Consider the following 71,242-nt stretch of genomic DNA (forward strand, 5'->3'; position numbering starts at 1 on the left):
AATGATATTTACCAAGGTTTTTACTTGAGTTACGTCTCTTTGGTCATTTCTTATAAAAACATTCTAATCGCAACCTACAAATAACAACACACTGATTCGGGAAACAGCTATAATGGATAAATCAACTGTCAAAAATTTCAACAAATAAAACTTGAAAAAAAAATATTTCAGGTGTTTCATAAACTATTATTTATTCTTTCGGAAAAACAAATGAAATCAGCAACGTTCCAACAAGTTTAACTCTGCGCTGACTCTCTTGGCCACATTAAGAAATATGTATTAAAGCAAATATATTGCAGTTGCTTATCTTAAGTAAAACGTATAACAGCACAAAACAAGTTCTGAGGAAAATTCAAAACGGAAAGTCCCAAAACGAATGGCAAAAATCGAATACCCAAACACATCAAACGAATATATAACAACTGTGGTACAGACATTTCCTGATGTAGAAAATGGTGACTTTAGTCTGGTTTAATAGCTAATTAACCATTTCAATTGTTTTACAATCGTTTACAATTTATTAAATAGATAATCGGAAAAGTGCTCAAATCTTCGAATTTAAAAAAGATCTTGACTGCTATCGATGATAATTCACAATACATAAATGTTATTTATATTTGTAAATCAATAATGCCACAAATGAAATAACTTCTGTATATTTTTGGGGGAAATAATTGTTTAAGAAAAGGAAATTTTGGTTGGATAAGTGAATACAGATATCTAGGATTTGAAGTTTCTCTCTTCAACACATTGTGTCACGTATTTTTGGGTGTAGTACTTAGATATAGGAAGATGTGGTGTAAGTGCCAATGAGACAACTCTTCACCCAAATAACATTTTATAAAAATAAACCCTAATAAGTCAATGTACGTTCTTCAACCCGGAGCCTTGGCTCACACCGAACAATAAGCTATATAGAGCCCAAAAATTACTAGTGTAAAACCATTCAAACGGTGACCCAACAGTCTATTCTATAACAAACGTGAAACGAGAAACACGTATAAATTACATAAACAAACGACAACTACTGTATGTCAGATTCCTGACTTAGGACAAGTGCAAACATTTGCATCGGCATTAAACGTTTTAATGGTACCAAACTTTCTCCTTTTTCTGAAACAATAGTATAACATCACAACATAGAAAAACACACGATAAAATATCAATCGGTAGGCTTAATTCAATCAAGAAACGTAAATTAACACACTATGAACGAATAAATTTGATCTGTGATACCAGAATGCAAATATATAGTTAATTTCAATTTAATTTCTCCAAAGAAACGTAAACCTTACATGCAAGTATTAAACAAGTGACTTAAATTCTTACTCTTTGTAAATACAGCTGTTTCTCAAAACATGCCTCTTTTGGGGAGATCTTGAATATTCAAAGAAAATTTAATTTGTTTACATACTGGTTCCCAGTTATGGTCTCTGACTGTGTTCCATCTCACAGAGACATAACGGGAATGTTACTAGTTAATTTACATGTGAATATTGTTTACATTGAAATCTGCGGTAACCTTTCATTCTAGGTAGGGGTAGATAAGAAAATTAGTTAGTTTAAACTCTTCGAAGTTCAGGGCATATGAAAGTTGAAAATATGCCGCACAGCCCTATATCTTGACCTTTGAAAAAATTGTGGTGCATATGAAATTTCAATTCTAGGATAAGATTTTTTTCAAAACATCATAGTAAAAGTGGTACAGTTTTAGCCATAAAAGGAGTTTCTATGGGGAATTGCATTGTCAATATTTACAGAAATGCAACCTTATATATGCAAAATCATTAATAATGTTTCCACAAACAAATTGAAACACTGGAATTAAAAACAAAAATTGTAAAAACTACACAATACATCAAAACTAACAACCTAATGTTTAATATTTAATAATTCATTCATCCTGTAAGAAAGAGATGTGGTATGAATGCTAAAGATCAAAGTTATTCAAAAAATGCCAAAATGATACATTTACTTTAATAAACACTGTAAACTGAAGCTGCCTAGTTAATGCATTTTCTTACCTTTTGTGTGCATTACGAGTTACTACCGCTTATTATTTGAATTCTTATCTCTGTCGTTATTGATATTAAAATAATCGTTTTGATTGGATGATGAAAAATTGATGTATACAAGTTAAATTTAGAAATGAGGAAATAGGTTTTTTATAAAAATGATAATAATAAAAATCATGCATATTAAAGAGTGTATTTTATTTTCTAAAGCAAGTCATTGTCTAAATGTAATTGATTTAATAGTAGGATATTTGTTTCTGTTATGTGTATCAATTATCACAACATCTACCTTCATTTAAATTATATAATCAAAAGAACGAACAATCAAACGGTAAGCCCAACAGTCTATTCTATAACAAACGTGAAACACGTATAAATTACATAAACAAACGACAACTACTGTACATCAGATTCCTGACTTAGGACAAGTGCAAACATTTGCAGCGGGATTAAACGTTTTAATTGTACCAAAGCTTCTCCTTTTTCTGAAACAATAGTATAACATCACAACATAGAAAAACACACGATAAAATATCAATCGGTAGGCTTAATTCAATCAAAAAACGTAAATTAACACACTATGAACGAATAAATTTGATCTGTGATACCAGAATGCAAATATATAGTTAATTTTAATTTAATTTCTCCAAAGAAACGTGAACCTTACATGCAAGTATTAAACAAGTGACTTAAATTCTTACTCTTTGTAAATACAGCTGTTTCTCAAAACACGCCTCTTTCGGAGAGATCTTGAATATTCATAGAAAATTAATTTTGTTTACATAATAGTTCCCAGTTATGCTCTCTGTGTTACATCTCACAGAGACATAACTTGGGAATGTTACTAGTTAATTTACATGTTAATATTGTTTACATTGAAATATGTGGTAACCTTTCATTGAGGTAGGGGTATATAAGAAAATTATTTAGTTTAAACTCTTCAAAGTTCAGGGCATATAAACGTTGAAATATGCCGCACAGCCCTATATTTTGACCTTTGAAAAAATTGTGGTGCATATGAAATTTCAATTCTAGGATAAGATTTTTTTCAAAACATCATAGTAAAAGTGGTACAGTTTTAGCCGTAAAAGGAGTTCCTATGGGAAATTGCATTGTCAATATTTACAGAAATGCAACCTTATATATGCAAAATCATTAATAATGTTTCCACAAACAAATTAAAACATTGGAATTAAAAACAAAAATTGTAAAAACTACACAATACATCAAAACTAACAAACTAATGTTTTATATTTAATAATTCATTCATCCTGTAAGAAAGAGATGTGGTATGAATGCTAAAGATCAAAGTTATTCAAAAATGCCAAAATGATACATTTACTTTAATAAACACTGTAAACTGAAGCTGCCTAGTTAAAGTATTTTCTTACCTTTTGTGTGCATTACGAATTACTACCGCTTAATATTTGAATTCTTATCTCTGTCGTTATTGATATTAAAATAATCGTTTTGATTGGATAATGACAAATTGATGTATACAAGTTAAATTTAGAAATGAGGAAATAGGTTTTTTTATAAAAATGATAATGATAATAATCATGCATATTAAAGAGTGTATTTTATTTTCTAAAGCAAGTCATTGTTTGAATGTAATTGATTTAACAGTAGGACATTTGTTTCTGTCATGTGTATCAATTATCACAACATCTACCTTCATTTAAATTATATAATCAAAAGAACGAACAATAAAACGCCCGTATTTCTGTTAGGAGAAATAATATTATAATAACATTTAAACGTTTAGAATTTTTAATTTTATTTTCTTGTGTACAATTTGGAGTTAAGTGTGGCATTCATTATCACTTAACTAATATATATATTTGTTTAGGGGCCATCTAAAGAACGCCTCCGGGTACGGGAATTTCTCGCTGCATTGAAGACCTGTTGGTGACCTTCTGCTGTTGTCTGTTCTATGGTCGGTTTGTTGTCTCTTTCACGCATTCACCAATTCCATTCTCATTTTAATTTTATATGCCATTGTGCATAATCAAATTGATATTAGATGAATATACATATCAAATGAATTTTACTATTAGAAGATATACATGCAGAAACAAATACATGTCGTGTATATTTAACAGGAAACACTTTAAAACATGACCGACCCCTGGATAGACACATCCTTTAAATAAATTTGTTTCACACGATGTTAAAACTAAACAAATAAAATGTGCAGCTTTTAGTTTGACTGTTCCAAGTACAGATTTTTCATACCTGTTGTTATTAAAATATATATATATGTACTCTTTTTTTTATTATAATAAGCCTTTAATATATGTCTTATTCTCATGAGTATCGTCTATTTATACAACGTCCGATATAACAATTGAAATTCAATTGAAAAAAAAAAACATGTGTTATTATTTTTTTATGGATTTAAAAAAAAAAATAGGTACAGATAGTTAAATAAGGCTTTGTTTACATACAAATTTCCAGGGAAACTTCTGTTAGGTGAAACATATAACGTTGATATACACATTGATCATTAAATATGTTTATGGTAATGATATTGGTATATTTGTAACTGTAATTATGTGTTTGTCAGAGCTTGGTATTATCCTTCAAAAAAATAATATCTCTGTTTATGATTTTTATGTTTAATTATTATTATTAATATTATTACCCAAGTGAACGGTTTCTGAAAAGGAAAAATGAGCTTAAACTATAAAACCATTGATCTTCAATTCATGGTGTGTTTATTTATACATATATTTTTATGTTAGTACGATTATTTTTTTATTGGATGATATTATCATCTTTTTTTTTCTTCTCTGTTGATAGTTTCATATTCAACCTAAAATGTATGATTTAAAGGCCTTTTGTGCATAATAACTTACCTTATAAATTACAAACATTTGATAGTATGACTGAATTTTAAATATTATATACACATGAAATATGTTAGAACAAGTAAACAAATAATCAAAATAACATCATGATTTAAAGTGGTAATAAAGGTTTTCTAAAATTGATGTTGATTTCAAGTTTACTTTATACCTGGTTTTACAACATTCTTAAATTTGAATACTTCACTGATACTTAATTGTTAATAATATACTCTTATAATCAAACTCTGAGTCAACAATACAAATAACATAATTTTGACAAAAATCTTACTAAAATTGTCTCATTAATATATTTTGTCTTGTCGAAATCCATCAAAGAAAAATAATTAAATCTGCAGTATACACCTCATATGATTTGAAAAGAAATATTGAATAATGAAAACATTTCAATAAAAAAATACAGTACAATGTACATCTACAAATATTTGTGGTTAGACAGGAAATGATTAAGTTGATCACGCTAGGTTTCAGTTTCCTAATCACGCGACTTCAATTAGTAGTTATGACATTACGTAACTTATAAATAGATACATAGTGTTGAACATATGTGCTGGATAAATTCACATCTACAAAGGTAAGGTTTTGTTTTACTTATTGTATAAAATTTTGACCAGGCCTTTTATAGCTTACTGTTCAGTGTTAGCCAAGGCTCAGCGTTGATGGTCGTACTTTGATCTATAATGGTTCACTTTTATAAATGTGACTTGGATGGAGAGTTGTCATCCCATCTTCTTTTATCTATTTACATTTCGAAAGTCATTAACTGCCAATATGAAAACGGTTAGAAATTATTTTGATCATTTTTTGTATAAGATCAAAGATGTTTTACTGATGTCTCTTTCTTTAAAATCTATTGAAGCCAGATGAAAAGTCAGTGAGGGACATAATGATTAACGATTAACGATAAATACAGTTGGTTTAGTTTGAAATTAATAGTTTTTCAACAACAACATTTTACCAAACGTTCATCTGATTTATATTTTAAGCTATGATGAAAGAGTCAATCAGTTGGGATCCAAACAGTATGCATGCAGTAATGATGCACATACAATGTAGATTTTAAATCGGAATTCTTCATGAAATACATTTAATGATTTTTATTTAAACATAAACTTTATAATAAGACTATCATCATACTGTAGATGCATTTATTTACACATATACATGTTTTAGGAAGTACATTTTTTAATTTGTTTATGTGCATCAAAATGCCTGTTTTATAAAAAAAATGTCGATGATTAATAAGTCAGAGGGAATGACAGTCTTTATAAACATCCTATCACGTCACGGTTTAGCTAGAAATAAAATCTTGAAGGCTGTATATCTAAATATCGGTGAATAGAAAAACAAATAATGTTAAAGAATATATTAATAAACACATCAATAAATCTTATTTTATGAACGAATGTGATCTATTAACATCGGGATTAAATGGCTAATATTATAAAATAAATTTCTACAACAGATTTTTGCATGCATTTAATTAATCAAGGCTTGAGTACCTGTCGTTTCCATTCAGTTGCTGTACAATATTTACTGTTAAGAATAACCATGTTAAAATTGTCGATATTCTTTCTTTATAGCATCTAGATATTAAGCTTTAAGTATTGATGATAATTCTTTTAAATTAGATATGTATCATATTTCAATAGACAAATATTTATGTTGACATACACCCTCATACATACATATATGTGTCACACAATGATGAGTGAGATATTGTTTACAAAATTCACTTAGTTAGCGTTTTAAGTAGATCGTTTAATATTATAACAGCTGCATTTCCGCCTTATAAATAGTTTGTTGAATCATAATTAAAAATGACTGACAGTGTTATAAATATCATAACACACGAAAATTCCTTAGAAAGTTTCATTCAAAATGTTTATGAAATTAATTGAAAATATGTTTATTCGAATAGTATATTGAGAAATATTTCCAAAATCTTCTTTTTTAAAGTACTTGTCATTTATTGTATTTGCTGTTTTAATAACTTTCTTGATATTCTTGATTTTATTTTTACATCTAATGGACATATTACCATGGCGTTTTCAATTTGATATTGCTTTATAAATTAATTGTGCTCTCTTGTGATTTCCAGCTTCTTTTTTATCAGCATAGAGCTGCAGCAACTTTTCTCGTTATTAAAATATGTTGTAAATTTATTTGTTCCCATACGAGTCCATATGATTTAAATGATTCCATTTACTACATGTAATTAGTTTACAAAAATCTGAAGAGATTTTGATACCGATGTAGTGTTTTATCTTAAATATTGTTTTTTCTCCTTAACATAAAAATCACATTAGTAAACTAATACATCAGATACTGCAGTAATGAAACTGTTAATTGAATAACCTAAATTGAAGTAATCAAAATTCGATTAAAAATTAGTTCGTTTGTCATTATATAACAATGGTGCTACAGGTTTCCATATGTGAAACTAAATAACCCTGTATCTGATGTATATGTCACCGTCTGATCTCGTATATAATTATTTGTGAAATAAACAACTGTAACACAACATTATACGGTGTATAGAATAACTTAGTTATATAGAGTACACTAATTGTATATCTAGCAATAGAAATAAATGTGTGAACTGCAAATTCGTACTAAACATTATTTAAACATAAACCAAGCAAATTCCATATAAAATAATATTATTGAAATGGAAATAGCAATGAAAAGACGCACGCATTTCCTAATTAAATGTAATGTTGGTTATTTTTTTAATTATTTAAATAAAAAATACAAACAGATATTTCTAAATAGTTTTAAAAAATATATACGGATTTTTGTGCTATTTTTGTTTTCTCTTGTCACGTTAAAGACAGAAATCAGTATCAGTGTTTCACTACTTACATAATTTTAATATATAAATAAAATTCTGAATTTGAATATATGATTATGCAGCAAAATATATTTCAAAAATATTGGTACTTTTGTCTTGACATTGATTACTTTTTTTCAAAAATATCACATATTTGTTTAATTATATTATCTTGTTTTTGTTGTTCAATCATAATTTCTGTTGAACCCCTGCTTACTTCACCAGGTATATAATGTGATTTTATTGTCTGTCTGACTTTTTGGTCACTCTTTCATATGTGTGTTTGGTCACATATGGCAGTACCTGCATACTAAAGCTGATATTTAGCGACGAGTCATCATTCATAGATCACACGAGGAAACATCATCGATATTATTTTTTGGATATATGAACTCATAGAACTCATCTGTCTCAACACTATATTATATGAAATTTATTTGTTATCCACCAAAACAAGACCTATGATAACTGTGTGTATACATCAGAAAAATGCATTTTTTTTCCACGAAACGATCGAATCCTTTTAGTCATTTAAATGCGTAAAATACACTTTGGGTTATTTATCAATAATTGTTCAAGGATCATTTGTCAATCAGTACTGTTATCGTTAACAACGTATGTTTCATTTACTGTTTATCTGATTTTTTTTTCTTAAATCGATAAAGTATCGTAAATTATTTGATTTACGTACTCAAAATATTTGGATAGATTTTTCAACATCTAATCATAGATTTTATTGAGTGTGCAGTTAAAATCAACAATATATGACACGCATTTTTACACGAGAAATAAAATTTTATACAAGGACGTATTTATGAAAATGTTCTGTGTGCACAATGTCTTGTTGTATATGAGACTGATCCTATCAATATGGTTTTAAACATATATTCATGTATTTATAAACAACTATTTATAGTTGTTTTAAAACTCAAATTATTTTGGTCACACTATAGAAATACGAATGCACTAGCAAAGAGGAATAAAATATGAAAATATCTCCTGTCTATAAATATCACCACTAAAGTGTTTTGTTTTGGATATCCGGTAAATATTGCTTATCTAGATACAACATGGTTATCTATTTCAAAATTCATTATTATGAATAAATTCTAAGTAAAAGTAAAAGGCCGGTTTAATGATTACTACTAATATATATATATGCTTATTAGCCGATAAGAACTTGTATACAGTCATGTATGCTGAGCTATGTTATATCATAATATACAAAACAAACAGAAATGATAAAAACAGAAAATTGGTGTGTGTGTGTGTGGGGGGGGGGGTTACGCCAATGCTACAGGAACTCAGCAACAAAATTTAAATATTGAGAATTTATTTCATAAATAGGCAACCTGCATTGTTATACCCATGAAATGAATTAAAGAACAAAGGGAAAGTATGATTTGCGCATTGATATACAGTTTTGTTTTTGTAAAAAAAAGAATATTCATTGAATATAACTAATAATATGCTTTTCTGAGACAATTTGTATGTCTAGACAGGTACGTGATCTACTCTGTGTTGAAAATAATACAATAATGCTTCGCAAATTCTAATTAGTTGTATTTTTTTTTAAAGACGAGGAAGATAATCGAAACGTGCCGGATTTAACTCAATAGGGAAATGAGTAGGCTCGCAAAAGACCAAAGAAAAATACACTATATAAATATAACCTATGCCACCCGATTAGGTTTTCATATTTAGTTAATTATGACGAACAGTTTAGTTTTTTTATATTATTTAGACAACTCATAAAAGAAGACTATTCACAATATAAATAGTTTGGTAAAACAATGTTAACAATTCAAAGAATTGAACAGTAGATGCCTGCATTCATACAAGAACATATGGTATGAGTGCCAATGAGACAACTCGCCATTCAAGCCAAAATGTGTAAAAGTAAATCGTTATAGGTGAAAGTACAGCATTTAACACAGAGGCTTGGTTCACACCAAACAGCAAGCGTTAACGGGCCCCACAAATGACTAGTGTAAACCATTCAAACAGAGACACCATCGATTTAATCTGCATAAAAAACGAGCAAAACTTATGAACCATATACAAAAATCATAACTTACAAAATGAAGAGTATAAGAGTTATAACCAAAGAATGATAAGCAATTAGAAATTAAGCAATAATTTTAGGCAATGCTATTTTATGTTCACCATCCATAACATGTTCAAAGAATAGACAGATTTATTTTGTCTATGTTTTTTTTATATTTATTTATAGGTGTAGCTTAATATAATGGATACCTGTCAAAACAAATCGCTTTTTTATTCACATCAAAATTGTGACGTAGTATTATTATTTAATATTTTCCGGACACACATTTTTTTCTGTATTCATGTCTGACTTTTCTGTTTATATCTGTGTATATTTATAATGTAATTACAAAATCTATTTAAATAGGCAAGACATCATTCCTGACTGACATAATACTTCCATGATGTGTGTCCCTTCAGTTCTTATATGCTTTTTTTGGCAAATGTAAGATAGGTTATTTTATACTGCAACTAGTTGTGTTTTTTCCTTAATACAGTAACATAGCTTTATTTTGTATAATGTCAATTTTATCATGGAATAGTTTCTCCACAATCAGGGGTCCAGTATGGGATTAAAATAAGTTTAAAATTTGTATTACGATTTAAAAAGCTATCAATGTGTTAATTAAGGTTGCAGTTTAAAAAAAATATTAGATCAATGTCATAAAAATATTAACTTTTGTGTACTCGGTGCAAAACTGGTGAAGGGTTCGGTAGAATCTCGCTCTTCTCCAGTTTCTCAGCCTCATACAAAAATGTTTGTATTTTCCTGACCTAATATTGTATATAATATATATTATTTCTTCTTGCTTTTTACAGATTACTGTAAACAGTCTTTATTAGAAAAATATAAACTGCTCATCTCGGGAAAATATATAGTACCTGTTACTTTCAAACATGAGTATTTATTTTTTCTTAACCTGAGCAGTTTTATGAACAACTTTGATGAACAGCTCAGATGGCAGGTGCGCTACAGTTTGATATACATGAGTTAACTAATGATGTCGAGAAGAAATACTACCAATCTTACATGTGTTTGTGTATTTTGATAAAGGTGAGAATTAATTTTATAACGTTGAGAAACAACAATATATTTGTTGGTTTACTATAAATTAAACATTACAAAAAATTATAACCTCTGTCACTTTATTTTCGACATTTGAGTTTAAATATCCCCTTGTTATCTTTCGCCTCACTTTAAATGTTTGTTATAAAAATATAATTGATTTTCATGATTACGTTATTTTTTGTTGTTTAGCCTTTAGTTTTTTTGTTGTGTCTAGTGTACTATTATTTGTCCGTTTATTTTTTTTTATTTTTTAACCATGGCGTTGTCAGTTTATTCTCGATATATGTGTGTAACAGTCCATCTGGTATCTTTCGTTCTATCTTGTCTGTCTCTTAATGCTGCAGTCAGTATATTTGTAGAGTGAAAGTGAATCTTTTAAAATGAATAACGCTCCAATCACAATTCTACATTTCAGTTTAGCTGTTTTCGATTTTAATTAGATTTCCGTAGAAAAAAATATATTTATGAACTTCATTGACAATTAATACAGTGTTCAATTCAAAAACATTTCTCAAACAGTGCGCGAGGGAAATGACAATGTGACCATGCCTGTTTGGATACTGCACGTGGAGCAGTAAATATCAATTATGAAGGATGTTGTTGAACTGACCAATGAAAGCGTGGTTTATCAAAACATCAATTGCTTAGTCTTTAGTTTTTCATGTTGTGTATTCTTTATTATTGTTTGTCTGTTTGTCTTTTTATTTTTAGCCATGGCGTTGTCAGTTTATTTTCAATCTATGAGTTTGACTGTCCCTCTGGTATCTTTCGTTCCTCTTTTGGACGTATAGATTATATATTATACATATCTATTTTAGGGAAATAACGCTTATCTCTTATAAATATGTTTGAAAAATTTTCATTATGATTTATTTTATTATAATTTAATTTGTCAATAACCTACATTTATTTAATTATATTATAGTTTTGTTTTTGTGTGAATTCCTCTATTTGTTATAACTTGTTCATCTTATTTTCTTTAGTGGAGCGAGTTAGTAAAAATTTAGTCGAGTATTGAACAATTAGGGCTAGTAGGTCATATACGTGTTGTTTTGATTCTGCTATTTTATTAGGGACTTTCCTATTTGAATTATCCTCGGAACTCAGTATTTTTGTGAATTTACTTTTTACCCACATTTTGAGAAGTGCTAACATCTCGTATATCTGAACTTGATTTTTAAGATACTACAGAAAAGTCCTTTTCATATCAAGATACTTTCTTTAATCCTGATATCGATTGATGACTTTGAACCCGAATTTGGACAAACGTGACAGTTTAAATGTTTAAGCCGTCAAATTCTAATTTCGCAGAAGTTACATACACGCTTTTCTGATTCTAGGCATTTAAACTAATCATGTTATGCGGACTTCGTTACAAACTGTGTGTGCTCCTTACATAAAAATATTCCAGGAAAATAAAAAAAATTTCGACTGACTAACTGCTTTCGTTTTAATTTGGATCATACTAAAAGATGTAATTCAACATGCTGCATATATTGACTTAAAAATTTAACTATATAAAAATTGCAACCAGATTTCTTCACGTTCTTCTCAAATGTCTTTAAAAACAAACACGTGCTTGTGACTTTTACATTCATTCATCTGTGAAATCCAGTATCCTGGGATTCACGTCTCGGTCTAATTTTGATGACCTTCTTATTTTTAGATATAGGAAGATGTGGTATGAGTGCCAATGAGACAACTCTTCATCCAAATAACAATCTATAAAAGTAAACCATTATAGGTCAATGTACGGCCTTCAACACGGAGCCTTGGCTCACACCGAACAACAAGCTATAAAGGGCCCCAAAATTACTAGTGTAAAACCATTCAAACAGGAAAACCAACGGTCTAATCTATATAAAAAACGAGAAATGAGAAACACGTATAAATTACATAAACAAACGACAACTACTGTACATCAGATTCCTGACTTAGGACAGGTGCAAACATTTGCAGGTGTAATACCACCATTGATTTCCCCCTCTTAGTCTTTGTTAAATTTGCACTTTTCAAAAAAATGTGCAGAATTTATCCTTGTTTTAAATAAAGAAATACTTGGCATGAGTAAAGTTTTATCCTGTCAAGTTCTATAGAAAAAAATTCACATAATATTTCATTGCATATCAGAAAATAACCATCATTGGAAGTTAACCAATCAAATTTCTTCCCTTATTTTATCTGTGTACAAGATTAGTCACCATGTAACCTCAAGATTACAAAATTTTCTATAGAAATCCCAAATAAACAAATAATGGTGTTTTGAAATACCCAAGACATATGTTTATGACACATAAATGGTTTTACTGCAACAAAATGTAGAATTAATTACCTACAACTGTCAAATTCAAGGGAATATTTTTTCGACCTACTTTCGTATACAACCGGATGTGACGTACCATGATTTGGTGGTATTACACCTGCAGCGGGATTAAACGTTTTAATGGTACCAAACGTTCTCCCTTTTCTGAAACAATAGCATAACATCACAACATAGAAATCACACGATGAAATATCAATTGGAAGGCTTAAGTCAATCAAAAAACGTAAATTAACACACTATGAACGAACAAATTTGAACTGCGATATCTGAATGCAAGTGCACAGTTGATAAAATAAAAATATAAGGGACAAACATTCAAGGCAAAAAAGCAAACAAACAAGTCCAAACAAAGCCATGGCAAAACACCACTGCGAAATATTTAATCCTTCGAAAATAATCACTTTTGAAAAAAAACGGTTTTAATAATACAGGTAAATCTTGAAGTATATACAAATGTAGTACGAATAAGTGAAAATTAGAAGATATTCCAAATAATCAAAGCTGGTATATAGACAAGATCCATATTAATATAAAATAACAAAAAAGCATTATAAACAGTATCAACAGGTGGAATTAACACGAAAATACAATTTGAGAGTAATCGCAGTTACTGACAGCTAGTTAAAAGCCAAAAACAATTAATAAAAATAAAACATGTATCAGAAACTAAAATCAACTAAAACACATCCCAGGGATTTAGTATTTTAACGTCATGAACAGTCAGAGAAGACATGACTTGTGCAGTGCCAAAACTAAATGTATCGACAGGTAGTAAGATAGTAAGGAGCGACTTCTATAGAGATAAAAAAAATAACGTGGCCGTGTCTCTATACATCCCGCCTCAAACGAAGATACAAAAAGAGGGACGAAAGATACCAAAGGGACAGTCAAACTCATAAATCTAAAACAAACTGACAACGCCATGGCTAAAAATGAAAAAGACAAACAAAAAAACAATAGTACACATGACACAACATAGAAAACTAAAGAATAAACAACACGAACCCCACCAAAAACTAGGGGTGATCTCAGGTGCTCCGGAAGGGTAAGCAGATCCTGCTCCACATGCGGCACCCGTCGTGTTGCTTATGTGATTACAAATCCGGTAAATAGTCTAATTCGGTAGGTCAAATTCATGAAAGGGAAGGGGATTGTAGTTACGACGTGAGGAACATATCCGATATCATTTGTGAAATGGTTATTCCATAACGGTCAACCAACTCGTGATGGCGTCCGTAAAATTTACGAAGGGATGATTTCAACTTCACCATTTGGAACTCTTGATTTAATAGCTTCCTTGTGAGCAGTAACCCTCTATCAAGAAAATCATGATAGGAAATGCAAGCACGGGAATATCGTATCAATTGAGAGATATATACCCCGTATGCAGGTGCTGCTGGAATGTTGCTACTTAGAAATGGAAAGTTCACAATTGGAAAGCTGAAATCATCTCTTTTGTCGTAAAGTTTTGTCTTCAACCGACCCTCATTGTCAATTTAGTTATGTTCTAAATTTGCTAATGACAGAATCGATATTAGTGTCAATGTAAACTATATTCAGAGATCTAATTACAATATTGGTCAATAACCCTTACTTATAAGTTTGTTTAAAGGTTCGATGAGTTTACACGGATCACATAGTGATTTCCTCGTTTTAAGTACAATATTACCGTGAAATTTAGGATGTGAAATACCATTTTTAATAAGTTTTCTACAGGTTCAACCAAATTTACTAATCAAATCTTTGTATCTATGAAAGAATTGAGTAAAAGTTTTTAGTAATTTATGGTATCGAAATCACTGACACAATACTTTCCCAGTGATGCATTGATACGTTCGTTATGTTAAAGTTACTTTTCAAGAAAGCTGCTGAACTGTTGCTGCACGGTCCTTATGATTTTTTTTTTTTTGACATTGTGCAGACAATAGAAATTCTTTTTTTTTCTATTTCATAAAAATACATGTTTATATATAAATGAACTTATGAAAAAGGTCACAGAATTACAGTATTGTTTCTTTGTTTTACTGATTGAATATGCAAAGACATATACAAGTAAAAGATATTTGATTTTGTATTTAAGTTTACATATTTTAAAAGAAGTAGTGTCACACATTTACATTTTCATAAAGTAAAAATATGAATTTAATCTCGCGTTCCATTATTGTTACATGGGTCATGCATGTTTTAATTTTTTTCCATTGCATATAAATAAGGATAATATAAACAGACAACTCTATCAAACAGACGATCATATTGTATTCATTTGAAATTATCTGAAAGCACTTTCTTTCAAAATAAATAATATATGTATAAATTTAATATGTTAAATGATATCAGTATGCTGGAAAAAAAATCTTTTACATCATTTTCTTTGGACAATTTCATATAATTTAAAAAAATGATCAATTCACATAAGTCACATTGCGATCTCTACAAAATATAATTGTTCACTTTGTATCAAATTTATTTACCTAGATTTCATCTGTTAATTAAAATGCAACCATGTTTCTCTCAAAGTACAAGATATTAAGCGTAATTGTCAACAGGTGGCGGTTACTATCGATATACAGATACATGAATAAAAGTCCAAAATATCGGTCGCATTTTCCGGTCATGTTAGAAGTAACGGGTATCGCCATTTTAAAAATAAAGTCAGAAAAAAAATTCATTAGTCAAGTCGAAACGGAAAAGACAATATTTTTAAAATGACACTTTTACGTTTTCTACTTAATTGCATTGAGTTTGTAACCCTAATGTCAATAAGAGATCATAATACACAAAAAAAATGTACATACTTATGTGTAAAAGACTTGCTTTATGTGATCATCTAAAGGATTTTAGTTTCAAAAAGTATAGTTGTGTCGATATCAAAAAGTTTAAGAAGCCTTTAACCACAAATTCTTTTTAGTTTAAAGAATCAGAAATAAAACAATTCAACAATCAATCTATTACATTCATATGCTGCTCACATTCTATAAAAAAAGAACATAACAAGCAAATACATACCAAACATCATCAAGGAAGCTGTGATCGATCAAAGGGAGGTAAACGTCGAAAAGATTGGTTTAGCATACTGATGTTTTGTACAAGTCATTTGATTAATCATTAACTCATTTGCAAAAAAAAAAGAATGAGTTAAAATCTTCCATGATTTCAGTAACACATCTGTAATGGAAACATCATATTTTAAACAATCTGAAAGTTGCAAAAAAACAATCATCCTGTAATGACAAGTTTGCACGTTAAACGTTAAATTGTAAACTATTATATTATTGTCACATTCATTTTTTTTATTTACTTCGATTTATTTAATACTCTTTGTACTTGTTGTTGCATTGATGAGCAAATAATTTGTTCTTTTTAGTTTTTTAGCATTGAGCAGACAAGAAAGCCACAAATACAGATTCAAATAAATTCATCATAGATACCAAAATTAAATTTGTATTTACGCCAGACGCGCGTTTCGTTTACAAAAGACTCATCAGTGACGCTCGAATTCATTAAAGTTAAAAAGGCCAAATAAAGTACGAAGTTCAAGGACATACTTCACTGGAAGAATCATCCCTTTTAAACCATTCAAAGTGTAAATCTTCCCACAGAAACAATTTTATTAAATATGCATTGTATCAACCTTTGTTATATGTCAAATGCGGTCAGTCTGATAAGAATTAAATGGCAAAAATGAGATAGTACACGAATGAACATGTAATATCAATGCTTAAGTTGTATTATTATCAATTAGTTCACGACAGATCACAAGTCAAGTAAGTGAATACACTTCTCCATTTCTTTTGTTTGTTTTATTTAGATTGTTTTCTATTGACTTATGTGACTTATACATGCATAAGATATGTGTTCCTCTTTTATATCATTGATAATTTCTCACAATGCATTCATTAAGGATGTTCGCTTGTCATGTTTTGGACTTTTTGTCAGATTTTCAGAATCCTCTGGTTTTATCCAGTTGAATGCCTTAAAATATTTTGCACGCTGACCCCCATTTTTCTTTTTTTAATTTTTTTTTTATATATAATTATAAGCAATATGTTCAAGTCTTACTTAATCTTTTCTATTTTTTCAAAGTTCATGAGAACTCACACTTGTCAATGATAAAGCTATAAAAAATCAAGAGAGAAGATTTTCCCGTCAAAATTTCAACGGCTTATATCTCAAAAACACAGACCTACATATTTTTTCGCTCTTTTGGTTCCTATAGTAATCCCCTATCAACATATCATAATGATATGAACAGCTTGTTATTTTGAAACTAAGCAGCGAACTTCCTTAAGTACGACTATCTAGTTTTCATCATATTATTAGCAACCATACACAAAAAAGTACACATTAGATTTGTGTTTTCATTATACACAGTGAACATTTAAATACGAGTTACATGTATCAACATTTAATTTAGGTTTACAGACATTTTAAATGAAATGAATGTGTTGGATTTCCTTCTAATTCAAGATAAATGTTATGCAGAATTGACATCGCTGCGTTCTGATCATGGGGATAAGCAATCGTTTTGGAAATATCCTGGAGAGAGTTTTATTTCTTAACAATATTTTACAAAACGACAAATTATTTCCTTAAAACATTTGAACTTGTGTGATCCCAAGGTTAACCACAATTAACATCCTTTTGTGGTTTCTTGTAGTCATTTTAGAAATAACTGTGGTTTTAAACACACGGACAATTGAAGTTAAATATTTTGAACTCTAGTCTAACAAAAAATACTTTCTTTTACAACATGTCGTTTAATAAGTCGCTTGCCTTTAATTTTAATCAACATTTTTTTAGTATTGTGAAAACTACAAAATTATTCAAAATGTGTAGTTTCATGTTTAAATAATTATTTCATTTAGAACAGAAAGAGTTCGTTACCGTAAAACATATCTATTCATGTATGGTTTGATTTTTATGATGTTTTTGGAATCATCTTTACGCCATAATGGTTAGAAGTATCTAAGAATTGACAATTTTTAAATATTCGAAATGGATAAATAAAGGTACATGTACCAAAGGGTGATAACGCATGAAATTATATCTGCATATAATTTATTTAAGAACAAATCACATTCTACAGGAAGTGTTGATGAACTTGCATGTTTTTTATTATCAAAGGAGAAAAATCATTAGTCCTTCAAACACAGAAAACACCGTGGCCAAGACGTTGCAATCACAAACAATTATAACAGAACATTACACATAACTCAATTCCATTGTTAATGCCTATGAATATGGCCATTTACAAAAAAAAAGAAGAAGGGCAATGGAGATTTTTTTTAAATTATTTCAGCACTTCCTTTGTCAGCTTGTCTAAGTTATCATTTACGTTCACTTATTATGTATTTGTAGGGATGATACTGACGTATAGCTTTATTTTAATGTTCAACATTTTGCTTGTTCAAAGTGCAACAATATGTAAGTGAATTTTAATTTTTTTTCTGTAATTACGAATAGATTTCAAGGGATGAAATATAGTATTAATATTCAGAAAGTATTTGTCAAAACAATCAAAGCCTTGCTAAAAAATAAAAAAAAAGTTTACAAACAATCAAAAGAAACACATGCTCACCAAGCATGACGTCGTTAAGAGAAATTTGTTCCTTTCTAATTATTGACTTCATCAAAGAAGTAATTTGGTGAATGAACCCACTAAAGATATCACAAAACGTAGAGAATATAATAGAGTTTAGGAAAAGATATACAGTTCCTAGTTTGATTAATAACAATCGTTAAAAACATATCATGAAGGTCAATAATATGTTTGAATTTATATGCACAATATTGATATTATATGGGTCGAAACACACGAAATATAAAATTGCCCACTACACACTTACACATGTCTATATAAAAAAGATTTTCTGGTAATAAATACCCTTATATTTTAAAGTTAATTATCATTCTAATCAATGTTTAGTCGTTATATGTTTCTAACGTTTTGATCTGTGTGTATTAACATCCAACACCACTTTTAACTATTTGAACATGTTGAGCTTAAGTTATATTTGCAACTTTTTGCAATTAAAAACGGTACGGATTGTCATACAATCTATGAATATTTTGCTTAGCTGAGGTACGTCTCACTGGCGGAGCAGGGCCTTGGGAGGGAACAGTGGAGGTTTATACAGATGGTAGTTGGGGAACGCTCTGCGACTACGATTTTGATCTGAAAGATGCAAGGGTTGTATGTCGTATGCTAGGATTCGGAAGGTTGGTACTTTGTACCGTAGTTAAGTTGTACACCTGATATAATCACTCTCAGTTAAACCTTCAGCATCCCTATCATAAATGAAAATTTTATAAGATCTCTTGATGTCAATCCAAATATAAGCTTGTAAGTTTCTCTCATATCTTTAACATATGGGAGATGCAAATGTTTTTATTTTATCGAGAAAGTATATCCATATAAAAGATGTTAATCTATACATCATTCTAAAGTTTCATTTGGAAAAGGAAAAAAAATGCATCCAATACAATACCGAGTACAAAGGATTTTAATCTATAAATTAAACAGTTATAATTGTACTTAGTGATGTCAATACATGTATGATTTGTTTTTGATGATGTCTTTTTAAAAGTATTTCTGAATGTATTTACACCCTTTCGCCATAATGGTTAGAAGTATGTTAGACAAAACATTTTTGGAAATGAGTATTCTTTAAAAAAAAATTTAAAAAAAACCACACAAAGTATTACACAAAAGTCACAAAATTGCAATTAGGAACTTAACCATACAATGAAAGCATATGATGTTCTAAAATATTCTGTAACACGTGTTGAAATAAGTATGACAAAATCCTAAAAATATAAACATCTAAAAGAAAAAATTAAATCTTTTTTCCTTTTTTCTTTTCAGGGAAATTCAATTTTTTCCACGAGCAAAATTTGGACAAGGTGTTGGAAAAAGTCTTTTCAGTTACCTTTCTTGTTCAGGCAATGAACAGAACATTGGAAGTTGTGGATACCGGAAATCAACTTGTAGTCACAGCCAAGATGTCGGAATTTCATGTGTCAGTAAGTCTAATCCAACCTTTGCCTTCATATGAGAGTTATTTCCCCTTTTGTATTTGATATAAGTGAAATGTATTCGTAACTGGAAAAGCATAAGTGATATAGAGGCCTAGGGTCTTTTGATTTGAGGTACTTGGTCCAAAACAATGAAAATGAGGTCAAGGTCAAAGGTCAAGTTCATTTTTTGCCTTCAAATGTATCTGCTTACGAAAAATTCTGTAGATCAAACGATATGTTCTAGACAAAAAGTAAAAGAGATCTTTGTCAGAACATTGAAAGCGAATATTGGTCTAATGGGATTTTATTCTCATGATGTTGGTTCATTAAAAAACAAAATGTGTAAAATATAAAATGGTAAAACGCCATACAAATATACAAGTCTTGAGTTTTTTGTTAGTGATTTGTGGATTGTATTTCCCCAAAAAATCAAAGCATACTATTCTGTGTTGTATTTCTTTCAGGAACAAACAGATTAGAAACAACCGAAGGTAGTAGCTACTTATATCAAATATTCAAAAAGAAAATTGATCGAATTCGATGAAATAACAATTTATCTAGATCTATCTTGTGACAATGGAAATGATAAATGAAATATTCTTCAATATTGAATAATTAATTAATGATAATCAATGTGCACATTTAAAATCATCTGACGGATATCCAAACAGAGGAGCTTCAAACAGTCGACAAACCATGTCATAGTTTTAACGCGTCTTAGCAATTTTTACATTCTCCCTAATCTACAATCACGTCAATTTGTTTAGCCTTCACTATGAAAGATTAAACCAGATTATACACTAGACACAAATATCTCATGATACGAAATATTAACTTCTTTTAGTAATCCTTATTGCATGAATCGTATTTAAAGTTTTAAGAACCCAACATTTCCTTCCTCGTTTGAAATTATTTTTGTCTAATACCAATTTTTTTTTATTAAAAACAAAAACAATCAACACTATTAAATTGCATCTTTGTATAATTTAGCGATCAGACTTATTGGAGGGACTGGACCATATGAGGGAACTGTGGAATTAAATGTTAATGGACAATGGGGCACCATATGTGACACAAATTTTGATAAACATGACGCTGATGTTGTCTGTCGTATGGCTGGTTATACTAGGTAATATTTTACCTGAATGTATTGGTGGGTGTTTTATTTTGATAAAAGTTTTTGAAATGAATTATCCCCTTATGTAATTTGCATACAAATGCTAATTGTTGTAAACGTCAATATTCGTAAACGATAAAAAAAAATTGTGAGTTACTCTGCTGAATGATGTTCGCTTGTCATGTTTTGGGAAATTTATCAGATTTTATGAATCCTCTGGTTTTATTCATTCGAATGCCTTGAAATATTTTGCCCATTAATACCCATTTTTTTCTTTCTGTAAATCTTTAAAATATGTAATTATAAGCCATCTGTAAAAGTCTTATAAAATCTTTGTTTTTTTTTTAATAGTTTTTGAACATTTTAGCTTGTCAAAGATAAAGCTATCAGAAATCAACAGAGGACAGTTTCCGCCTTTTAAATATCTTAAAAACAAGCACATTGACCTATATATATATTATTATTTTTTTTTTTTTTTTTTTTGGTTCCTTTATTAAACCTTTATCAATATATACAAGTGTCATGAAAAGCTTATTTTTTTTAAATTGAGAAGCGAACTTCCTTAACATCATCATGTGACTAGGTTGTTGGATAAGGGAACGAACACCATTTTATAATACATGAAATAAGCTTCCAAACAGACAAAAGTGCAAATCACGAAATATAAAGAAAACTGTGTATACTGCTTAAAGTAAATACCTAACATTTTATATTTAATGAATATAAAGCATTGAGTTTATTAAGTTTTGATCGTTAAGTAGTATATTCTGTCACTTTTGTAGCGCTATACAGGCTTTTTCAAATGCACATTTTGGGCATGGCAATGGTTCGTCTATGCTCTACAATGTACACTGCAGTGGACACGAAGACCATTTAGACAGCTGTGGATCTAGTGGATGGTTTTCTAGTACTTGTACACATGATAATGATGCTGGTGTGGCTTGTTTGGGTAGGAAACTTACTTCACTCGATTTATCTCAATCGACTTTTAGTAAATATTTTGTGAAACATTATTAATTGTTAAAAAGTAAATTTAAGCTATAGCAGCAACAACTTTAACATTAGTAGTAGTAGTAGTAGTAGTAGTAGTAGTAGTAGTAGTAGAAGTAGTAGTAGTAGTAGTAGTAGTAGTAGTAGTATAGCAAAAATACTGAACTTCGAGGAAAATTCAAAACAAACTGTCAGTAATGAATTGGCACATCCAAAGAATTGATAACAATTTTCATATTCCTGGCGTGGTACAACCATTTTCTTATGTCGAAAATAGAAGTAGTACTAGACGTATCAGATATTTATTTCCGTTTTACAAGCTACAGTCAAAGGTTCACATACGATAAACAGTTCACACGAATCAGGTCAAATCCGACAATGGTTGTATCATTGTTGAGTAAACAACTGCAGGATCTACACACGTCATATCTATTGTTGTTTTTTTTTCTCACAAAAATGTATTTTTCTAAACCTTATGTCTTATATATGAATTCTATTTTTTCAGACAGTGACAGGAAATCAATATCACAAGGTACTGGTTATGTTATGTATTTATGTTTATACCGTTTTCATTGTTATTATAAGATAACAATGGTCATGTCAAGAATTGACGCAAAGTTTTCAAATTTTTTTTTCAAAGTGTAAAACTGGTAATAAAACAGATGTAGCTGTTTCGGAATAATCAGTTATGCACGTTTCAAATGTATTATTAATTATTTATACAAAAACGTTAGGCTATTAACTAAAGTAACAGAATATGCATGCTCAAAAATGTAAATACTTTTATATCAAAAGAAATTAAGAAAATATAAAATGATTGAAAAGAGAACGTATAGTATGTAGAATTTAAATAAATGCAATAATCTCAGTTGCAAATTCGAAATATTTTTAATTGGAATTAACCTTGCAACAGATAGAATGGTTGCATTTTAAACAATTTTACTGCAGAAGATCTGCATTAAAAAGTATTGCTTGAAGTCGTAAAATTTTGAGAATCTAACATTTATTACAACAATGAAGACTTTATAAAGTAAAACGAACACATAAATAATATAATAAAATGCTAGGAAGTCATCAGTCATCAAGAGAGATATATTCCTTAATAAAAAAAAAACACATTGTACAATTGTTCAAATAGTGCAAACCTCAAATACATGTATTTGACACAAGACGTTAAACGAAAAAAAAGATGTGAAACCTTTTTTTGTAAATTAAACGCATATCGTTAATTACACATTCTTTATATTGCCCTTACAGACATCATCCTCATGGTTTAATGATTGTATTGATAACCTATTCATCAATTTCCCATTTTTTTTAAATCTTTTTTTTGTTTTTACTGATTTCTTTTAGGAGTCCAGTTTGTAGGAGGAACCGGTCCACATGAAGGAACCGTTGAAATAAATGTAAATGGGGAATGGGGAACCATATGTGGAAGTTATTTTGATATGAATGATGCTGAAGTTATTTGCCGTATGGCAGGATATTCAAGGTAATAATTTGGTACATGGATAGTTTGTTTAGTTAAGATTTTACCTTACTTTCGTATATGTGCTTTGTAAGCTAAACGTCAATGTTCTTTACTCAAAATAAGATATTCTATGTGATATGAGAAAGGGAATCTGCTAATAGAGTTGACTCTCATATTCTCTCATATTTCATATTGAAATTAAAATGCAGGTATTACACTATTGTTTCAAGTAAGGATAAAGGTTGGTTCCTATTATAACATTTAAACACTATGTATTTGTTTGCATCTGTTCTAAGTCAGGAATCTGATGTTCAGTTGTTGTCATTTGTTGATGTGATTCATAAGTGTTTCTTGTTTTTCGTTTTGATATAGCTTAGACCATTCGTTTGAATGGTTTTACACTACTAGTCATCAAGCTGGGCCTTTTATAGCTTGCTGTTCGGTGTGAGCCAAGGCTTCATGTTGATGACAGTACTTTGACCTATGAGGTCTTTCGTTTAAAAATTGTGACTTGGGTGGAGAGATGTCTCATATGCACTAATGCCACATCTTTTTATATCTATCATGTTTTTTTGTCTATTGTTAAAAAATGTTTTGAGTCCATTTTTTTTTCTCTTGAGAGTTAAGATTATTTTTAGAAATATATATATACGTCTAGGAGTTATTACCTAATTAGTATGTAGTCTATATTTACTTGTAACTGTTCACCTCTATCAAGTATGCCGTCCGGCAGTTCATGAAACATCTGTACCATTTGTATATAAAACTGAAACTCAGAGCTTATTGTAATTTAGTCTAAAACTTGTTGCGAGAATATTTTACAATCTAATACATGTTCATCTTCTTTCGTCAACTGCCTTATTAAGGAAAATTCTTATATTTAATGAACCGGTAGGTATTTTTAACTCTTTTTTTTCAGACCTCATCTACTAGTATCAAATGTCTAGTGGGTTCTACCACTACCTCTCTTTTGTACAAAATGCCTGAGAGGTCTTAATTAGCATGAAAAGAGTTTGAGCAGTAAATAAATTAACATACATATCTCTATTAAACTGATTCATAGACTTAACATTATTAAAAAATATTAAATATAAGGATATCCCGATAAAATAACAATTAACATGTAAGAGCATATTATGTTTTTAAAATTGAAAGGTCTGTGAAATGATGAAAACTGGCTACTCGCGTCTCACTAGAAAATGTAGTTGAATATCTACAAATGATTTCAAAACTTAACGATATAACCCTAAAAACTAAATATCAACTCATTATTATAGATTTCAAATTAATGTTCTCAGTATCAATCAAATAATAATATGTTTGTTGATAATAATAGATTATCGTTGGTCATCTAAACAAAAGTGGTCTTTTGCTTGAGTCGGTGCGGCGAAAGTAAGAAAAGCAATCGAGTTCATATGACCAAAGATAATCTGTTTATCGCTATTTTACCTATAAAGACGTTTTTTAATTTCATTGAAAACGCACATGCTCCTTAGTTTCTGTCGATAATTTTTCTGATCACTCGACTCAGCTAATTAGAAAGTAAATTATTAGTCAGTGACATCAAATTTCGAAAAAAAAACGATAATTGCAATTATGCTACTAATTTAAAAGTCAAAATGATGCACTCTTTTGGCATTTTTTGCATCAGCAGATAAATGAAGTAAGAACCGAACGCAAATGTAATGTTTAACTTACCATTTTTATAAGACATGTCTGTACCAAGTAAAAAGTTGTCAAAGGTACCAGGATTATAATTTAGTACTCCAGACGCACGTTTCGTCTACATAAAAGTGAGCTTTTCCCATCACTTTGCGTCCGTCGTCCGTCGTCCGTCGTCGTCCGTCGTCGTTAACTTTTACAAAAATCTTCTCCTCTGAAACTACTGGGCCAAATTAAACCAAACTTGGCCACAATCATCATTGGGGTATTTAGTTTTAAAAATGTGTGGCGTGACCCGTTAAACCAACCAAGATGGCCGCCATGGCTAAAAATAGAACATAGGGGTAAAATGCAGTTTTTGGCTTTTTACTCAAAAATCAAAGCATTTAGAGCAAATCTGACATGGGGTAAAATTGTTTATTAGGTCAAGATCAATCTGCCCTGCAATTTTCAGATGAATCGGACAACCCGTTGTTGGGTTGCTGCCCCTGAATTGGTAATTTTAAGGAATTTTTGCTGTTTTTGGTTATTATCTTGAATATTATTATAAATAGAGATAAACTGCAATAATGTTCAGCAAAGTAAGATTTACAAATAAGTCAACGTGACCGAAATTGTCATTTGACCTCTTTAGGTGTTATTTCCCTTTATAGTCAATTTTTAACCATTTTTCGTAAATCTTAGTAATCTTTTACAAAAATCTTCTTCTCTGAAACTACTGGGCCAAATTATACCAAACTTGGCCACAATCATAATTGGGGTATCTAGTTTAAAAAATTTATGGCGTGACCCGGCCAACTAACCAAGATGGCCACCACAGCTAAAAATAGAACATAGGGGTAAAATTCAGTTTTTGGCTTATAACTCAAAAACCAAAGCATTTAGAGCAAATCGAACATGTAGTAAAATTGATTATCAGGTCAAGTTCTATCTGCCCTGAAATTTACAGATGAATTGGACAACCTGTTGTTGGGTTGCTGCCCCTGAATTGGTAATTGTAAGGAAATTTTGCTGTTTTTTGGTTATTTATCTTGAATATTATTATAGATATAGATAAACTGTAAACAGCAATAATGTTCAGCAAAGTAAGATTTACAAATAAGTCAACATGACCGAAATTGTTAGTTGCCCCCTTTAGGAGTTATTGCCCTTTATAGTCAATTTTTAACCATTTTTCGTAAATCTTAGTAATCTATTACAAAAATCTTCTCCTCTGAAACCACTGGGCCAAGTTAAACCAAACTTGGCCACAATTATCATTGGGGTATCTAGTTTAAAAAATGTGTGACGTGACCTGGTCAATAAACCAAGATGGCCGCCACGGCTTAAAATAGAACATAGGGGTAAAATTCAGTTTTTGGCTTATAACTCAAAAACTAAAGCATTTAGAGCAAATCTAACATTAGTAAAATTGATTATCAGGTTAAGATCTATCTGCCCTGAAATTTTCAGATGAATCGGACGACCTGTTGTTGGGTTGCTGCCCCTGAATTGGTAATTTTAAGGAAATTTTGCTGTTTTTGGTTATTATCTTGAATATTATTATAGATAGAGATACACTGTAAACAGCAATAATGTTCAGCAAAGTAAGATTTACAAATAAGTCTAAATGACTGAAATGGTCAGTTGCCCCCTTTAGGAGTTATTGCCCTTTATAGTCAATTTTGAACCATTTTTCGTAAATCTTAGTTATCTTTTACAAAAATCTTCTCCTCTGAAACTACTGGGCCAAGTTCATTATAGATAGAGATAATTGTAAGCAGCAAGAATGTTCAGTAATTTAAGTAAGATTTACAAACACATCACCATTACCAAAATACAATTTTGTCATGAATCCATCTGCGTCCTTTGTTTAATATTCACATAGACCAAAGTGAGCGACACAGGCTCTTTAGAGCCTCTAGTTCTATCTTTTTGACAAAAGGGTTAACTTTCACCATTGTTCACTGCACTCTAAGGACTGAACAATCATTCATTCCTATATGTCTTAAATAACTTCATTTAAATTTCATCCAGGGCTTTACAAGCATATAATAATGCTCATTTCGGTCCTGGAAATGGATCCGTAATTCTTAGTACCCTCAAATGCAGTGGAAATGAAAATATTATAGACAGCTGTGGGTCTGATGGTTGGTACAAAACTGGAACCTGTGCACACTCAACTGATGCAGGAGTTGTATGTCTAAGTATGTTTATCATTTCATGTTTGCTATTTAGGATGTTTAAAGACAACATGTCTTCAATGCAGCGCGAATAAACCGCACCCGAAGGCGTCCATCAGCTGGCCCATAAACAGATATACATATATATATGCGAAAGCAAATTTACAGATCTAACATTGTTGGGTTGATGTTTAGACGAGTTGTATATATATATATATATTCTAGTTCAGTGATAATGGACGTGATATTAAACTCTAAATTATAATTTACTAAATAAAGTAAAACTTGAATTACAAATATTAGAAGGTTACCGGTGTAGAGCATTGAACGCCATGAATTATCGATAATTATGTTTTATTGGGACACACGTATTTAACTGATATTCAAATCCCATCCAACAATTACTTAGCATATAAATAGACCAAGAAGATAAATCTCAAGATAACAGACAAACCCTGGGGAATTCACATGGAGCAAGAACGGGTACATTGTTTAGTAAGAAACTAGTATGAAATTGTAAGCCGCCATGCGAACCCACACAAAGAATTACAAACGATCGCAAAAATGAACACAATCTTTAATGAAACCATAGTTTACATTTGTGGTATCTGAAGATCTTAACCTACAAAACATGAAAAAAAGCTGTAAAGCAATGCATAAAGTATAAATAATTTAATATTATAGTATATAAACAAACAATTTTAGAGTAATTTGACGGCAAAAGTTGCACTGCTATTATGGGTTTTTTTTTCAAAGTATGTGAAAATGGTGGACTAAAGATATGGATATAAACTTATGTCATGCAGTCACACGCATTTCCATAATATTGAACGATTAGAGAGAAAACAAAAAAGACATAATAGGTAAAAATGTCAAAAACATTATACTGCAGTCAACATTGTGTTAAACTTTTGACAACAACACAATGACAGATTGTTTAAATACCGAGCCGCGTAAAATGAATATTACCAAGAAATGTCTAAACGGTAAAAGAAATAATTTACCAAGAAAATAAAAAAAGAATAATATAACATAAAGATGATTCACACTTTCAGCGTCTATAATCTATACCATCGTGTTATTGTGCAGTTGATAATGAATATTTATCGACAAGGTATTGGTCGTTTTTTGTTTTAGAAAAAATCTTCTTTGACTTACACGTGGTTCATTTATTTTCTGCTTTCTGCTCAGACACTAGTAAATGCATGTTAGAAGTGAACTTTGTTTAATACGAATTAATATATTATAGGTGTAACAATGATCTCTTTAATCATTTGTTTATGTATCAAATTAAGTATAATTCTTCTTTTAGAATGAAATTGTTGATGTCATCATATTCTGTTTTTATTTTACAAACATTTCTGAATTAAGGTGTTGTATAAGTTTCCAAATTGTTTGCTTGTAATGTTAATTTCATTTTACTAGCTATAACTTAATAACTACATTTTTATTGGAATATAATGCAATTAGTTTGGACATTTGTACTGCTTTTTTATATCGTTTTTAATATTCAATATTCCTAAACATGTTTTAATATTAAATTTGCAATTTTCTAAAGGAAAATCTACAAAAGAAGTTATACATAGCAACTTTACAGACCTTTTATCTTATTTCATATTTGCTTTAATTTACTGATAATATCTGATGAATGAACACAACATATCAACGTTTAGGTTATTTTGTAATTATTAAGTTATGATTGTGACAAATCTTAAATAACTAGCATGAAGCCGTATAAAAAACCAAAAACAAACTGGAGATAGATGCACTGCTTGTATTTTTTTCCTAAGTAATCAATACATATCTAAGTCAGGTTTGAGGTGGCAAGTACTTATGATGAAATGTAAGATTTGATATATTAAATTAAAAGCATAACATATCAAATCAGTTGAAGTCACTTATAGTTTTACACTGGTCAAAACGGTTTATACCTTTAATTATAGGGATCAGATTAGTAGGTGGGGCAGGACCATTTGAGGGAAGAGTAGAGCTTAATATAAATGGACAATGGGGAACAATTTGTGACAACAGTTTTGATTTACCGGATGCAGAAGTAATATGTAAAATGGCAGGATATTCTAGGTAAAAAATGCATTATCATTTTCTCTGTCTTTAAACAAGTTAAGCAACGATTAATAACATCGGAATCATCATTGAAAATATTGTAATGTATAATAAAACATACAATGTTTTAATCCAAAGTGGAATTCAGTTGGACCCTAATCAAAAATGTACTTGTTCAGTAAAAATGAACATCATACTCCAAAACAGATAAAGGTACTGAACTAATGTTACAATAAAACAAAGTTTTTTACCCATTTTTTTTTGAAGTTTGAAGTACCTTGAGCCAGAAATGAAAAAGAAACTTTCAATCGTTAAACAAATAGATAGACAAGCTACCTTTATTTGCATATCAGTCGGCTGTTCTGTTTCTAAAGATCTAACACAACTAAAATATTTCACTAGTCGTTGAGGACACGGCCACGTATCTGTCTTCCATAATTGTGGAATGTCGATTTCAGTCTTACTTTTTTATAATTCTGCATGTATATTGCAAAACTTTTAGGAATTTTTGTTTTCAATACTCTGCAACTTCGTACTTTTTAGTTGGCCGTTTTAACTTTTTTTTTATTCGAGCGCACGTCTGGCACAAAAAACGAAATTTCAATCCTGGTATCTATGATGAGTTTAATCAATAAGTAAATGTGAGTAATTAGAATAAACACTAGTTTATTGATATGCAAATCGTATAAAATATTAAGCTGCTAAATTTCGGAGAAATTGAAAAAGGTTAATTTCTTCCTCAAAACATTAGCACCCCCATACGTGTCCTTTTTGTCTTTTAAATTTTAAAATACTGTGTTTTTATGAATTTAAATTTTTATATGTTTATTTTTTCCAAACATTTAACAAAGGGCTTTGCAATCATTCACAACTGGTCATTTCGGAGTAGGAGCTGGTCCAATTTACCTTGATAGTTTACAGTGTAGTGGACATGAACGGCATCTTGATAGTTGTGCATCAAGTGGATTATTTAAAATCTCGAGCTCGTGTCAACACAGTGATGATGTAGGAGTAGTTTGTTTAAGTAAGTTTTATTTTAAGAACATATTTTATAATAACAATAAAGCAAATTACGTTGTTTTTAAATCAATTTCTTACTGTTGGACAGTTTTCTATTTGGCACTATAACTGTACCTTCTTACATTTGAATTGATGTATATGGTTAGCAACATATTGCAATACTTTGAGTCAAACATTTCACTAGTACTATTGCAAAAATTTTTAACGATAAGACGCATGATGTTCAACACACACTTTGAACATTACTATATCCTCATAGCATGACAACTGCATATAGCCTATAAACTACGCAGGTTGGTCGGGGTTTTGTTTGCCAGTTGATTATTAGTTGTATATGGCTTGAACTAGCTTTCAGTAACACTTGGTACTCATTTATCAGAATTTGATGTCTATTATTTTCGTGGGTTTTTTTATTTGCGCTTCGGACTGATCTTTTGAGGTCAGCAATTTGCAATGAGGTTTTGTTATACCACAGTCCCTTGATAGGAGATTGGTTGAAGTCGAAAACACTGTTATCCTCCTACACACATTAATCATGGCGTTGTCAGTTTGTTTAGATTGATGAGTTTGACTGTCCCTTTGGTATCTTTCGTCCCTCTTTCATGTCCGCCAAGGTTAGACAATTTTATACAATGGTTGTAATTTTTTCCTGTCTGTCATAGCTGTTTATAAGTTTTTTCTATTACAAATTATGCTGTTCTGTTTTTTTTTTTTGTTTTTTAAATCGTACCCCATTCTTCAAATAATGTGGATTGCGATGACTTCATGATTTGCCAAAGTCTGAATACAAAATTTTCAACCTGTTAGACATTTGTATTTTATTTACTATGTAAGTTCGTGTTCACATGTACCAACGAAACCCAAAAAACTGGTATAATATACAGTAATAGTTTTCATATAAAAAAAACATTCCAGAAATATAAAAAGGCAATATTACAAGAAATAGAACAGAATGCGAATAGGTGCCACTAAATGCCAAAAACAAGTAAACACAGAAACATGTACAAAAGTAAAGCTGATAATGAAAAATCAAATACAAAACAAAAACAACACTGATATGCACCTTCCAGGTTTTGTTTGTTAAATGAATTGTTTAAATATGTTTTCAGGCGGTAATAGAACAGACGTCGTACAAGGTATGTATATTTCATTGATATTTTTGTATATATTGAGATGTTAGTTTCACTTAGATAACAATACCTGTATGAGTTATATTGCACTAGAGGAATTCAACAGTTTTGTATTAAGGTGGAACTACTTAAAAGAAACGAAATATGCATTATTCATGTTATTGGTAACAAAAAAAACAGGTAAACACAAATTGAATATAAAAAAAAAAAAAAAAAAAAAAAAAACTGTGTCAAAGTCTGTTGATGATAACTTGAATAGGTGAATGATTGTGTAATAAACTTATGTTATAGGGGTCAGACTGGTAGGAGGTTTTAAACAATGGGAAGGTCGTGTAGAATTAATGGTTAATGGTCAGTGGGGTACCATATGTGGATATAGTAGCGGTTTTGATATAGATGATGCAAAAGTTATTTGCAGAATGGCAGGACTTTCCACATCTGGGTAAGAGTTTTTATATTTTTTGCTCTATTTCTGATTATTCTTGACAGCTAATGTACATGTTTTATGAGATATTAGATTTTACTCCAATACAAGACATTATTTTCACATGTATGGCTCTAAAACAGCACATTTTTATTCTAATTTAAATAATGATGTAATTTTTATGATTTCGTGTATCATATGTATGACTGTTGTATTCTGTAGAAAAAATGGGAAACGACCTCCATCAGCTATGCACGGAGCATATTAGTGAATTTTTGATGTTTATTCTTACAATATATTAAGAAAAAGTGGTATGATTGCCAATGAAATAACTCTCCACAAGAGACCAAATGATACAGAAATGAACAATTTAAGTTCACCGTACGGCTTACAGCAATGAACAAAGCCATTACCGCATAGTCAGCTATAAAAAGCCCCGAAATGACCAAAAATGTAAAACAATTAAAACTTATAAATCACATCGAGAACTCAACGATTGGTATCTTACTGTGTATTTTGCAGGAAGGTACAGGTGTTTCCAAATGCTTACTTTGGACGGGGTACAGGACCGGTGTTATTAAGTGGTTTGACCTGTGCTGGACACGAAGATAACATTGATAGTTGTGGATCGAATGGCTGGTACAAAACTAGTAGCTACTGTGGACATCAGTATGACGTTGGTGTATCATGTCCGGGTAATAATATTTATTATTCAATATTGATAAAATTTAAGGAGGGTTTTCTATAAGAATTGAATTTTGAATAAATTAACATTTTCACCTGCGAAAAAAGTGAATTCACCGCGAAAATCGTCGCGTGCTTTGACATACATACTGTTGGTAAAAAACAATATTCGATGTGCAATTGGTTTCGATAAATAATTGCCTTTACATTCATTTCTCTCGGAATATGGAATAAAACAATAATTGGCTTTCGTATCGAAAAATATGTTGTTTAATTGACATTGACCTCAGTGAATATCAGTTTTTCAAAAGTCATTAAACCACATACTTACCTCAAACAAAAGACAGTAATTGTATGCTATTTACCCATGATATATCATTGCAATGTGGTGAACTGACAAATTTGAAGTTAGTAAAAACATAAAACCATTCGATTTCCAAAATCAACTATGTGTGAGATAATCGGGGCAAATTTTCAGTATTCCACCAATTTTTCTAACCTTAATCTTGCAGACATATTTAAACCTGAACGTGTAATACTAATTCAGAAACAAAACACATTATCTTTACATATCATATACTTATTTATGTAATACAATAGTCATTGCTACTTTCTCAATGTTAATGTTTGATATGCTCTTGAATACTAAATTGTATGTCTAACTTCTTGATTTCTTTTACAGATGATAATCCATTCGGATGAAGCGTTATTTTTGGCATCACAGTTTGGTTTTATCATGCAAATATAGACAATAAAAATATGTTACAAATCTGTAAATGTTTTTCAAGCATGGATCAACACTTGGTTTTGTGTGTGAACCAGATAAAAACTGTGATGTGTGATTAGTGGAAACTGAAACAGTTTTTGGTATTAGTAGCTTGGAAATAACAATTTATAAGTCTGAGATGGGACAGAGTAGTGCATTAATAATCAGATTTAGTAATTCATTTATCAAGACACGTTTGATTAAAAAAAAGAAGTAACATACAAATAACCCAAAGTACAAAAAAGATACTTGCTAATCTTCTAGTCGTTCAACATAGATTTGTTCATCTAGGCATTTCAAAAGCAAATATTTAGTTCACACAAGGAACTGCTTAACATTGAGGTTGACTGCCATTAAACTGTAATTTAATATATTAACTTTTAAAACTTTTGACATAAAACGATAGCATCAGTCTGAAGATAAAAGCAAACGATACCTATAAGCTGTTGAAAAAAGTCGAAAACAAACTGACAATGCACTGGTAGAAAAAAAGACCAGTTAAATAAACGCAGCTTTCAGTTGTCTATTTTTTTGTTTTTTTGGATATAGTGGTGTTTGTCTTTTAGTTGTTTCGTTTCATAATATGGCTTTGTTCCTTTTGTGTCTTTCTTTTACACAATAGGCTAAAATGAATAATGTGTGAGCTAATAATATCAACAACGGGTACTTAAATTCTATCATGTATAATTTTTAAGAATGAGGTGAATTCAAAACGGAAAGTCTGTAATCAAACTGCAAAATCGACAGCTCAAACACATCAAACCAATGGATAACTGTCATAATACTGACTTGGGACTGTCATTATCTCATGAAATGGTAGATTATACCTGGTTTTGTAGCTAGCCAAACCTCTCACTTATATCAAATCGCACAGTTTCTATATGTGTTTATCGCAAGTTCGAAGTTGTACTTTATCAGGCCGTTCGGTTCCTTGTTTGATTTGTTTTACATTTGTGGTTTCCCGGCATTCAGCGCTTACTCTGTGGTATAGGTTTTTGCTCAATATTTAAACACTGATACATGGTTGTTTCATTTGCAATTATACCACATCTGCCAATACCAATCTGGTAATACGTTACAATAAATTTTTAATTGCAATATTTACCTCAAGTCAAAACATACTTCAAAAGACACAAAGAAGTTTAGCTTAAAAACTTTTAGATAAGTGGTTATTTCGTGTACAAATACATAATTTGGACGGATTTTCAATTTTGTCAAATGACTTGTATGCTATTTGCGTTTATTGAGCTTTTTTCCTATCACAATTCTTGGTGAAAAGGATGATGTTCTAATAATTGATTAATAACAGAAATTGTATTTATGATGACGTTGGTGTACCAGCCCAGTGGTCAACACTTCGGTGCTGACATGAATATCAACAATGTGGTAATTTTTATAAATTTCCTGTTTACAAAACTTTGCATTTTTCGAAAACTAAGGATTTTCTTATCCCAGGAATAGATTAACGAAGCCGTATTTGGCACAACTTTTTTAGAATTTTGGATCCTCATTGCTCTTCAAGTTTGAACTTGTTTGGCTTTATAAATATTTTGATATGAGCGTCATTGATAAGTCTTTTGACATCAACACAATGACAGATTGTTTAAATACCGAGCCGCGTAAAATGAATATTACCAAGAAATGTCTAAACGGTAAAAGAAATAATTTACCAAGAAAATAAAAAAAGAATAATATAACATAAAGATGATTCACACTTTCAGCGTCTATAATCTATACCATCGTGTTATTGTGCAGTTGATAATGAATATTTATCGACAAGGTATTGGTCGTTTTTTGTTTTAGAAAAAATCTTCTTTGACTTACACGTGGTTCATTTATTTTCTGCTTTCTGCTCAGACACTAGTAAATGCATGTTAGAAGTGAACTTTGTTTAATACGAATTAATATATTATAGGTGTAACAATGATCTCTTTAATCATTTGTTTATGTATCAAATTAAGTATAATTCTTCTTTTAGAATGAAATTGTTGATGTCATCATATTCTGTTTTTATTTTACAAACATTTCTGAATTAAGGTGTTGTATAAGTTTCCAAATTGTTTGCTTGTAATGTTAATTTCATTTTACTAGCTATAACTTAATAACTACATTTTTATTGGAATATAATGCAATTAGTTTGGACATTTGTACTGCTTTTTTATATCGTTTTTAATATTCAATATTCCTAAACATGTTTTAATATTAAATTTGCAATTTTCTAAAGGAAAATCTACAAAAGAAGTTATACATAGCAACTTTACAGACCTTTTATCTTATTTCATATTTGCTTTAATTTACTGATAATATCTGATGAATGAACACAACATATCAACGTTTAGGTTATTTTGTAATTATTAAGTTATGATTGTGACAAATCTTAAATAACTAGCATGAAGCCGTATAAAAAACCAAAAACAAACTGGAGATAGATGCACTGCTTGTATTTTTTTCCTAAGTAATCAATACATATCTAAGTCAGGTTTGAGGTGGCAAGTACTTATGATGAAATGTAAGATTTGATATATTAAATTAAAAGCATAACATATCAAATCAGTTGAAGTCACTTATAGTTTTACACTGGTCAAAACGGTTTATACCTTTAATTATAGGGATCAGATTAGTAGGTGGGGCAGGACCATTTGAGGGAAGAGTAGAGCTTAATATAAATGGACAATGGGGAACAATTTGTGACAACAGTTTTGATTTACCGGATGCAGAAGTAATATGTAAAATGGCAGGATATTCTAGGTAAAAAATGCATTATCATTTTCTCTGTCTTTAAACAAGTTAAGCAACGATTAATAACATCGGAATCATCATTGAAAATATTGTAATGTATAATAAAACATACAATGTTTTAATCCAAAGTGGAATTCAGTTGGACCCTAATCAAAAATGTACTTGTTCAGTAAAAATGAACATCATACTCCAAAACAGATAAAGGTACTGAACTAATGTTACAATAAAACAAAGTTTTTTACCCATTTTTTTTTGAAGTTTGAAGTACCTTGAGCCAGAAATGAAAAAGAAACTTTCAATCGTTAAACAAATAGATAGACAAGCTACCTTTATTTGCATATCAGTCGGCTGTTCTGTTTCTAAAGATCTAACACAACTAAAATATTTCACTAGTCGTTGAGGACACGGCCACGTATCTGTCTTCCATAATTGTGGAATGTCGATTTCAGTCTTACTTTTTTATAATTCTGCATGTATATTGCAAAACTTTTAGGAATTTTTGTTTTCAATACTCTGCAACTTCGTACTTTTTAGTTGGCCGTTTTAACTTTTTTTTTATTCGAGCGCACGTCTGGCACAAAAAACGAAATTTCAATCCTGGTATCTATGATGAGTTTAATCAATAAGTAAATGTGAGTAATTAGAATAAACACTAGTTTATTGATATGCAAATCGTATAAAATATTAAGCTGCTAAATTTCGGAGAAATTGAAAAAGGTTAATTTCTTCCTCAAAACATTAGCACCCCCATACGTGTCCTTTTTGTCTTTTAAATTTTAAAATACTGTGTTTTTATGAATTTAAATTTTTATATGTTTATTTTTTCCAAACATTTAACAAAGGGCTTTGCAATCATTCACAACTGGTCATTTCGGAGTAGGAGCTGGTCCAATTTACCTTGATAGTTTACAGTGTAGTGGACATGAACGGCATCTTGATAGTTGTGCATCAAGTGGATTATTTAAAATCTCGAGCTCGTGTCAACACAGTGATGATGTAGGAGTAGTTTGTTTAAGTAAGTTTTATTTTAAGAACATATTTTATAATAACAATAAAGCAAATTACGTTGTTTTTAAATCAATTTCTTACTGTTGGACAGTTTTCTATTTGGCACTATAACTGTACCTTCTTACATTTGAATTGATGTATATGGTTAGCAACATATTGCAATACTTTGAGTCAAACATTTCACTAGTACTATTGCAAAAATTTTTAACGATAAGACGCATGATGTTCAACACACACTTTGAACATTACTATATCCTCATAGCATGACAACTGCATATAGCCTATAAACTACGCAGGTTGGTCGGGGTTTTGTTTGCCAGTTGATTATTAGTTGTATATGGCTTGAACTAGCTTTCAGTAACACTTGGTACTCATTTATCAGAATTTGATGTCTATTATTTTCGTGGGTTTTTTTATTTGCGCTTCGGACTGATCTTTTGAGGTCAGCAATTTGCAATGAGGTTTTGTTATACCACAGTCCCTTGATAGGAGATTGGTTGAAGTCGAAAACACTGTTATCCTCCTACACACATTAATCATGGCGTTGTCAGTTTGTTTAGATTGATGAGTTTGACTGTCCCTTTGGTATCTTTCGTCCCTCTTTCATGTCCGCCAAGGTTAGACAATTTTATACAATGGTTGTAATTTTTTCCTGTCTGTCATAGCTGTTTATAAGTTTTTTCTATTACAAATTATGCTGTTCTGTTTTTTTTTTTTGTTTTTTTTAAATCGTACCCCATTCTTCAAATAATGTGGATTGCGATGACTTCATGATTTGCCAAAGTCTGAATACAAAATTTTCAACCTGTTAGACATTTGTATTTTATTTACTATGTAAGTTCGTGTTCACATGTACCAACGAAACCCAAAAAACTGGTATAATATACAGTAATAGTTTTCATATAAAAAAAACATTCCAGAAATATAAAAAGGCAATATTACAAGAAATAGAACAGAATGCGAATAGGTGCCACTAAATGCCAAAAACAAGTAAACACAGAAACATGTACAAAAGTAAAGCTGATAATGAAAAATCAAATACAAAACAAAAACAACACTGATATGCACCTTCCAGGTTTTGTTTGTTAAATGAATTGTTTAAATATGTTTTCAGGCGGTAATAGAACAGACGTCGTACAAGGTATGTATATTTCATTGATATTTTTGTATATATTGAGATGTTAGTTTCACTTAGATAACAATACCTGTATGAGTTATATTGCACTAGAGGAATTCAACAGTTTTGTATTAAGGTGGAACTACTTAAAAGAAACGAAATATGCATTATTCATGTTATTGGTAACAAAAAAAACAGGTAAACACAAATTGAATATAAAAAAAAAAAAAAAAAAAAAAAAAACTGTGTCAAAGTCTGTTGATGATAACTTGAATAGGTGAATGATTGTGTAATAAACTTATGTTATAGGGGTCAGACTGGTAGGAGGTTTTAAACAATGGGAAGGTCGTGTAGAATTAATGGTTAATGGTCAGTGGGGTACCATATGTGGATATAGTAGCGGTTTTGATATAGATGATGCAAAAGTTATTTGCAGAATGGCAGGACTTTCCACATCTGGGTAAGAGTTTTTATATTTTTTGCTCTATTTCTGATTATTCTTGACAGCTAATGTACATGTTTTATGAGATATTAGATTTTACTCCAATACAAGACATTATTTTCACATGTATGGCTCTAAAACAGCACATTTTTATTCTAATTTAAATAATGATGTAATTTTTATGATTTCGTGTATCATATGTATGACTGTTGTATTCTGTAGAAAAAATGGGAAACGACCTCCATCAGCTATGCACGGAGCATATTAGTGAATTTTTGATGTTTATTCTTACAATATATTAAGAAAAAGTGGTATGATTGCCAATGAAATAACTCTCCACAAGAGACCAAATGATACAGAAATGAACAATTTAAGTTCACCGTACGGCTTACAGCAATGAACAAAGCCATTACCGCATAGTCAGCTATAAAAAGCCCCGAAATGACCAAAAATGTAAAACAATTAAAACTTATAAATCACATCGAGAACTCAACGATTGGTATCTTACTGTGTATTTTGCAGGAAGGTACAGGTGTTTCCAAATGCTTACTTTGGACGGGGTACAGGACCGGTGTTATTAAGTGGTTTGACCTGTGCTGGACACGAAGATAACATTGATAGTTGTGGATCGAATGGCTGGTACAAAACTAGTAGCTACTGTGGACATCAGTATGACGTTGGTGTATCATGTCCGGGTAATAATATTTATTATTCAATATTGATAAAATTTAAGGAGGGTTTTCTATAAGAATTGAATTTTGAATAAATTAACATTTTCACCTGCGAAAAAAGTGAATTCACCGCGAAAATCGTCGCGTGCTTTGACATACATACTGTTGGTAAAAAACAATATTCGATGTGCAATTGGTTTCGATAAATAATTGCCTTTACATTCATTTCTCTCGGAATATGGAATAAAACAATAATTGGCTTTCGTATCGAAAAATATGTTGTTTAATTGACATTGACCTCAGTGAATATCAGTTTTTCAAAAGTCATTAAACCACATACTTACCTCAAACAAAAGACAGTAATTGTATGCTATTTACCCATGATATATCATTGCAATGTGGTGAACTGACAAATTTGAAGTTAGTAAAAACATAAAACCATTCGATTTCCAAAATCAACTATGTGTGAGATAATCGGGGCAAATTTTCAGTATTCCACCAATTTTTCTAACCTTAATCTTGCAGACATATTTAAACCTGAACGTGTAATACTAATTCAGAAACAAAACACATTATCTTTACATATCATATACTTATTTATGTAATACAATAGTCATTGCTACTTTCTCAATGTTAATGTTTGATATGCTCTTGAATACTAAATTGTATGTCTAACTTCTTGATTTCTTTTACAGATGATAATCCATTCGGATGAAGCGTTATTTTTGGCATCACAGTTTGGTTTTATCATGCAAATATAGACAATAAAAATATGTTACAAATCTGTAAATGTTTTTCAAGCATGGATCAACACTTGGTTTTGTGTGTGAACCAGATAAAAACTGTGATGTGTGATTAGTGGAAACTGAAACAGTTTTTGGTATTAGTAGCTTGGAAATAACAATTTATAAGTCTGAGATGGGACAGAGTAGTGCATTAATAATCAGATTTAGTAATTCATTTATCAAGACACGTTTGATTAAAAAAAAGAAGTAACATACAAATAACCCAAAGTACAAAAAAGATACTTGCTAATCTTCTAGTCGTTCAACATAGATTTGTTCATCTAGGCATTTCAAAAGCAAATATTTAGTTCACACAAGGAACTGCTTAACATTGAGGTTGACTGCCATTAAACTGTAATTTAATATATTAACTTTTAAAACTTTTGACATAAAACGATAGCATCAGTCTGAAGATAAAAGCAAACGATACCTATAAGCTGTTGAAAAAAGTCGAAAACAAACTGACAATGCACTGGTAGAAAAAAAGACCAGTTAAATAAACGCAGCTTTCAGTTGTCTATTTTTTTGTTTTTTTGGATATAGTGGTGTTTGTCTTTTAGTTGTTTCGTTTCATAATATGGCTTTGTTCCTTTTGTGTCTTTCTTTTACACAATAGGCTAAAATGAATAATGTGTGAGCTAATAATATCAACAACGGGTACTTAAATTCTATCATGTATAATTTTTAAGAATGAGGTGAATTCAAAACGGAAAGTCTGTAATCAAACTGCAAAATCGACAGCTCAAACACATCAAACCAATGGATAACTGTCATAATACTGACTTGGGACTGTCATTATCTCATGAAATGGTAGATTATACCTGGTTTTGTAGCTAGCCAAACCTCTCACTTATATCAAATCGCACAGTTTCTATATGTGTTTATCGCAAGTTCGAAGTTGTACTTTATCAGGCCGTTCGGTTCCTTGTTTGATTTGTTTTACATTTGTGGTTTCCCGGCATTCAGCGCTTACTCTGTGGTATAGGTTTTTGCTCAATATTTAAACACTGATACATGGTTGTTTCATTTGCAATTATACCACATCTGCCAATACCAATCTGGTAATACGTTACAATAAATTTTTAATTGCAATATTTACCTCAAGTCAAAACATACTTCAAAAGACACAAAGAAGTTTAGCTTAAAAACTTTTAGATAAGTGGTTATTTCGTGTACAAATACATAATTTGGACGGATTTTCAATTTTGTCAAATGACTTGTATGCTATTTGCGTTTATTGAGCTTTTTTCCTATCACAATTCTTGGTGAAAAGGATGATGTTCTAATAATTGATTAATAACAGAAATTGTATTTATGATGACGTTGGTGTACCAGCCCAGTGGTCAACACTTCGGTGCTGACATGAATATCAACAATGTGGTAATTTTTATAAATTTCCTGTTTACAAAACTTTGCATTTTTCGAAAACTAAGGATTTTCTTATCCCAGGAATAGATTAACGAAGCCGTATTTGGCACAACTTTTTTAGAATTTTGGATCCTCATTGCTCTTCAAGTTTGAACTTGTTTGGCTTTATACATATTTTGATATGAGCGTCATTGATAAGTCTTATGACGAAACGCGCGTCTGGCGTACTAAATTATTATCCTGGTACCTTTGATAACTTTATGTCCAGGTCAAAGTTGTTTAGTCCAAGTTAACATATATGAAGAAGTAAAGCCATGAGTTTCAATTTAATGAAAGGTCATTTTAGTGATACAGATTATGGAACTCTGATATAATATATTAAAAATATGACTTTTAATAAATTCCATATTCAAATAGTCATTTTTATAAAAGAAGTAAAGTTTGTAATGGTACTTAGCCACATGTGTTATACACATCGTAACAATATTGTCGCCGTAAACGAATGCTTTGAAGCCCCAGTGGATATGTGGTAATTATACAATTAGTATCAGAGTAAATGACGAAAAACTATCAACAAATAGACAGAAAACATCATCTCAAGGATTGTGAAAATTATTCCTCATTCCTCATTTCACAACAATGACGTTACATAGAAATAACATATACGACGGTCACCATACGTCCTTCAAAAATGCCCTAACACCAAACACCTGTCATGATCCTTACAAATAGTATGTACCACCCACCTCTGAAACAAAATACAGCATGAACCTTAATCTAGTCTTTGTTTAAATGGCAGCTTTGCCAAATATTTAAAAAAAAAATGAAAAATGTCACTTTCGATGTAGTTTTATGTAAAGACTGTATGATATGTTAAAAGGAGGACAACTTTTCCATTTTTAATAAATTTTAGCCATTGTGTATTGACATAAAAAAAAATATGCGTAAGAATTGTTATTTATGAATAATTTTACGGTCAAGTAAATATGTATTCATATAATGATGCAGAATAGATACAAAATATTTTAAATATGAAAAACAGAAGCTTAAACCAAAATTCATAAAATTCACATTTACATACTGTATATTGGTTATGTTGTTTCAGGATAAACCAATATTTCAATGATATGTGATACATTCTAGTAAATTTTAGAAAAAGGATACCACCGAAAATAGAAGTTCTGCCTTATATCTTGATCTTTTTTTTGACAATATTGATACAGATGGTCGAATCAGCAGTTACATACCTTCTGTCTGTACATATGAGGATGATGGTGTGAATAGGGGTTTTCAATATTTCCCTCTTCTTCGTACTTTTTGCACATTCATCTGTCTCTATTTCTTATATTTGTGCCTCTCATCGCCTCCCTTTTTTTGGGGGGTATATTTTTCTCTTTTCTTTATATTTATGCCCATTATCATCTTTGTTATAAACCCCTATTCGCACCCTTTTTTAAAGCGTTTGCATATATTTCTTCAAATTCGTTGTACTCGTGCATGGTAACACTATACGAGCTTTTTCTTCAAGGGGTGCTCCTTACAAAAAAATCCTGTTAGATTATTATGAGGAAGGGCTACTAAAATCGGTACTTATTAAGTTGTACCATAAAAATTACGAGATTGTTGAGCATTACGATGTGTCGGTGTCTCTAATATTTTCTTACTTATTCGCAGGTATATAACACATTCTTGGAATAGTTAACCATGATTCATAGTCTAAATGGGAATTTCTATGATGAATTGTTGATAAGAAATACAGATGTTAATTATTTGCTAAAATATTTGGCAAGAATAAAAAAAAACAATAAGGGTATAGTATTCTGAAAACTTGCATCTTCTGTTGTTTCAATCTTTTCTGGATTTATTGACGAATTCACTTTTCTGGATTTATTGGCGAATTACATGTGTTGATTTAACCTATAACATCAATTGGCTATTCACGAATTGATAAGTATAATAAGCTGAACTAGTTGCTTGTGCTTGTTTTTTTTTCCCTTTATCTTCAATCACGGTATCTTACTAAACACATCATCAATATTTAAGGCAATAGACTATGACAAAATATTTTCTAAAGTGACAGTAAAAATCAATATATATATTAGTATAATAATCATTTGCATGAATTGGATTCAGCTTATTAATGTGAAGAATGAAAATAAGAATTAGCAATATAAGCGGCAAACTTTTTTGTATAAAAACATCAATTTCCATGATTTATTTCAATCAAAGATAATTGTTGTTGTGTACAATTTGTATCTGTGGAACACATCTTTTCCTTTTTTACATGAGGCGTAATTGTAGACACACTCAGATATTTCATTACTATATATTTTCTTACACTTCTGAGTAAGCAGTATAATCAAACTCCGTTAGAACTGTTGAACTGATCATGTATTGAGTTGGTTCATACAACTAAAAAGAAAACCAAAATAAACAATCAGCTAATTCGGATAATGATACAGAATACTGATGATAACAGGAGATAGACTAATTCATATATATGTAACTGTGAATATTTCGAGAAAAACCATAATACTTTAGATAATATTAGTTTTTCAAATTCACAATTATTTGTCCTTTGAATCATTCATTTTTTTTTTTTTGCGTAGAAAAAAAACACTGTTAAGTTATAGAATCATTTGCAAAATAAATGAGGTACCATTGTATTGGTGAAAAAGAATTGAAATAATTTTTGCCTATGCTTCTTCACTCATGGAATGTGGTAATATGCATTTATGCTGGCATGTGAAGATTTTGTATTAAGTATAGGTTTTAAGTGTTTGTTTTTATTCTGTGGTAAGTCACCACTTCGTTGTTGACATGAACATCAATTGCAAGGTCATTTTTATAAATTTAGTGTTTGCAAAAGTAAGAATTACCAGTATTTGGCACCACTTTTTACAATTTTGGGTCACCAAAAATCTTCAACTTTGAACTTGTTTGGCTGTCCTTACTTTTTTTATCAGAGTGTCACTGGTGAGTCTTATGTAGACGAAACGCACGTATGGTATATTAAATTATAAGCCTAGAACCTTTGATTGCTATAAGCATATCCAAATTTCCTATTGTAATGTATTTTGGTGTATTTCTTTGTCCTGAATATTCATGCATTTTTGTACTGTAGTCCTGACATGTAATGTTGTCATTTGATCTTTGACATCTATTCTTTTTTTTCTTCCGACTCAAAGTACAACATGCTGAAAAAACTGATAGCAACATCTCATAAAACGTTAATAACACATTGAAACAAGTCCTCTGTTAATGTATACATGTATTGTTGTTCTAGATTTATTAATATGGCATACAAAAATTTGTTAATTTTAAGGTTACCGAAACCATTTACTATATTAACATATCAAATACTCAATGGAGTACTTATGTGTTTGCTATGATTACAATTTTTTTCTAGACTATTTGTGTTTCAATTTGATCTTATTTTAGTGCAAGCTGGTTATTTACAGCTTCAAAGCATGTTTAAGGATACTTCATATTTCACATGTTTAAAAACAAAACATCAAAACTCAGAGGAGGGAGGGAGGAAGACATATATCAAATGCATTTCAAATCTATGGAAAAGGAAGGGGTATATTGAATACACATCATAGTATTATATGCAGAAACTAATTATCAAATAATTGTAAAAAGAAATGATAATACCGCTCATTCTTAACTTCAAATTCAGGTAACTGAAAAGAGTAGCAATGCTTTACATAACTTAGGGGCTGGATGAGGTTTACCAAATGAAGACAAAGTTCTATTTAAATGATGAATAGAGGAAAACAGGCAAATAATATAAAGAAAAGAGAATATTGGGAATGAAAAGTATGAGAATAATTATTTAATTGTAAAGACATTTTCCTCACAATTTTACAGAGCAAATGTTTGTTTAGAATAAAAGATATAGAAATATGCCTTTAGAATTAAAAGAATACAGAAATTAAAAGACCCGATCCTAATCATAATAACTAGTTGTTGGTAGACTATATAATGAATATAACAAAATGCAAATGATATGTTTTGAATACTGTTGTTTTACCATATTTTATTTTAAACCTCTAAACTTTGCAATAGATACAATGTAAATGAACAACTTTGCAATAGCTACAATGTAAATGAACAACTTTGCAATAGTTACAATGTAAATGAACCACTTTGCAATATATACAATGTAAATGAACAACTTGGCAATAACTACAATGTCAATGAACAACTTTGGAATAGCTAAAATGTAAATGAACAACTTCGCAATAGCTACAATGTAAATCAACAACTTTGCAATAGATACAATGTAAATGAACAACTTTGCAATAGCTACAATGTAAATGAACAATTTTACATTAGCTACAATGTAAATGAACAACTTTGCAATAAATGAAATGTAAATGAACAACTTTGCAATAGCTACAATGTAAATAAACAACTTTGTAAGAGCTACAATGTAAATAAACAACTTTGCAATAGATACAATGTAAATGAACAACTTTGCAATAGCTACAATGTAAATGAACAACTTTGCAATAGTTACAAGGTAAATGATTCACTTTGCAATAGATAGAATGTAAATGAACAACTTGGCAATAACTACAATGTAAATGAACAACTTTGCAATAGCTAAAATGTAAATGAACACCTTCGCAATAGCTACAATGTACAAAATGTAAATCAACAACTTTGCAATAGATACAATGTAAATGAACAACTTTGCAATAGCTACAATGTAAATGAAGAACTTTAAAATAAGCTACAATGTAAATGATCAACTTTGCAATAGAAACAATGTAAATGAACAATTTTGCAAAAGCTACAATGTAAATGAACAACTTTGCAATAGCTACAATGTAAATGAACAACTTTGCAATAGCTACAATGCAAATGAACAACTTTGCAATAGCTACAATGTAAATGAATAACTTTGCAATAGCTACAATGTAAATGAACAACTTTGCAATAGTTACAATGTAAATGAACAGCTTTGCAATAGATACAATGTAAATGAACAACTTTGCAATAGATACAATGTAAATGAACTCTTTTGCAAGAGCTACAATGTAAATGAACAACTTTGCAATAGCGACAATGTAAATGAACAACTTTGCAATAGCTACAATGTAAATGAATAACTTTGCAATAGCTACAATGTAAATGAACAACTTTGCAAAAGCTACAATGTAAATGAACAACTTTGCAATAGCTACAATGCAAATGAACAACTTTGCAATAGCTACAATGTAAATGAACAACTTTGCAATAGCTACAATGTAAATGAACAACTTTGCAATAGTTACAATGTAAATGAACAGCTTTGCAATAGATACAATGTAAATGAACAACTTTGCAATAGATACAATGTAAATGAACAACTTTGCAATAGCTACAATGTAAATGAACAACTTTGCAATAGTTACAATGTAAATGAACCACTTTGCAATAGATACAATGTAAATGAACAACTTGGCAAAAACTACAATGTCAATGAACAACTTTGGAATAGCTAAAATGTAAATGAACAACTTCGCAATAGCTACAATGTAAATCAACAACTTTGCAATAGATACAATGTAAATGAACAACTTTGCAATAGCTACAATGTAAATGAACAGTTTTACAATAGCTACAATGTAAATGAACAACTTTGCAATAAATGAAATGTAAATGAACAACTTTGCAATAGCTACAATGTAAATAAACAACTTTGTAAGAGCTACAATGTAAATAAACAACTTTGCAATAGCTACAATGTAAATGAACAACTTTGCAATAGTTACAAGGTAAATGATTCACTTTGCAATAGATAGATTGTAAATGAACAACTTGGCAATAACTACAATGTAAATGAACAACTTTGCAATAGCTAAAATGTAAATGAACACCTTCGCAATAGCTACAATGTACAAAATGTAAATCAACAACTTTGCAATAGATACAATGTAAATGAACAACTTTGCAATAGCTACAATGTAAATGAAGAACTTTAAAATAAGCTACAATGTAAATGATCAACTTTGCAATAGAAACAATGTAAATGAACAACTTTGCAATAGATACAATGTAAATGAACACTTTTGCAAGAGCTACAATGTAAATGAACAACTTTGCAATAGCTACAATGTAAATGAACAACTTTGCAATAGCTACAATGTAAATGAATAACTTTGCAATAGCTACAATGTAAATGAACAACTTTGCAAAAGCTACAATGTAAATGAACAACTTTGCAATAGCTACAATGCAAATGAACAACTTTGTAAGAGCTACAATGTAAATGAACAACTTTGCAATAGTTACAAGGTAAATGATTCACTTTGCAATAGATAGAATGTAAATGAACAACTTGGCAATAACTACAATGTAAATGAACAACTTTGCAATAGCTAAAATGTAAATGAACACCTTCGCAATAGCTACAATGTACAAAATGTAAATCAACAACTTTGCAATAGATACAATGTAAATGAACAACTTTGCAATAGCTACAATGTAAATGAAGAACTTTAAAATAAGCTACAATGTAAATGATCAACTTTGCAATAGAAACAATGTAAATGAACAACTTTGCAATAGATACAATGTAAATGAACACTTTTGCAAGAGCTACAATGTAAATGAACAACTTTGCAATAGCTACAATGTAAATGAACAACTTTGCAATAGCTACAATGTAAATGAATAACTTTGCAATAGCTACAATGTAAATGAACAACTTTGCAAAAGCTACAATGTAAATGAACAACTTTGCAATAGCTACAATGCAAATGAACAACTTTGCAATAGCTACAATGTAAATGAACAACTTTGCAATAGCTACAATGTAAATGAACAACTTTGCAATAGTTACAATGTAAATGAACAGCTTTGCAATAGATACAATGTAAATGAACAACTTTGCAATAGATACAATGTAAATGAACAACTTTGCAATAGATACAATGTAAATGAACAACTTTGCAGCAGCAACAATGTAAATGAACAACTTTGCAATAGCTACAATGTAAATGAACACTTTTGCAATAGCTACAATGTAAATGAACACTTTTACAATAGCTACAATGTAAATGAATAACTTTGCAATAGCTACAATGTAAATGAACAACTTTGCAAAAGCTACAATGTAAATGAACAACTTTGCAATAGCTACAATGCAAATGAACAACTTTGTAAGAGCTACAATGTAAATGAACAACTTTGCAATAGTTACAAGGTAAATGATTCACTTTGCAATAGATAGAATGTAAATGAACAACTTGGCAATAACTACAATGTAAATGAACAACTTTGCAATAGCTAAAATGTAAATGAACACCTTCGCAATAGCTACAATGTACAAAATGTAAATCAACAACTTTGCAATAGATACAATGTAAATGAACAACTTTGCAATAGCTACAATGTAAATGAAGAACTTTAAAATAAGCTACAATGTAAATGATCAACTTTGCAATAGAAACAATGTAAATGAACAACTTTGCAATAGATACAATGTAAATGAACACTTTTGCAAGAGCTACAATGTAAATGAACAACTTTGCAATAGCTACAATGTAAATGAACAACTTTGCAATAGCTACAATGTAAATGAATAACTTTGCAATAGCTACAATGTAAATGAACAACTTTGCAAAAGCTACAATGTAAATGAACAACTTTGCAATAGCTACAATGCAAATGAACAACTTTGCAATAGCTACAATGTAAATGAACAACTTTGCAATAGCTACAATGTAAATGAACAACTTTGCAATAGTTACAATGTAAATGAACAGCTTTGCAATAGATACAATGTAAATGAACAACTTTGCAATAGATACAATGTAAATGAACAACTTTGCAATAGATACAATGTAAATGAACAACTTTGCAGCAGCAACAATGTAAATGAACAACTTTGCAATAGCTACAATGTAAATGAACACTTTTGCAATAGCTACAATGTAAATGAACACTTTTACAATAGCTACAATGTAAATGAAAACTTTTTCAATAGCTTCAATGTAAATGAACAACTTTGCAATAGATACAACGTAAATAAACAACTTTGGAATAGCTACAATGTAAATGAACAACTTTGCAATAGGTACAATGTAAATGAACACTTTTGCAATAGCTACAATGTAAATGAACAACTTTGCAATAGATACAACGTAAATAAACACTTTTGCAATAGCTACAATGTACATAAACAATTTTGCAATAGCTTCAATGTAAATGAACAACTTTGCAATATCTGCAATGTAAATGAACAACTTTACAATAGATGCAATGTAAATGGACAATTTTGCAATAACTACAATGTAAATAAACAATTTTGCAATAGCAACAATGTAAATGAACATTTTTGCAATAGCTACAACATGTACAATGTAAATGAACAATTTTGCAATTGCTACAATGTAAATGAACAACTTTGCAATAGCTACAATATGAATGAACAACTTTGCAATGGATACAATGTACTTGAACAATTTTGCAATAACTACACTGTAAATAAACAATTTTGCAATAGCTACAATGTAAATGAACAACTTTGAAATTAGCTACAATGTAAATGTTCAACTTTGCAATAGAAACAATGTAAATGAACAATTTTGCAAAAGCTACAATGTAAATGAACAACTTTGCAATAGCTACAATGTAAATGAACAACTTTGCAATAGCTACAATGCAAATGAACAACTTTGCAATAGCTACAATGTACATGAATAACTTTGCAATAGCTACAATGTAAATGAACAACTTTGCAATAGTTACAATGTAAATGAACAGCTTTACAATAGCTACAATGTAAATGAACAACTTTGCAATAGCTACAATGTAAATGAATAACTTTTCAATAGCTACAATCTAAATGAACAACTTTGCAATAGTTACAATGTAAGTGAACAACTTTGTAATAGATACAATGTAAATGAACAACTTTGCAATGAATACAATGTAAATGAACAACTTTGCAATAGATACAATGTAAATGAAAACTTTGCAATAGCTACAGTGTAAATGAATAGCTTTGCAATAGATACAATGTAAATGATTAATTTTGCAATAACTACAATGTAAATGAACATTTTTGCAATAGCTACAACATGTACAATGTAAATGAACAACTTTGAAATAGCTACAATGTAACTGAACAACTTTGCAATAGATACAATGTAAATGAACAACTTTGCAATAGCTACAATGTACATAAACAATTTTGCAATAGCTTCAATGTAAATGAACAACTTTGCAATATCTGCAATGTAAATGAACAACTTTACAATAGATGCAATGTAAATGGACAATTTTGCAATAATTACAATGTAAATAAACAATTTTGCAATAGCAACAATGTAAATGAACATTTTTGCAATAGCTACAACATGTACAATGTAAATGAACAATTTTGCAATAGCTACAATGTCAATGAACAACTTTGCAATAGCTACAATATGAATGAACAACTTTGCAATGGATAAAATGTACTTGAACAATTTTGCAATAACTACACTGTAAATAAACAATTTTGCAATAGCTACAATGTAAATGAACAACTTTGCAATAGCTACAATGTAAATGAACAACTTTGCAATAGCTACAATGTAAATGAACAACTTTAAAATTAGCTACAATGTAAATGATCAACTTTGCAATAGAAACAATGTAAATGAACAATTTTGCAAAAAGCTACAATGTAAATGAACAACTTTTTAATAGCTACAATGTAAATGAACAACTTTGCAATAGATACAATGCAAATGAACAACTTTGCAATAGCTACAATGTAAATGAATAACTTTGCAATAGCTACAATGTAAATGAACAACTTTGCAATAGTTACAATGTAAATGAACAGCTTTGCAATAGATACAATGTAAATGAACGACTTTGCAATAGATACAATGTAAATGAACACTTTTGCAATAGCTACAATGTAATTGAACAACTTTGCAATAGCTACAATGTAAATGCAATGTAAATGAATAACTTTGCAATAGCTACAATGTAAATGAACAACTTTGCAAAAGCTACAATGTAAATGAACAACTTTGCAAAAGCTACAATGTAAATGAACAACTTTGCAATAGCTACAATGTAAATGAATAACTTTGCAATAGCTACAATGTAAATGAACAATTTTGCAATAGTTACAATGTAAATGAACAGCTTTGCAATAGATACAATGTAAAAGAACAACTTTGCAATAGATACAATGTAAATGAACAACTTTGCAATAGATACAATGTAAATGAACAACTTTGCATTAGCTACAATGTAAATGAACCACTTTGCAATAGCTACAATGTAAATGAACACTTTTGCAATAGCTACAATGTAAATGAACACTTTTGAAATAGCTACAATGTAAATGAACAACTTTGCAATAGATACAACGTAAATAAACAACTTTGCAATAGCTACAATGTAAATGAACAACTTTGCAATAGCTACAATGTAAATGAACACTTTTGCAATAGCTACAATGTAAATGAACACTTTTGCAATAGCTACAATGTAAATGAACACTTTTGCAATAGCTACAATGTAAATGAACAACTTTGCAATAGATACAACGTAAATAAACAACTTTGCAATAGCTACAATGTAAATGAACAACTTTACAATAGCTACAATGTAAATGAAAAATGACATCTTTAATCAATTGCATTTCCTTTGTACAACTGTCAATTTGTACGATTTACTTTCTGTTAACTATGTTTCTTACACTAATTCATTAATTGATCATTCGATTTATACATATATTTGTTTAAAAGTATATGTATCATACATGCTTTATGGGGGTTGTTTTGTATCGAATGTTTTTATTAATCATGAAATATTTCTCGTTTTTTTTTTATTTGAATAGAGACAACCTGAACCTTTTTTATATATAAGTTAGAGTCTGTAACAAATAATTTGAAATTAATATCAACTACAACCTTGAGGAAACAGTCTCATAATAACACATGATAGTGCCATCTACATCATTTCAATTTTGTTGGACATTTGTCTAATTGGCATTCATATCATATTTCCTAAACTTTAGTTAACAGTTAACATTGAATAGGTTTTTTAATAGATAATGTAAGAAGTCATTGAATATAAAAGGTGGTAACAATATGTTCACAATGATATGTTCTTATAATTTAGTTATAAACATTGAATAGTTTCAAAAGTTTTCAAACTTATAAAGTATTGTTTTTTATTCCAAGTTTCATTGGACTCCTTTGAAATACATACATTTAAGGACATGAACTGCAAATAATGAGCTCACACTATGACTCTGAAGTAAAAAGTCGATTATTTAGAATTTATAAAAAAGTGCACTTTGAAATTTATAAATGCCTACTTAAAAGTAAAGTATTTAATAAATCGTATTTCATAATCCCATAAACCAATACAACATACACTGTAGGCACAGCCAAGAGGACTTGAACCTCATACTCATAAATTGAGTCCAACCGGTGACTGTTTGTTACCTATGTATGTTGTATTTTACGTAAATTATGCTTTGAACATATTTCTTCAAATTATCATCGAACCCTTATTGGAATGTTTTCATCTGTTTAAAACATGGCTACAGCAAACTTATAGCAAGAAACATAACACAAACCATAAAAGTACTACACTTCCAATTTTGCATAGATTCTATTTCAGTACTAAAAATCTGTAATACTGAAAATTTACTTTTAATATGTAGTACTAAATCTTTATCTGTCTTTTACTTTTTAAAGGCGACATATGTAAGAATTAATTAATCTATCTTTTCTTTAATAGGTAATAAGCTGACGTGATACATAATGTTCATTTTAACAATTTGGAATAGTTTATTATTTCTAAGCTTATCATTTTCATAGGTACCATAGCTGGAATGAATGTTATGTACATACATGATTTTAAACATACTATTTAATTGGGCTGTAGTCTCCTTGACATATTCCCCATTTCTATTCCTAATCTTATTTTAAAATCATTAGAAATGCGGATGGTTTGTTTTTAAGGCCCCTTAGGTCATAAAGCTTACAAACATTCTTTGCATTTTTACACATATAACTTTCAAGTGAAAGTAAAAATAGAATGTTCTTTCAGATGCACAAACTTTAAAAATTGTTATTTTGTTTTAAATGTAAATAAACGGTAACTTTTATTTTAAGAACAACTAAGTATGAATAAGTAAGATGTTAAGCTTTACGTCATCAATAGCGTAGTAATACAATTAGGAACACGATAATTGTCAGCCAGTTTAATTAAAAAATTCTATATATTTTTATTGCTTTTATATGTTCATAAACATGACAAAAAATCATTGTCTCTTCTTAATTATTCATCTGTTTATTACACGGACATAACTATGATGATAACTACTTTGCCTCGTAACTTCATCTATCAATCGATAACATATACCCTTGTGCACGTTGAAAAGAGATTGAGAACTAATGGTACGTATTTTGAATTGAAGTAATATGTATAGGTTATTAAACATTACATCTACTATGGTTCTTGTTCTTATATCATAATTTAAAGGTACACAATGTTCCTACTATTTGGTAGTTGAGGTGAAAATCAAATCAAATCACGACCATACCATCGTTTGACATCATTTGTTGTTATTTTCATGTTTTGAACATAAAGCCTAAGATTTTGTTTTATTTTTCTTTGACAATCGAATGTGTTTCATTTATTAATTTTCTGTCTAGCACATGGAAATGCACACATTCATACGAATACGTTCTCATGCGAAAAACCACATGTGCATTTTGCCACATAGTTTCGTTTTGTTTTTTTAAACCCATAAGAAATATAAATATAACACGTGAAAATCTGTTACAATGAATTTATTTTCCATTTCATATTTTATTAAACGATAAAAATATAATTCTTGAGATTTGAATACGGCTGTACAAAAAAAATAAAATCGACACATCATGGCTGAAAAAAATATTTCCGGTATAAAAAAATCAATAGAAGTCATGTGGTATTAAAATGGCTATATATAGTTATATGGTCATTTAAATTAAGGACTTACCTAACATCTACGTCAGAGTTTTAAACTGTCCAAATTAATCCAATGCTATAAACTATACCTTTTAAAAAGCTATAATAGAAATATTATATCAGATACTTAATATTTCAAATTATATGATCGAACGTGCTTTACATTTACATTTCCTACTAAAAACTGGTTTACATAACCAAAAGTCGAAAGTTTGATTCCGTCGGTTTTTATTTTAATACTAGTACTTTCCATAATTTATCTTGGAAACCGGATTTCTTCTGGGATGTTTTGTTTGTTATACATTTTTTTTCTAATTGTTTGTTCTCATGTTGATAGGATATAAACATTGAAATTTATGTAGTGTTAGAAGAAAATCTTAAACAGTTTTGTTCCAAGCTGGACTCATTTCAATTTGAAAACATTTTTTTTGGAACATATATGTTTGATTGTTGAATTAATGATACTTATCAAACATTTAGAACATGATATATCGTCTTATAATGGTGTATTTAGGTTAATTTAGCCTTAAGATCTCTGAAGAAACAAACACAAAAATTGATAATATTAAATTGAAAAAAATACATAACTACAACCTTGATAAAAAATAAAGCGTCCATACCTGATCGTTATGCGCACCCAATTAAAACCCAATATCAGGTTCAGTCTGATTATTTAGAAATACCTAATATACAAATACCTATACATAAGTATACAAACGTCATTTAAAGGAAGTTATCTCGATACAGTTCAACGATCATCATTGTTTGCCAAAACTATTAACTAAAGAAAGACCTTACTATACGTAATTGTATATGAATAAAGTGTAAGGAAAGTTTATTTAAACTTTAATATTTTTCTTCAGTTTAAAAAACCTCCTTTGTGTTAAATTTTGCACTACGTTTTTCTTCCGTAAAATTGTAAACTACTGATATACTTATAAAGATTTTCTTTATGTTTCTCGTTTAAATTTTAAAACATTTCGCTTGCTTATATCCTTACATGAGGGGGGATAGGCCCTTTATCGGTACTCCGGGATCGTGTGTTTTTAAGCTCGTGATTTCGGGATTGACCTTTTCGGGATCCGGGAATCTTTTTTTCGAATTTCGGGACCTCGGGATTTCGTGTTTTTAAACCCGAGATTTCGGGATTTTGTGTTTTCAAGCCCGGGATTTCGGGATCAGGACCCCTCCTATCCCTCCTCTGACATACTACTAACTGCTACATGGTCTTTTGTGCATATAACATTATAGTTGATAGTACGTGTTTGGCTGTTATAGTCTAAGACTTTATTAAGTATTTTACTTTGAGACGCCATGACAAAAAACCTAATACCATTTGAAAAAAAAGAACGACAGTGTAACACGAACTGTGCCAAAGTTTTGGGATGATCACATGTTGACAAGGATTATTAATAGATACCGTACCAGTAGTTGAACTCGTCATTTAACTTGTGTGAAATAGGCTAATAATATAAAGCAAGTCATTATAGAGCATCCTTGTAGGACAAGTTGCCGTTTAATGTCGGGTTAAAATGTTTGCGTACTAACTGAAAAATTTTAATAGGATTTCGACGTGTTCTCTATTTTCTATATGAACTAAAGCTTATTACCATTCCATAGGGCTTCAAATATTATGACCTACTTGTTTTGTATTACTTATATGTACGTGAAGTGTTAATTTTTTTACTTGATTGTCATTTCATCGTTTTTGAAATTTTCATAGGAACATTAACATTTTTGTTTCATGTCGATTCTAAGTGTATTTTGTGTGTTTATTCCGTTTATAAAGATATTGAATGTAAACTATTAGTATTGTAAACACCTTAATCAACGTTGTTAATTCAAAATTAAAAACGCTCTTCCCATTTCCATGTCTTGACACTGGTTAAGGAACTAGTCAAACTATCAATTATTTTTTATTGACGCATGTGTTTAAAGTGAAATGAATTTTGGTAATACTTTAGCAACCATACAGACAGGCATACCAAGACACCAATATATCATTACAACGCCTTCTGTTATACATTTGAGTCGATCCATTATATAAAGATATGAACCTAATATTATTTTTAATCTTTATCAAGGTACTATGAATCCTAAAGCAATGTTATATAATAGCAATTTCATACAGTTTTCTCTGTGAATGTTCTGTTAATAATTTTTGTATACGGTCACGTTCTGTTAGATAGACAATATCATTTCTCGTAATTTTTCAGCGTTCACTGACTATGTGTTGCATACGATTGTTCATAATACAATATCTGTACTCATGGAGTGTTCTTTTTGCCGTAAACAGGTTTCTGTTTTCCCTTCCTAAATTATAATAATATTGATTGCTGCGAGTAACGCCCCCTTTAGTGCAAACTTACGGACCATCTGTGCATTCATTGTTTCTGTTTGTGGTTATTTCAGTTTATTGAAATAAGGAGATATAATAACTGATAAGTTAGCATACGGTCTTCAACAACGAGAAAAAAAACTAAACCGAATTGAGCATGGAATAAAAAGACCCTGTAGTTTTATATTTTAAAAAATGAGATAGAGCGTGTGTGTCAGACTCGGCTTTGTTTTAGTGAAGGTCATATGTTATACTCTTTCGTAACTAATATTTGTTGGTATAGGAAAATGGCTTATTTATCTATAATTGCATTCCAAAATGATTATCTACATTGTAGGGCATACCGCGATCACACATTCGCGTTAAACATACAAACATTTTTATATATGCCTTTATTCTTTCCAGGATACAATTAAGATACAAGATCATCAAAAATCCCAAGAGGTGTCGTCCGCCAGAAGTGACCAATTCGTGTCCATACAAACAGCTAACACTCAATCTAGGCACTCAGTTCGATCAAACCATAGTACTGCACAAAGTACGACATCGGTTATAAGTAGCACAGTGCGTGTATCCTCAGTAACACCACAAATCCGAAATCGTGTAGTATATTCTGACAAAATCCTGCCTGACTTTGAAATCCATCCGCGTATTAGTTTACAAATAAATGATTTGGAATTGAAATTTGGAAAAACAGAGCCTGTATGATTTGTGTGATTGCCTCTTATAAACATTTAAATACGATGGATACTTATAAGGTTTATCCGAATTAGTTTGATGAACAAAAACGTCACCTAAGTGACAATTATGAAACTTTTGATATATTTTTTGTTATCTCTATGTTATTGACAGAATTGAAATATCTATCTGATATTGGCTTATTTATATTATGTCTATGTTGTTGACTAAATTATGTGATCACTATGTTATTAACTTGCTTTTGTTATCTCTGAGCTTTTGGCTTAATTTTGTTATCTCTTTGTTATTGATATAGCTGTGGTATCTCTATGTTTTTAATTAACTTTTGTTTACTCTGTGTTATTGATTTAATTTGGTCATACTATGCTTTTAATTTAATTGTGATATCTCTTTGTTATTGACTTAATTGTGTTATCACTATGTTATTGGCCAAATCGTGTTATGACTATGCTATTGACCTTATTGTGTTATCTCTATGTTATTGACCTAGTTGTGTTATCTCTATGTTATTAACTAAATGTTGTTATTACATTAAACTATTGACGATGCCAAAAAAATATTATTGTTGATATTTCACATTTTGTAAAATCCGGTATATTAAACTGTCTAAGACACTTTTTTTACAAAGTATTGAACAAAAAATACCTCAACGACCTGATTATACAATAATCAACAACAACAAATTATTTAAGAAAAAAAACAACGTCCACTCCTAGATTGGTTTTTGGCTTACAGAATGAACAAAAAGACATGAATTATCAGACCAGAACACATTCAGAGCAAACATAACATGAAAACCATAGTAGTTATCGTTTTTGACAATATGTTTTTCAAACAGAAGATTCTAGTAATGAAACACAAAGCTTAGAAGTAAAAATATTTTTAACACGTCTTAAGTAGTCTACGAAATCATTACATGGTACAGTTCAACAATATAAGTACTGACAGACTTAATTCAAACAACACTACATAAAAGTTATACCTAGAACAATTAAAGTGTTACCTGTGTAATCCCCCACACTAGGGGCTATATAAAAAATGTCGGATTAAGTAGGGTGTCGGAAAACTTAAGTTTTTAATGCAAGGATATGGATAATTTGGAACCATGAATTTGTGCGATTAATGCATGATGTTGGATTAGGCAGGTTACACTGTAGCATGAAATAAACTCATAGACGATATTACAATATTAATATATCTTAAACCGATGACCTTGTTTAACCACAAAGTCATATAAACGATAACTCTTTAACATTATTCAACATATAGAATTCATAAGCAACTTGAGAAAGCACAATCTTGCACAATGCCTAAATGTATGTCAATAGAGTGGCTAAACCTAGTTTTGCCAACATGTATAGTAATGTTTATTCTAATATTTGATAAGTTTTTGGGAATTGAGTCGTTGTTTACGAGTTTCATAGTTTTATAGCATCACCGACAAATTTTGATGTGATTTTGCAACTCAAATGTTTCATCCGTTATAGATTTTATTTAAGGTTGGGTAATTAGAGTGACAAACATCCCTGACTTACCAAGATATCATTAATATATATATATATATTGAGTACACTTAAGAAATGATATAGTATGCACAGAGTAATAAAGGTGAACGGTACAAATGAAACTCCCATACTTTGAATTTTTTACCTTGTATGCTAACGTTGCACATGTGAAATTTTTAAATTGTTTATTTAGTTCAAGCATCAATGTAAATATAACGAAATTTGACGAGACTGTAATCAAAGTGAGAGGTTTAGCGCTTTAAAATCAGGTTTAATCCACCGTTTTCTACATTTGAAAATGACTGTACCAAGTCAGGAATATGACAGTTTTTGTCCATTCGTTTTTTATGTGTTTTGTCATTTGATTTTGCCATGTGATTATGGACTTTCCGATTGAATTCTCTTCTGAGGTCAGTATTGTTATGATTTTACTTTTTAAAAGAAACATATGTGCATTAATATCTTCTTAGTGATATCTCAAGCTATCAAATATATGAAAACAAAACAAAACTATAAAGACGTTGAATGTAAACAGAAATAAGCGGAAAGAATCAACATTATAGCAAAACTTAGATAAGCAGTCATAGATATGCATTAACGAAATGCATTCAGAAGTTCTTGAAAGCAGAATATTTAGAAAACAACCCCAGCATCTGTATACCAGTACCAATGTACTGAATTACAGACTGGTTATACAGTCTACCAGATGTTTGTGGCTAAAATAATTTTAAAAATCGATAAGTGAATATATATATATATAATATATATATATATTTTTTGATGCAAAAGTGACGAGATCGACTAAAAATATAATCCAGCCTAGACAATATAAAAGAGCTTTCACACGAGGTAGAATAATAACTTTGAAAAGTAGGAAACGACTCATTGTCTCTCTTTTATATTGTTCCTATTGCAAAGAATAAAATAACAAAATAGAGGCGAAATGTATAAGAGGCATATTCATTACTCTTTAGCCGAAATAGACCTACGATGCAATGGCTAAAAAGAAATCGACAAATGAACAAACAGTAGTAACCGAAAAAAAAAAGATTAATTTCTGACTGAGAGATATGAACCCCACGTTAAAATGGGATTTAACTCATGTGCTCCGGAATGTACGCAAATATGAATTCAGCTTAACTACTTAAAGCTTTTGATTAAATATCTCCCTTTTGAGCAACAACCCTCTTTAAATGAAATCAAAATAAGAAATACAAGCCCTGAAATATCGTATCAACTGGACGAAATGCTAAGTATAAATAGAAAGTTCATTAATGGGAATTTGAAATCATCTCTTTTGTTTCTTTAGTCATTAAATTTGGATTTCAGCTGACATTCATTGTCAATTTCTACATGAAAGTCTAGATATGAGAAAATTAAAACTGTACCTGCTGTATCCTTTATCTCAAGTTCGACGGGATAGATGCGTTTAAAATTGTCACATATTGAAAGAACAATTTTAGTGAGAGAACATCATCTGTAAAACAAAAAGTAGAAAGAAACTGCAAACGGTTTTTTTTTCTTTCTCAGTTAGAAGTTCCAGTATGAATAAGGGAACATGTCGACAAGAAGGGTGTAGTTTCTTAAAATTGAGAAAGGAAATAGGGAATGTGTCAAGGCGACAACAACCCGACCATAGATCAAACAACCGCGAAGGCCACTTATGGGTCTTCAAAGAAGCGAGAAACTCCCGCACCCGTAGGTGTCCTTCATGCGGCCCCCTAAAACATGTATAATAGTACAGTGATAATAATGTCATACAATACTCCGAATTATACACAAGAAACTAAAATTAAAAATAAAGCAAGACTAACAAAGGCCAGAGGCTCCTTACTTGGGACAGGCGCAAAATTGCGGCGGGGTTAAACATGTTTATGAGATCTCAACCCTCCCCCTATGCCTCTAGGCAATGTAGAAAAGTAAACGCATAATAATACGCACATTAAAATTCAGTTCAAGAGAAGTCCGAGTCCGATGTCAGAAGATGTAACAAAAGAAAATAAATAAAATGACTATAATACATAGATAACAACAGACTGCTAGTAGTTAACTGACATGTCAGCTCCGGACCTCAATTAAACTGATTGAAAGATTATGTCTTCATCATATGAATATCAGGCATAATCCCTCCCGTTAGAGGTTAAGTATCATACTATCATAAAATATATGAGAAGAACATAACCCGTGTCATGCCAACAACTGTTTTTTTTTTTAAATAAATGTGTTTAGTTCCGATGCAAAGACCATATAAATGAATCTATGTTAAAGCCAAAATATGCAATCTTTAATGACCTGACAACAGTATCGTAACTATATCCCTTCTAAATAAGTATGTTTAAAGGTTTTGTAAGCTTTTGAGGTGAATACTGACATTTTTGTGCTTGGTAAAGAATATTTCCATAAAAGATTGGATGTGAAATACCTGAATGTATAAAATGTCTGCATGTTGAGTTATATTTACGAATTATTTTCTTATACCCATGATAAAATTTAGTAAATGTTTTGACTAGTTTGTGATATCGAAAACCCTGGTGTAATAATTTTTCAGTAATACATAAATTTCTCTCGCTAAAATCTAATACGTTGTTACATACACGAGCGAATCGTACACTTTGAGATATATAAACATCATAAGATGGTGACAAGGGAACGTCACCGTCTAAAAATGGATAATTCACGATAGGAAATGCAAAATCATCTCTTTAATGATAAATTATTGTATTAAGCTTCCCGTTAATGATATAGATATAGGTATGTAACCTTGTAAATTTTTATCGCACTTCAATTGTAACTGTGAAAGGATATAAGCGACGCACATATGTGCATTGCTTCATTATTGTCAGTGTGGATGAACAGTGTTGAATCGATTTATCAATTTTATTTGATACATGATTGCATTTTAGAAACAAAACATTCGCAAAATCTTAAAACTGACTTAGACTGTATATACCAATTTTTGTATTTATGCTGAATGTTAATCAAATATCAGTTTTGAGTTCATTTTGTCGTTCAGAATTTTCATACTTTTTTCAATCAAATAAAGTAATCAATTGGCTTAGGTGTGGACGAGAAAATGTTGGGTTTTTTTCTATTCTAGATAACTGTAAATTATCAGTCATCAGTGGTTCCCTCTCATTACTACAAAATTTTAGGTAAAATTAGTTACTTAATCTGAATTAATCAAAGACATCACTTTTCCAGTTTTAAAAAAAAGCAGAATAGTCAAAAGAAAACAAATAAATTGCAGCATTTCATCATTGATTAATATTACACTGAGATCGATGTTGACTTCCGTAACATATAGCTAACTATCCTCATTGATAAAAATGTATAAAATAATGACGCAAACGGATTTTATATGAAATTGTTTTAAAAAAAAAGCATTTTTTTAATATGTATCAATGTTTTATACTAAAAAAATTGAGAAAGAAAATGGGGAATGTGTCAAAGTCACAACAACCCGACCATAGAGCAGACAACAGCCGGAGGCAACCAATGTGCCTTCAATGTAACGAGATATTCCTGTACCCGGAGGCGTCCTTCAGCTGGCCCTTAAAAAAATGTGTATACTAGTTCAGTGATAATGGACGTCATACTAAACTCCGAATCATACACAAGAAACTAAAATTTAAAATCACACAAGACGAACAAAGGCCAGAGGCTCATGACTTGGGACAGGCGCAAAATTAACTCTTTATAATTTCCAATCAATGTAAGTCCATTGTATGATTCCAATTATGCTAGCAGTATGGTTTGATGGTGAGTAGGCATCTATTAATCTTAAGCCGTGATTGATAGCATGTAAACATTGTTTTCAAAGTGAAACATATATGTTTTTTTCATAAAAAATTTTGACCTAATACTTTATTGTATACTTGTAAGTGAATATTTTCGTCTGGTTCATCGTTTTTCTTATCGGATGTTTTCTTTTGCAATGTTTTGCCATAGAAACAAGGTTTTATTTGGTCATTGAATTGTCATGTTGTCTTGATATTGAAAAGGGTAATAATATATAACTAATTGTAGATAATTTTTTTCCTGATTAATGCATTAATAAAAATGGCTTTTCTTTTCTTTATTGTTTTACCTAGTAAATCATTGACCAGTTAAAGTTCTCAAATACTATTGAAAAATAAATAAAATTTTATAAGACTTTTACAAACGAGTTATAATTATACATGTAAAAGATTTATAAAAAGAAAATGGGGGTTTATGTGGAAAATTTTTTTACGCATTCAAATGGATAAAACCAGAGGATTTCGAATATCTGACAAAAATTCCAAAACATGACAATCAGACATCCTCAAGAACATATTTTATAATAACAATAAAACAAATTACGTAGTTTTTAAATCAATGTATTATTGGTGGACAGTTTTCTATATGGCACTGTTACTGTATCTTCTTACATTTTAATTGATGTATATGGTAAGCAACTTATTGCATTACTTCGAGTTGAAACAGATTAACGTTTCACTAGTACTTTTGCAAAGGTTTATAAAGACAAATTATGGTGTTCCAAACACTTTTGAACATTTCAGTATCATCATGGCATGTCAACTGTATATATTCTATATACTACAAAGTTGGTCGTTGTTTGCCAGTTGATTTTTAGTTGTATTTGGCTTTGAACTAGCTTTCAGTAGCTTTGGGTACTCGTTTATCAGAGGTTTATGTTTATTATTTTTATTTGCGCTTTGTACTGATCTATTGAGGCTAGCAATGTGGTTTCGTTACACCACAGTTCCTGGATAGGGGATGGTTGAGGTCGTAAACACTGTTAACCTTGACTGACACATACATGTGTCCATCCAAAGGCTGGACATTGTTATTCAATTGTTGCTATTAGTTCCCGTCTGTTTTTATCAAAACAACATTATTACAAAATTATACCGTTTATGTTTTTGTATATTCGTTTTCCATTCTTCAAATATCGTGGAATGCGATGATTTCGTGATTTGTCAAAGTCTGCGTACAACATGTTCAACCTCTCAGACATTTGTATTTCATTTACCAAGTTATTTCGTGGTTCACCTGTACAAACGAAACCTATGAAACTAGTATCCAACGAATAATAATGATACACAGTGATAGTTATCATATTAAAAGCATTCCAGAAATATTAAAATATTCTATTACAATAAAGAGAACAAAATGCTAATAGGTGTCATTAAATGCCAAACACAAGTACATACAGAAACATTTACAAAATTAAAGCTCATACGTCTGAGCTAAAACATAAAATACAAAAAAACACTCATTTGTATCTTCCATGTTTTGTTTGTCAAATGATTTTTTTCCAGGCGGTAATAGAACAGACGTCGTACAAGGTATGTGTCTTTCACTGATATTATAGATTATTACATGGCATTTTTCATATCAGATGTATTATCAGCCCAAGGTTCAATAGCAGCACAAGAGCTAACATCCCATATGCTTCGAAACATAATTGTTTTGTACCCTACTTTAATTATATGTTTTTCACTGAAAACTTACCTGTACCATGGAGGTGTATTTTCGGGAATGTGCCGAGTATTTATGGAATGCCGTGTGATAACGTTATGGAAAGGGATTTGATAATAATCGAAGCATATGATATTTTTTTTCATATCAGCCCGCTAAATACCATTTCAGAAAAATATTTAACTCAATTGAATTTAATGCTGTTATCATACTTTAATATGTTATTTGCCTTGAGTACATTATAATTTTGTATATTGACATATTAGTTTCAATTAGATAGTAACACATGTATATGTTATTGTGCACTGGAGAAATTACACAGGTTTGTAATAATGTGAAACTACTTGAAATAAATGAATCATGATTTATTGTTAAATAATCAGGAAAACGCAAATTCAAATAACAAATACATGAAAACTTTACCAGAGACTGTTCATTATCATTTTAATATATGCATAATTCTGTGGTTAACTTATAGGAGTCAGACTTGTAGGCGGTTTTAAACAATGGGAAGGTCGTGTAGAGTTAAAGGTTAATGGTCAGTGGAGTACCATATGTGGATATAGTACTGATTTTGATATACATGATGCAAAAGTAATATGCAGAATGGCTGGAATTTCCACCTCTGCGTAAGTTTTTTTACATTATCTGCCTTCGTCCTAACAATACTTGAGAGTTTATGTACGCGTTCATTAGACATAAACGACACATTATTTAATATTAAATTGATCCAATGTATTTCAACACAGGACATTATTTTCACAAGTATGTCTCTTAAAAAGCTCATTTTCATTTTATTTCAAACATTGATGCAAATTTTATGATTTTGTGTATCATATGCATGACTATTGTATTCTGTAGAAAAAACGGGAAACGAAATCCATCACCTACATAAATGCATGGAGCATATTAGTGAACGTTTGATGATTTTTCTTACAATATAAAAAAGAAGTGGAATGATTGCCAATGAAATAGAGACCAAATGATACAGAAATTAACAATTGTAGGTCACCGTACAGCCTTCAACAATGAACAAAGCCCATACTGCATAGTCAACGATAAAAGTCTCCGAAATAAAATAAAAAAAGTCAAACAATTCAAACTTAAAAGTCACACCGAGAACTTTATGTAAACAAAAAACGGTTGATAGCTTAATTTGTATTTTCAAGGAAGGTACAGGTGTTTCCAAACGCTTACTTTGGACGAGGTACAGGACCTGTATTATTGAGTGGTTTGACCTGTGCTGGACACGAGGATAACATCGATATTTGTGGATCCAATGGCTGGTACAAAACTAGCAGCTATTGTGGACATCAGTATGATGTTGGTGTATCATATCCTGGTAATAACTTTTAATATCTAACACAAAATGTATCATTTTAAATTTGTAACTGAAATAGTTTAAAATCAGTAAAAACATAAAAACCATTTGATTTCCAAAATCATATGATTAAAATATATGTTTGTTAGGCAAAAAGGCCAATACTTAGTGTTTAACCAATATTTCACTCTTAAACTTGTAGATATCTTAACTACAAAACGCGAACTGCTAATTAGACAAGACATACTGAATTATATGTCTAAAATTCCTTATTTTTATTACAGATGATAATCCATTCGGATGAAGAGACATTTTTGCATCAAAGTAGTATTTTTTAACATGCAAATATAGACAATAAAAATATAATACAAATCTGTAAATGTTTTTCAAGCATGGACCAACACTTGGTTTTGTGTGTGAAGCAAGGGAGAAAAACTGTGATTTGTGATTAGTGAAAAAGTGGTAGCTTGAAAATAACCGTTAATAAGTCTTAGATGGAACAGAGTAGTGCATTTATAATCAGATTGATTAATTCATGTATCAAAACACGTTTGGTTAAAAATAAGAAGTAAAATACAAATACCCAAAGTACAAAAAAGATACTTGCTAATCCTCTAGTCATTCAAAATAGATTTGTTAATCTAGGCATTTCAAAAGCAAATTTTTAGTTCAAAGAAGGACCTGCTTAACATTGAGATTGACTGCTATTAAACTGTATTTCAATATATTAACTTAAAATGCAAGCATCAGTCTAAACAAAAATGCAAAAGATACCAATCAGTTGTTGAATCAAGTCGAAAGCAAGCAGAAAATGACCTGGTAGAAAAAAAAGAAAAATCACCAAATAAACAAAAGCAGCTTTCAGTTATTTATGTTGTGTTGGATATAGTGTTGTTTGTCTTTTGGTCGTTTTTTCATATGGCTTTATTCCTGTGATGTCTTTAAAGCTCTTTTACACAATAGGCAACAATAAATTGTATGTGTGCCAATACTATTAACAACGAGTCATTGAATTATATAGTTTACAATTTGTTTTTAATTATGACAGCACTAAAAATGTCGAAATAAGCTACTTCATTGGATGTTGGATATGAAAAAGAGTAAAATAACAAAAATACCGAAATCCGTGGAAAATTCAAAACGAAAACGGCAAAATTAAAATCTCTACCGAATGGATAAAAACTTTCATATTCCTATACATTTTCCGAAGTATTTTCTCATGTTGAAAAAAGGTGGATTAAACTTGATTTTATAGCTCGCCTAGCCTCTAACTTGTATTACAGTTGCATAAAATTCTATTATATTGACCCCGATGTGTGAACCAAATAAACAGAAATAATAGATTAAAATAAATAGGTACAGCAGTCATTATATATTATAATTTGAGTCACTCTATGATTAACATTTTGTAACAAAGAAACACAACGAGAAATGATTTAAATTTAGTATTAAATTCATGTTTTTTATTCGTTGTGTTTAGCAGATTTGAAGTAGTATCCTGACATTGCGAGTTCTATCCGATATTAGTTATGTGTGCAATATATTTTTTAGATGTATTAAAGTTTATTTTTTGTTTATTTTTTTCTCAGTATGTTTGGAGTTTACTTTATTAAGCCATTCTTTTTTCTTTTTAATTGTTTTACATTTGTGTTTTTGCGGCTTCATTGTCGCTGTTTAGTCACTGATAGAGGATTGATTCATTTGCTACATGTGTCAATACCAATACGAAAACGTGATGCAAACTTTATTTTAGATAATACTGTCAAATACAAACTATAGTCACACTTACGCAAGAAAATAATACATGGTCTTTTCTTCAAAGAAAAAACACGTGCATTTTCCATAGATCCCTTTTGGTGAAATACAGTTGATGGTTGATTAATTGATTGTTATTCGTATTTATTAAATCGTGATAGAACAAAATACTGAAGACACAGAGAGGTTAAAATAATGACTTTCAAAATATAAGTTTCGACTTTTAAATGAACTTAGTTCTTGTACAAATACATAGTTCCAACAGTACCTTATCATCCAGAAAAGGCGACAACTTTTTAACGAATATCTTCCGTCCGCGTCAATCCAACGCCTGATCTCTGTCGGGTCATTTTTGGTAGAATGGGGACGGTGCCGGACAGATTGTGTCATTTTGTATCATGCGAAAGAGATAAATCGGATAAGAATCGGTTTGAGAACGGGACATTATAGACATTACTCGGCATGAAACGACAGAATTTAGACCCTTTCTGAACAATATCTGGGGTCTGTTGTTCAACTTGTCGTTAAATTAAACGAGTTGTTGAATTTTACTAATCACTGCGTTAAATTTAATCAGTACATTATCATGTTGTTCAACTTGTCGTTAAATTTAATAAGTCGTTTAAAATTGTCAAAGTGTCGTTATATTTAATCGACCTCATTGAGGTTGATTCAATTTTTATCAGTTGATTAACCTCAATCTAAGATGACTGTCAATGTTTTGTTTCAACCACCTGTTGTAAGAAGAGAGCGACATTTTCGCGGTTTTAACCCTCTAGAAAGGAAATTTTCTGATGAGGAGCTAAGGCAGAGATATATAATTGGCAGAAAGACCATTGGGTACCTGTCAGATTTAATGAGAGGGGATCTGTAGCGTGGGACACACAAGGAGACATCCCTTTCAGTGGAACAACAGGTTATGATTGCCTTGAGGTTTTATGGAAGTGGATCACACTTGCAAGTAGTTGGGGACACGATGGGATTTGACAAATCAACTGTGTCTCGGGTGATTGACCGTGTGACGGATTCATTAGTTGCCAGGAAGGATGATTTCATATCGTGGCCAGATAATCAGAGGAAGAACGTGGTAAGGGCTGGGTTTTATGAAAAGGCTGGTTTTCCAAACGTGGTTGGGTGCATTGATTGGACTCACATAGGAATTACTGGGCCTAGCATTGATGAACCAGCATTTGTTAACCGAAAGGGGTTCCACAGCATCAACGTACAAGCCATTTATGACAATGAAGGTAATTTAAAACTGTATTATACCTATTTTACGTTTACAACATGCTTTGTGTGCGACCTTTTTCTTGACATCTGCAATCGTCCTTGACCATATACATGGCTAGTTTTCTGTTGAACTGGTTTTCAGCTAATTTGAAAATCTATAAAAAAAAAAGACAACTCAATCTTGTCATATATACTTTCTATTGGATCCGTAGACTCATTGCGTTTTACCAGAGACATATATACACATATGTGTCTCTGTTTTTACCGTTTCACTTTTAAATATGCTGGATCAAGTGAACTGCTCAGAGTTTATAAACATAAATTTGTTGATCAAAACAGTTATAAAGATTTGCCCATCCTGCCCTTATCTGCTTTAAGTAGAATTTGGTCAGACTTATAAACTTTGAAACGTCAACAAATAGTGTGCCTCATGTAGTTTGAAGACATTATGGATCTACCTCTAAATGTTTCTGTGAGAAGACCACTCCCCCCCAAAAAAAACATACAAAAAAACACAAAACAAAATAAGTGTCCAATCTGTCATCCAAATATCAAGTTCGACTCCCCCCATTCTTTTCGGTTGGGAAATAGTGACCAATCCTTTAATAAGTCAGTCATTGTTCAATACATTTTTTTTAAATGTTAAGGGAGCATATAACTTCGATCCCGATGTATTGTTTATCTGAATTGTTTATACTATACATATTTTGTTTTCATCACATTGCCGCTTAAAATTCGACCAATATTTTAATGACTCGAACTATAATGGACAAACTATATGCATGCACATAAACGAAGGTGTGGTAATGATTGCTAATGGGACAACTCTCCACAAGAGATTAAATGACACAGAAATAAACAGCTATGGGTCACCATACTTATTCACAATTATTCATTTGCTTTGCCTTGACAAATGAATTATGGAATTACTTTTTTCCTTTTTTTAATTATCATATTTTTGTTAAAAGGTAAATTCACCAACATCAGTGCTAGATGGCCAAGCTCAGCACATGATTCTCATGTTTTCAGAACCTCAGCCTTAGGACAAGCTCTTGAGGGATATCAAGGAATGGGACAAGGTGTATTGTTAGGAGACAGTGGCTATCCCTGCAGACAGTTTTTGCTGACACCATACAGACAATCAGTTGCTGGTAGAGGTCAAGCAAGGTTTAGCAGAAGACATTGCTAAACAAGGTCAACAATAGAAAGGACATTTGGAATATGGAAAAAGCGCTTTCACATTCTAGGATCAGAGGTACAATTAATTCTTTACAAATAATCACAGTAGTAATATGAATATTTGACATGGTATATGCTCTTATATTTTAAAAGTTATGTTGTTTTTTTCTTGTGGGACTGCTGTCTACCAAATCTTTCATTAGTACATTTTTCGATTTCTCTAAATTTCGGTTAAGGTATTCATAATTGTCCCCTTCTCTGTCGGGCCTTTAGAGCCTACTATACGCGGGTTTGTTTTGCTGACCATAGTATGGTTGCCTATAATTGCTTACATCCACTTCATTTCAACTTTGCAGGATACATACATTTTAGTTATAAAATTAGCAATCACACCAAATCTCCTCATTTTTATTACGTAAAAAAACTGAAAAATCAGTTGTATATTAAAGGGCTGATCAAGCTGACCTTAGAAACACGTTAAATATCAAGCCAGGACAAGAACACAATGATCCACAATTCATCACACAGATCAAAACCCTAAATTATACAGATAACAAAGATCCAGTTGGAAATTTGGTAATGTTAGTTCGGTAACTTTATGTAGTCATGTTGGGGTATTTGCTCCAAGTTAGTCATCACTGTAACATTATTAAATCCTGAATATAACAGTACATAATCAGTTGGACTGTTTGTTCAGCTTCCTGCCTGATTTGGACCCTTTTTAAATTAAATTATAGTGTTTTCGTAATAGATTTACTTAATCTCAGACTTATTCATGAGCAACGTTAATTTATGCTACATACAAATAGTATTTCTGTCACACTTTAAAATAAATGTTTTTAAATTATATTCCAGATCCGAATGAAACCTGATAAAGCTTGCCGAATCATCATTGCTTGTGGTATTCTGCACAAAATTGCCATAATGAGGAATGAACCTGAAGTTGAAGAAGAACAATTGATTGACAATCAACCTCAGATGCCACCCTATAAT

At 30.3% G+C, this 71,242-nt stretch overlaps 4 protein-coding genes across 4 annotated transcripts; all 4 read left to right on the plus strand.

Moving 5' to 3' along the window:
* Positions 1-16,798: 16,798 nt before the first annotated feature.
* Positions 16,799-27,667, plus strand: LOC143050816 (scavenger receptor cysteine-rich domain-containing protein DMBT1-like). Its single transcript, XM_076223929.1, has 10 exons — positions 16,799-16,917; positions 18,512-18,577; positions 19,231-19,372; positions 20,019-20,176; positions 20,635-20,661; positions 21,161-21,299; positions 22,070-22,236; positions 22,783-22,809; positions 23,631-23,769; positions 27,427-27,667. The coding sequence occupies exons 2-10, from the start codon at positions 18,514-18,516 to the stop codon at positions 27,665-27,667; spliced, it is 1,104 nt and encodes a 367-aa protein (XP_076080044.1). The 5' UTR covers positions 16,799-16,917; positions 18,512-18,513.
* Positions 27,668-29,482: 1,815 nt separating this feature from the next.
* On the plus strand, positions 29,483-33,663 carry LOC143052381 (scavenger receptor cysteine-rich domain-containing protein DMBT1-like). Its single transcript, XM_076225387.1, has 6 exons — positions 29,483-29,654; positions 30,488-30,660; positions 31,766-31,792; positions 32,078-32,228; positions 32,733-32,905; positions 33,577-33,663. The coding sequence occupies exons 1-6, from the start codon at positions 29,638-29,640 to the stop codon at positions 33,594-33,596; spliced, it is 561 nt and encodes a 186-aa protein (XP_076081502.1). The 5' UTR covers positions 29,483-29,637; the 3' UTR covers positions 33,597-33,663.
* Positions 33,664-36,244: 2,581 nt separating this feature from the next.
* LOC143051235 (scavenger receptor cysteine-rich domain-containing protein DMBT1-like) lies at positions 36,245-40,419 on the plus strand. Its single transcript, XM_076224205.1, has 6 exons — positions 36,245-36,408; positions 37,242-37,414; positions 38,522-38,548; positions 38,834-38,984; positions 39,489-39,661; positions 40,333-40,419. Exons 1-6 carry the CDS (start codon positions 36,392-36,394, stop codon positions 40,350-40,352), a joined length of 561 nt encoding a protein of 186 aa, XP_076080320.1. The 5' UTR covers positions 36,245-36,391; the 3' UTR covers positions 40,353-40,419.
* A 22,619-nt stretch (positions 40,420-63,038) lies between these two features.
* LOC143050818 (neurotrypsin-like) lies at positions 63,039-66,389 on the plus strand. The gene is made up of 4 exons (XM_076223930.1): positions 63,039-63,060; positions 65,243-65,393; positions 65,934-66,106; positions 66,370-66,389. Exons 1-4 carry the CDS (start codon positions 63,039-63,041, stop codon positions 66,387-66,389), a joined length of 366 nt encoding a protein of 121 aa, XP_076080045.1.
* Positions 66,390-71,242: the final 4,853 nt, after the last annotated feature.

Source organism: Mytilus galloprovincialis, chromosome 11, assembly GCF_965363235.1.
Source record: "Mytilus galloprovincialis chromosome 11, xbMytGall1.hap1.1, whole genome shotgun sequence".
NCBI lineage: Eukaryota > Metazoa > Mollusca > Bivalvia > Mytilida > Mytilidae > Mytilus > Mytilus galloprovincialis.

Coding starts and splice junctions, on each gene's coding strand:
- LOC143050818 (XM_076223930.1), top strand. CDS start 63,039: ATGCTAGCAGTATGGTTTGATG. Junction 63,061..65,242: donor GCTAGCAGTATGGTTTGATG/GTGAGTAGGCAT, acceptor GTTAACTTATAG/GAGTCAGACTTGTAGGCGGT. Junction 66,107..66,369: donor TGTTGGTGTATCATATCCTG/GTAATAACTTTT, acceptor TTTTTATTACAG/ATGATAATCCATTCGGATGA.
- LOC143052381 (XM_076225387.1), top strand. Junction 30,661..31,765: donor TGTAGGAGTAGTTTGTTTAA/GTAAGTTTTATT, acceptor ATATGTTTTCAG/GCGGTAATAGAACAGACGTC. Junction 32,906..33,576: donor CGTTGGTGTATCATGTCCGG/GTAATAATATTT, acceptor TTTCTTTTACAG/ATGATAATCCATTCGGATGA.
- LOC143050816 (XM_076223929.1), top strand. CDS start 18,514: ATGATACTGACGTATAGCTTTATTTTAATGTTCAACATTTTGCTTGTT. Junction 22,237..22,782: donor TGCTGGTGTGGCTTGTTTGG/GTAGGAAACTTA, acceptor CTATTTTTTCAG/ACAGTGACAGGAAATCAATA. Junction 22,810..23,630: donor CAGGAAATCAATATCACAAG/GTACTGGTTATG, acceptor GATTTCTTTTAG/GAGTCCAGTTTGTAGGAGGA.
- LOC143051235 (XM_076224205.1), top strand. Junction 37,415..38,521: donor TGTAGGAGTAGTTTGTTTAA/GTAAGTTTTATT, acceptor ATATGTTTTCAG/GCGGTAATAGAACAGACGTC. Junction 38,549..38,833: donor TAGAACAGACGTCGTACAAG/GTATGTATATTT, acceptor CTTATGTTATAG/GGGTCAGACTGGTAGGAGGT.